Source organism: Populus trichocarpa, chromosome 3 (assembly GCF_000002775.5).
Source record: "Populus trichocarpa isolate Nisqually-1 chromosome 3, P.trichocarpa_v4.1, whole genome shotgun sequence".
In the NCBI taxonomy this organism is placed as follows: domain Eukaryota; kingdom Viridiplantae; phylum Streptophyta; class Magnoliopsida; order Malpighiales; family Salicaceae; genus Populus; species Populus trichocarpa.
Window position 1 is genome coordinate 13,281,630 of NC_037287.2, and position 68,896 is coordinate 13,350,525.

Sequence of the window (68,896 nt, forward strand, 5' to 3'; positions counted from 1 at the left end):
CTCAGGTGTTATTCTGTCGTGTTGATCCATCTCCCTCACCTGTAACTGAAGAACACAGGTAAGAATTTTTTTTCCCGATAATTTCAATAATGGTTTTAAGCTATTAATTCGATAATATAAGGTTTATGAAATGTTTTTACCATGATTTATATCCTAATTATGCATGTTTAAGTGAAAATTTATGAAAACCCCCAAATTAATTTTTAGGGTTACGGTTCATAAATTGAATGCTTTTATTCAACCTGACCAATGCTGGCAATTCTTGTGTCTGGAAGAGAGTGATTGATGGAAATTATGCATGTTTAATTGAAAATTTATCAAAACCCCCAATTTAATTTTTAACAATTAGTATTATTGATGCTGGGTGTTCTTTGATGTCTGCAAGTCTTTTTGTCCTCCTGTGCGCAGACACCTAGGTGTTTTGAATGTATTCATATGCTTATATATATATAAAGAAACTTGCTTGTTGATGTTGTGTTTCGTTAATAAGGTTGCTGTTTTATTTTTGTTTCTTCATTCATTATTTTTTTTTCTTGCTGTTTTACTTGTTATATATATAAGTAGCAGAATTGTGTAGTGAAAGAGGTTAGAATTCATGGTTGCCTCCTCCTTGCATGGTGATCAGTTAATTTCCCACATTAGCTATATATGTTGTCTGTTTTCATTTGATTGTCCTGTCTTGAGGTCAGCATGCATGATTTGGAAACGTTATTGATCACCAAATGGTTTAGTTGGCAAGCTTTTAATATGATAGTCACATTGAGAATTTAAAAAAGTTAGAGAAACAATGTAAGAAATGGGACATGATTTTTTAGTACATGAAATATAGTAAATTCACTATTTAATTTCATTTATTTTTTTAATATTCTTTCTCTGTTTTTAAAAATTTCCTTAATTTAACTATTTTTTTATTTTATTTTTTTCAACTCAAAGGCATTCTAGATATAATAGGGAGTTTGGAACTGGCTATATGACTCATCTATATGTATGCTTCAGCTATTGAATTTTGGATAAAAATCTGTAATATTTACTCATTTTGTTACAGTACCTAATGCTTGCTTTGTTATTTGGCTTTTTTTTTTATTTTTAATTTCTGGGTCCTAACATGACTTTGTTCAATATGATGGCTTAGGTTTTTAAGCGTGGCATCAAGTTATCTTCCTCAATAATTAATCAGCCTTTGGGTTCTTCTTGGCACGAAAGCGGTGTGTTGCGTTCTTACTATTATTTAATATGGTCTCCTTAATGCTTTGTCCTTTTGAGGTCTTGTGCTCTTATACTACATGTCATTTACATGGAATATCATTTAATGCATCCAGCTTCCTTTGTTCATGCAATTTTTCTACATGTCATTTACTGTTTTTATACAAACTGTTACCATTTTCTTCTGCATCTGCTACCATTGTTAATTAGAGTTAATTATAATTTAGTCTATGCATTTTTTATGATTTTATAAGTTAGTCATTATGTTTTTGAAAACCATAACCATGAGCAACGGAGAATCCGTTGCTAGTTTTGCAACAGAAAAGCCGTTGCTGACAGTTAGCAACGGATTATCCGTTGCTGATTGTAAGCAACGGATTTTCCGTTGCTGAGAAATCAGCAACGGATTTATCCGTTGCTAAAAAATCAGCAACGACAAATCTGCATCTAATTTGTGCCGTTGCTGATTCCGATACTAAATTGTTTTAGCAACGGATTTCAATGGTTTTTGCAACGGAGTAGTCCGTTACTAATTACTACATTTTTTGGTAGTGTTTCTAGAACATTAACATTAACAAAAACTATACCATCCTTTACTCCATTTGAGCCTCGAGTTTTTTATCCTCGTTTATATCAGTTGAACTTGGGATATCAAGATCAAGGAGACATTTACCCTGAGGAAATGATGGCTCACAACCATATTCTATGGGTGAGATATCTAGTAGAGTGAGATTTACATTATGAAACCAAACTTGGGAAGATGGATAGGTGTGGCATTGAATTGCATGTCTCCCCCTGTGCCTCAAGACAGTTCGCCTTGGTTCAAGTCTGGCCAGTACTCTTGATTTACTAGTTAAATATGAATAGGGGCCTGAGACGTACGTACCATAAGTGATTTGACTGTTACTACTTACTGGGGTCATTGACATTTTCATTGAGGATATGTTCATGAATTTCAAATTCTACTTCTGTCAACCACACTCTAGGCTCTCTGTGATAAGACCGATATTTGGGAGAAGGTGGATGACGAGTTGCTTGGTGGTCATATTGATGAAATTTATTATGGTTTTGAAGAAGCTGTGGCCGCTAACCCTCCAAGTACTAAGAGAAAAGACAGTAAACCTCTAAACTTTTGTCTTTTACTATTTTCCAATATAAGCACAGAAAAGGTCCAAAAAATTAAGAAGAAAGTCAAAGAAGAGCCCTAAAGATACGAAGAAAGATATTAAGGATATCTTAGAAGTGGAAGATATCCCTAAAGTATGGTTGAAGAAGAAGAAGTGGCTGAAGCACTAACGAGGATATTGAGATTGATGCCAACGAGGAGAGTGTAGAGGAAGGAGAGGAAATGCATGACTTTGAAATGGTAGGTGAGGGCGAATAAGAGTCCGAGGGTGAAGATATGGGAGAAGTTGTTGCTGGGGAAGATGATGCTGGCGATGGAGTATCTGAAAATGTACGTAATTGAGTATCTGAAGAGAGCAAGATGATGATATCATTGATGTGGTTTTTTATGTTAAGATATCAATAAACTTCAATTTGGTTGTTCTTCCCTCTGATGTCATGAGGATTAATCCTTCCAAACTTAGATCTTAGAAGGCTCATAATGAAGATGGTAAACAATTAGTTTTGTCGCTAATTGCACTGCACTAAAAAAAACCGCAGGCAAATGAGTGAGTTAACCCTCCTTTGCCAAGTTTACTTTCTTCTATTAATCAACCATCAATAACTTTACCAGTTGCTCCTAGTAAGGTAGTTCCTATCAGCGAAGTTGCAGCCAATGAGCTTAATGTTGAAACACGAATGACCAGTGAGAAAGCTATGGAAACTCCCAAGCGACTTATTTCGTTATTGAAGAGAGAGGTTCATGTTGCATCCTTCTTCAGTCCAATGGTTGGCACGAGTGCGCCTACATTTAAAGTCAAAGTGGCTAATTTCGAAACCACTCACTTGTGGTTGAAAGCCAAGTTCTTCTAACAAATTCCTGTGTTCTTGTTTCAGGTTGATAATTTTATGTGGCAAGAAGATTTATGATGGAAGCACAAAGCCACTTGAGCACCCCACTCAATGGCGAGTTCTTCCTAAATATTGTCCAAGACCCAAAGTCTGACCGTGTTGACGTTGTGGAAAGGCGAAATGAATAGATTGAAGTGCTCGCTATCAAGAAGGAAGGATTTGTTGAACAAGCAGCTAGCTGAGAACCCCCAGATTGAGCAGCGAATTCACGAATCGAGGGCCCATATCTCCTCATCAAATGAGTTGGCAACTATTGAAGATGAAATCCGAAAGCTCCAAGAGAAGGACAACGAGGTGAAGGAAGCTCTCAAAAGAAAAAAAGAGTAAGATATATTAATTTGGCCGCGAGGAATGAGTTGGTTCCTCTATTACTAGGTCGTAGCTAAAGACCATCCTTAAAGGATGCTTCTACATGATTTGCTGAGATTGAGTCTGACAAACGAGCTGAAGTTAGATGGTTTGAACATCACCGATCCATTATCTCTTCACTGAAACTTGCTAAATTCGATTAATCCTTAGCCAAGGATGTTAAGGAGGCATAATCATCGCAGCCCAAGAAAAAACCAGATTTTGTTACCAACAATGGAAAGGTCTCACAGGCATAGAGATTGCATCCCAAAACACTCGAGCATAGTTTGGTAAGAGAGAAGATAAATAGCAACGCAGAGTGGTCTCATAAGCATAAACATTAGATCCCAAATTAAGTAGTCGACGTATGGTACAGGGATCCGATCATGGCTTGGGCAAGACGCATGGCCTTTATCATTTTCCCATCATAATTCAAAGCCAATCTTGGCATGTATACGGTTGTTTTGATAGAACGTGGATTTCAAGGTGCTTAATTTTCAGAGTCGCTATATTGATAAGAATACGGACCAAAAATAAACAAAAATCACATGACAAATAGCACTAATCAATTACTTTCAACGGCAAAAGTTGCTATATTAATTCATAGGTTGTCTTAATTAGCCATATAATTACCAAAGCAAGTCGCCACGAAAGATCTCAAGAACAGTTTTAATCTCTGACAACGCTCATTGTTCATTTCGTCATTGGAATGATCATCCTCTTTCTTCCACTGCTTTCCAGTATCTCCCTTCATAATTACTTGTTTGTTGTGCACGTCTACTGTGTACTCTTTCAACCCTGCTATGCACAGAGTAAGATTAACAGTGTGATTTCAACTATATATATATATATAATAATGAAAAGATTCTATAACGAACCAGACATCCTGGAAATAACTTGGGAAACTCTTTGACGGCATCGAGAACATCTCATGCTTGCTGTCATTACTATAACCTGAACCTGGAGAAAAAACGAGCAGGAAGACATTGCAAATGAAAGCAATATAATACCCCTCTCTCCTCCTCATTACTTTTTTTTTTCAAAAAAGAAAAAACTAATTATACGACGATGAAGTTATTTGTGAACGAGCTTAATTATCATGCAAGGAAAAAAAATCTGAAGGGGAAAATGAAGGGCAGAAAAACAGGATGTTAATTGGATTAACTTACAGTGGGAAGCGTCAAATCCTCGAAATACATGAGAGATTTATTTGTTAATGTCACCATTGACGAAAGCTCTTCCTGCCTTCGACGTCTCTCTGAAATTTAAGAGCTAGCCTTCCATGTTGGACATTGTCAGCTGCATATATAATCAATTAGCAATTAGTTTGTGTATTCAACCCTGAGAATACTCTATTTATTATAATTAACTCTGCCTTAACAGGAAAGACATTAAGCAACAATTAAATTATGCATAGAAACTCAACTTGATGCTTGTCACCATCCATTAATTAGTTTGAATAATAGTATATTTTTGTTCTAATCATCACGCTAACTGCTCGTTATTGAAACTGGCACTCCTTCCAAATCTTTGGTTGAAATTGGATGGCTTCGGCATATTTGGCACGTTAAGGCCACCAAGACTCAACGCTCAAAGCTTTTTGCATTTTTTTTGTTTCGTGGGCTTCATGTTCTTATCATTCCTTCCTTATCTGAATCAGTGATTGGATTAGAAAAATTGGTTGATCCAACACACAGCAAAACAAGCATGGACAAATTGATACTCTGGAAGTCATAAACAATTACTTTATTACACCTCCGAGGTGCTCCCTGACGGCCATGTCGTTACTTGTTGGCTAGCTACCACGGACGCGAGAGACTGGACCAGCTTACTTGGATAAACAATTACAGAATTTACCTAAACAATCTATCACTATTATCATTCATGTGCCAGGGTCACTATCAGGGGTTTGAAGAGGCCAGCTGACTGAGTCTCCAATTCAACCACTCAAATGGCACGCATCCGATCAATGTCACTGCAGCCGCAGATTACCATATGCCGATGCTTAGAAGCTACACCTAACAAAAGTCAAAATGAAATTCCCCATGACCTTGCACGAAGCTGGATAATTGCAGAGAAGAATTCAGAGGAAAATCTGAAATCCAGTTGAATATAATACTTCCATGGTTGGGGTGGCACGCATATAGACGTTATTTTGAACCAGCAGTCAACATATTCAAATACAGTTTGCCATAATGTGCTTCCAGTCAGAATCAAACTTGTCAATATCATCTACAGTTTCTATTCAGCAGTCTTGGAGCCATCCAACAGAGGCTGGCTGCTGTTATCTAAAATAATCAGAAATATCTTGTGGAACATATGAATTCTTGGGAGAAACATGATCTATCCAGCAGCTATATACCAATAAAATAGCCAAGCATACCTACCATCCGATGAATACAATTGAAAAGCACTCTCTACTAACTTTTAACTCCTCATCACTAATTTTTTCTCATAAGATTCTAAAGAACCCATCAACTCTTGAACACTTAACCTAGACAAACCTTTTATTTATTTTATATCCGCCACAATAGGATCAAACTTCTCATAAGATTAATCAATATTTTTTCTATAACTAATCTCCTTACCATAACCTTTCATTTAATTCACAGCCTTAATAATCCTATTAGAAAATTCATCAACTACTTCATTTCCTTCATTTTCATATTTTCTAACTCTTTTCTAATACCTTGTATAAAGATAATATAGCTCTTACCTTCACAACACCTTCATATTCACTTTGCAAAGTCTGGCTAAAATAGGATAATCAACTCTTCTTTGAATCAAACCAAGAGCTCCAAAATCTCTTCTCCTTTTTACTTTCAAATCTTTAAGTGGTGTTACAGAAAGATTGTCAACATTTTGAGTTCTTCAAATGCTACCTCCACCATCTCCCACGAGTCAAGAGAGGTAAGTAAATTCTTTATAGTTGTTTCCTTTGAATATTGGAGGTTGGACTGAACCCCAATTGGAGCTAATAACTTATTTGTACATCTTCTTCATTCATGTGTAATGGCTTCTTCAACACGCTTCTCTCTTTCACTCTATTTTCTTACTCTTTACCTAATATCTTCTCTAGTTTATATACTAGATAAAACATTCCAATGTACGCTATACATTTGGCACTACAACACACATATCACTGGACAATTAACTTAACCACAATCAACTCAAGTTATTTTAAGCTAACTAGTGAATTAACGAATTTAATAATTATGATCCAGCACATTGCTATCAACAATGAGATTAAATCCGAGAAAGAAGTAACTTTCAAACTCTAGATCATTAATGGAATAGAAAATCTGAAAGAGACATGATTTTTTTATTTATCAATTTTTGATTGTGGATTGAAAAAAGAAATTCATTAAAAATTATAAGATCAGAAAGCAAAAAATTGAATGAATTAGGGTTAAACTTACAGTTAATTTCAGATGTGGATAAGATCTCAGCTTATCCAATTCAATTCCCCTTGAAGCAAATTAGAACCATTTTGGTTAGCTAAAGCTAAATTTAAAGTGCCCCAAGGCAAAGGACTTGTGTTGCTCCGTCTCTAGCAATAGTGCTCCATGCATTAATTATTAATTAAGAAATAAAAATAAGAAAGAAGCATTTGAACTTCCAGTGCTGGGGAAATCATATGATAATGAACTTGAATTTAGATGAGCTCGACCCAACTTTCCAAGTGAGTGTTTGATTTTAGAATGTTGAGATGAAGAACGTTGATTTTGAAGGGAATGCCGTGAAAACTGTGGAGAGAGAAAAAAAGTAGACAACTGGGCTTGCGTAGCGAACTCTTTCCAATATCCCCAGGAATCGATTCCTTTTTTATTTTTTTTCATGTGGATTTCCTCATTTTGGATCAAGGACTGATCAAAGTGGAGAAGCAAGCAGGTGGGAAGATGCGATCCTTTTAAAGATTAGTAGGCACCCGGTCGGACAAATGACGAAGCAGCTAAAAAGTAAGTTCTTCCATCATCTCGCACGAAAAGGGAAAATGGGATTAGGGCAGACTTGCTATATTTTTGAAAAATACCCTAGCAATTTACATCTGTTCAAACAAAGCTTTCTCTAGTTACATATAGGCATGGTTAATGCCATAAGAATTCACGACATTCAGCATATAGATGATCTTTCAAGACTCCGCTCATGCAAGCATTGACTGGTGCGGCAGCCAGCCAAGCCCAAAAAAAGAAAATAACACTTAGAACATTTAAATCTCTTTTCCCATTTTTATCACACTAATGTCACTGCATACCTACCCATAAAATAATCAATCCTAAAGTGAAACAACCTTTCTGCCTGACATCCTTGCATGCCTCGAATTTGATTTGCATGGTTTCTTATGCTGCAAATTCGAATAGAATTCAGCATCGGTGTCTGATCAAAAGGGAGTGAGGTAGCAACGCCTTTGCTCCACGACCCCATTAGATCAGAAAATGAAGTCACTAAGTTGAACACATTTCTTATTGGCATTCTTATCAATGATATATGCTCTGTCCTCTACACCTGCACTCAAGCAATTCATCCTATGCCTGCAGTAATAAAAGCAACGAGTGATGTCAGCAGGTGGATGAGACGTACCTGGAACAAAATTAATATCAGATAATGTGACTGGACTCACCATTCAAAGTGATCTTCACAGCAAATAGAGCCAGAGATAATGGAAAGTCCAGTTCCTTTCCTGCAATCAGCAAATACAAGTACTGGTTTAATCTACCAACATAAAACAATGCGGACTTTGACCCTGGACAATTTCAAGAGAGCGGCCATGCCACAAAAACTAAACACAAATCTAAATTTTACTTTCATATTCAGAGAATCCTCTCTTCTTACATGTCCAAGAAAAGTAACTTGGAACCTTTCAGCCCTCAAAGAAAGTAGGCCCAGAAGATGTTAACATGGATAATAAAGAATCTGAAACAGTTCCGAATACAGACACATACCAAGTTGCAGTATACATATCATAGAACTTGTCGAAGGCTTTATCAAAACAGTGGTGGCAAACCAAAAGATCACTAATGCTAGTCACCTTGCATGTTGATTTGCAGCATTTGACCTGCATCAGTTAAATGGCATTGTTAAGCAAATTATCAGCAGTTTTTTCCCACTACACAACCGTGCATACGCTTGTCGAACACACATTTATTGCACATAGAAAATTCATTGATGGCTCACTTATTTGGGAAAGGCAAGCCAAATTGGACAGACCATAAACTGTAAATTATGCAGAAAAGTTGAAAATAAATTACCAAACGCTTGAGTTTATGAGAGTAATATTGCTGATGGGATGGTTGTGCCCTTATATGCTCATGTAAATGGCCTGCACTGAAATACACATATCTATAAGCAAGGCTCAGTAAGTAAAATCAAACAAATTTATTTTGCCAACCAAAGCAAAGAATCAACCAAGCATCATAAAGCATGGCATCCATGCTACCAGTGCTCCTAAGGAGTATGTTTCAACCAAGCACTTCAGCTCTCGCCCTTTAGATTCAGCACAAACAAAGAAGCAACATCAAACCACCCTCCTCTACTTCATTTCAAAGACTGCAACCACCTTTCCCAATTTTCACTCATCGACTACTAAGGAATGCATGACACAACTAAATGTAAGCCAAAGTAATTGAGCTATAAACACTTTGCAAGAGATTGTAGAAGATTTGCAAATGCAAGAGATAAAATGAGGAAAACCCAAGAGTTAAACATACAAAGAATGGATGGGAGAGAAAAAATCTAATAATATGATATGAGTTCAGTCATACAATAGTGTAAACAAGAGAGAAAAAGATTAGAGCTGTGAATCAAGTAACGTAGAAATCATTGGATAATGCACAACACTCTGAATTAAATCTTATAACATTCAAACAATAAGATACTTTGTGCTTACTTGTCACAGAGGATCATACTGCAATCAAGGCAAGTTGCCAAACTTAAGGAACCGCGGCAGGTATTGCAGTTTGCTCCAGACAATTTTTTACCAATCTGATGACATCTGCAGAAAGGGACTGAGAGTTAGCCATGAATTCCTCAAACACAAAAAAGAACAACATAAATAAATATTTCTTCCTTGGCCATTTGTTCGAGTATAGATTTCACATGAAGAAATCATCAGAAAGTCATTGATCAAACTGATCATAGCTACTAATTCCAGCTAACTGAATCTCAAATTCAGGCTCGGTGATCAGCAGAACCAAAATTCAGAATGTTATTGGAATAGACAGAAAATAGTAATGAACAATTATTTACATGTTACAGTTTAATGCAAAATGTGCTCAGTAAATCCGCCATGCAATTTCCTAAGCAATGAGCTAGAAAATCCATTTTTATTTCAGAAAAGTAGATGATTGGAACCATACACAAGAATTAATCATATTCCTAAATCTCAAATACCCCCATCAGCTAATCTACATCAATCCTAAATAGTATAACTTAACATACAATATACGGGGTAAATGCCACTTTTCCCGATTCCCCACGAAAGTGCCCACTATGAGCTGAAAAGCATGGCTTCCTCCTTTTTGTTCAGTGTAATATAACACCTCCTTGAAAACTTATAACCATTCAATTCTAACCATGTAAAGTGTACACATTGAACAGATATAGTCCATATTGCCTAGTGTTAACAGTAACAGAAAGGGCGGTGGGAAAAAACAGCAGGCTTTTTTATGAGGGAATTGAGTAACCAGAATACCCTTCAACACAAAGGTAGTGGATTTTTCTTACGTACTTGCATGATAAGTGTACTTAAAACTGTTCCTAATGCCAACTTACCAATTTACCCTTATATAATGGCAACACTTTTAACAAATAATGCTACAATGGAAATAGAGTAATACAATGAGCTAAGAACATGAAAATGTATTTTACAAACCTTCCATAAAGTCCAAGAAGATCTCTGGATATGGAATCAGAGTTCTTATTCCCCACTGCCACCTTCATGCAAGGTAACTTTGATAAGTTAATCTAATACATTGTTAATAATAGGTAAATCATAGCACACGGGTGCATACTCTTTGTTAATATCAAAAGAAAAACAAAAGCAAACCTGATTAGATGTTGTCACCAAACAGTCTTCCGGAAGGTGTCCAGGCCTCTGACATTTCCAACTACAATGGCAGGTTTATAAGTAAAACAAGCAAATAGATATAAGCAAGATGCATGTGCTTTCACAAGCATTTTAAATAGCTTCAAGGGCCATTTTTTTTCCCTTTTTCCTTTTCTTTTCTTTTCTTTTCTTTTCTTTTCTTTCTTTCTTTCTTTCTTTCTTTCTTTCGGATAGGAATATAGCAAAATCCATTTCAAAAGGAGTAAAAAAGGAGCTAGTTGAAGGGTTCAATATTTATGCTTCATAGCATGGTCTAAATTGTAATGTCATTTTCACTGCTGGAAAAGAAACTTTTACCAATATAACACATAACTAATATACATGGCATTGAGAAAAGACACATACCACTCATAAGCACAAAGATTAGATATCTTTTTGGACCAGCGATGGCGATTATAGTCCCACGTGTCCTCTCCAAGCAATGGCATTGGCAAGGCACATTTGAATCCAGATGAAGAGACATCGAGTTGTTGATTGCTTGCTGGACCCTGATAACATATAAATGAAATGTTTAAAGTTAGTAAATCAGTAAGAGTATAGACACCCTTTAACATTGTAATAAAGTTGAGAGTGGAAAAACACCTTAGCAAGTTTCAGACTTTGCAGAAGCTCAGCTTTGCATTCCAAGCTGCAGATATCATCATCGGTCTATGAAGGAAGACAAATCTTTAATGTCATTAACACGATGGAAGAACAACATATCAAGACAAGAAATAAAAGCAAAAAATATAAGGTTCACATATCCTACCTCATTGCAAATATATTCACCATATTTTCCACATAACAAACAAACAGGCTCTCCTGGGACAGGATACCGTTGCTCACTTCTAGACTTCACTCGATCAACTTCATTTGGATGATCTAGCAAGAGAGGAAAAAGGAAAGGAAAACAGCATAAGCAATGACAAAGACATACTCAAATCAGCTTGATTTAACACCTACTTCAAATTACTTGATCAATCAGAAAATCTCAATGGTTGCGAAAGATAATGGAATCTAACCAATTATTCAAAGACAAAATGAGTCCAGATAATAACAGGCTAACCAGAATGCAAGGTATCATCCTGTCTAGAACCTGAGGAACCCTCCTTCTCTTCAGATTCCGAAGAATCACCTGGGGTTTTCATTAACATAAAAAAATAATCAACACGCGCAATAAGCAGCCTGATTCCATTTAACATCGCCTAATTAGCTAACTTGCATAATATTTTTTACCAAATTAGTATATAAAAAAAATGAAGATCACGACAGAAATAGAAATGCATACTTCCATAATTTACCAAATTTAAAACAGAGATCGTATTTCCCTGCTACAAGAAAAACAGAAATCAGTTAATACAAATACCAAATAAAATAGAAATCTCAAACCGAAAAGAGTCGTGAATTACCACTAGAACATCAGAAGTTAAATTTTCATACGACTGATTAGATGAGCTAACTTCTTTCCTGTTCAGTTCACAAAAAATAAAAATAAACAGATTGAAATGAATTAAATTAAGTTAAGAAGAAAACAAAATTACCTTCTCTTATTTATGTAATCCAGGTGAGACATCGGTTCATCATTCTCCTCAATCGCATGGCCGTGCTTATTGTGCTGTGGATTTTTCTGAATACGTTGTCGTTTCGGGCGGGCAATTTTGCTGTCGCCGCGAGGTTGTTGCTCATCTTCTTCTTCTGTAGTTAAAGGAGCATTACCGGTGGCGATGTTATAAGCCTTTAGGTTTTGAAGAGCGGAGGAGAGATTTAAGTCTTTTTTGTAAGAGAGAGAAGGCGTCTTGTAGAAATTTGTTCTCGTTCCCATTCTGTTTCTCTCAGTTTCTCGCAAACAACAGATCAGTAAAGAAAAACCAATGCAATTAAATATAAAACGCTTTAATTTCAATTTAGTCCCTTATGTTTGGACTCATTTTTAATTATCCCCAAACTATAAAAATCATTTCAATTTTTTTTTTAATATGAGTAAACATATTCTCTAATCAGTATTCATTGTTTAAGAGTTGCTCTTACAAGCCATCTCAAACTAATAAATGGTTTACAACCATACGAAGGCTCCTCGGACCCACCCACACAAATTATAATCAGTATTCATTGTTTACGAGTTTTTTTCAACTATAATAGCTTTCATATAATTTGGTTTTTTCTTTTAATATTTTATTTATATAATATTTATTGTAGTAGTTTGAATGGCTAATTTTAGTTATTTTTCAGGGTAAATATTTATTTTATTTCGAGTCTTGCTATGTATTTAAAGAGCTAATTTTATAAAGATCTTTTTTTTCTAGCTGTATAGTCCAGATAACCAGCCCTTTTACTATTAAACTATCTTTAGCTATTTTTTATTTTTTTTTCCTTCCCTAATCACCTTTCCAAGAAATCATACGTAGAATGGTGAGAATGAAGGGGTGGGGTGAATTGCTGCAATAATTTGAAAGGTTTTTTTCATTTGACCAGCACATGGACTAGAATATCTTGGCACCATATGGACAATTTAATTCTTGAGCATCAAGATAAATCTTGGGAACTTAAAAGGTAAAAAATTTAAAGCTTAATTTTCAAACTAATTTAATATTTAAGGGTAAAATTAAAAAAATAATCAATATACAAAAAAAAAACTTAAATTGACCTAAATTAACCTGTCAAATCTATGACTCAGGTCATGAGACTATAATAACCTTATATAAAATAAAGTAAAAAATAATAATTTCAAAGTCCATTCCCTAATTAGTTTAATGTTGAAAGATGAAATTAAAAAAGAATCGATTTAAAAAAAAACATAAAAAAGACTAAAAATAACTTGGACTAACCTTCTAGATTGATAACTCAGTCATGAGGCTAGGATTATTTCATTGAAGATAAACTTAAAAAAATCACAAAGTTTAATCTCCAATCAACATAATTTTGAGGGATAAAATTGAAAAGCAATCAATTAAAATAATAATAAAAAAACAAATAAAAATCAAAAGAATAAAAATAGAATTTGATGTAAAAATAGAATGTTTGACACTATGCTATTTTTTAGAGAATTAGCATGAAAATCGAGGAAGATGAGAGAGAGAAAAGAGAGGAGAAGATAAAAAAAAAAAAAAAATTATGCGCCTCCAAAGTGTACACATACAACACCACAATAAAGGGGTTGTCGGAGGAAGCCGCACACACTGCTAGAGCACGGGGAATTTTTTCACTCAATGACACGAGCAATGCACGCACCATCCTCTTTGCCACTAAACGCTATCCCAGTTCTTATAATTATTTTAAGTTTTAAATTTAATCTCTCAAGTCTTAATTGTTTCAAATAAATAAAATTGAACTTTATTTTATAAAATCGAGCACCAACCGTGACTTATAACTTTTTTCTTGACATTGAGTGATCTCTATATTTAGGCAATTAAAAAAAAATCAACTCCAATCACAAATAAACTCAATGCCAAATCATCAATTGAAAAATAATATAACAAAAATTGAGTGGTTTTGATTAAGAATGTTTTTTTATAAATAGATGGGAGCGTCAGTGTTATAGAGAAACTATTTGATGAAATGCTTGAAAGAGATGTAAATATTTTTTTTTAATCTTATAATAATTTAGTAATTTTATAATTTTAACAAAGCAACTCCTCGTTAGTTATTAAATAGAATATAATAACAAATTTGTAGGTAATTTAATTTTTTATTGATTTTTTTTTCATCACCATTTAAAATATTATGTACATATAAAGTTAAGGATGATATCTGTAATTTTTTAAACAATAAAAGTAAGGTATAAAATAGAGTGAAATAATTTATCATAATTATAATTGTAATATAAAGTCTCATATCGAGCCGGGAGCCTAACCTCTGTGCCTCTGACTCCAGGACCACTCAGATAAAACAAAATATGTTTCTAATACCTGGGAGGTTCTCTCCTAGAACGTTCTTCCAGTGGCTACTGGCTAGCTACCATGGAAGAAAAGCCAAATAGACAAAGACCTTACCCTACCTGCCCTGAGTAATGAAAAGACAATCCAAACGAGTGAGACACATTCAGCCGTCATCCGTTATGTCACCTACAAATTGGCTGGACAGCATTAAAAAAAATGTCTAGAATTAAGCAGATAAGAGAGGTGCAAACTGCAAACTGAAGCGACTGACCAACTACTCTCTAAGTAAAAAATACTGAAAGTGAAACCTATAGATGGGGAAGCTGGGCTGCGGTATCGATGGGAATCTGAATGAAGCGAAGTTCAGTGAACCCATGCCATGGATTGGCCTCTATATAGCAGCAGCATCTCTGGCCTGTGCACTTGCTATGGCTGTAGATTTCATCCGTGGCTTCCGCCGACGGAAGTTCTGGTTCCCGAGCAAATACTTCTCCATCAATGCCACTTCACTGACCATAATAGCTGTGGCAGTCAAGCTGTCAGTGGATCTAAACACCGCCATGCCTCGCCGTGTTGATCAGCTCGCAAAACTTAGCAGTGGTGCCTTGCTCTGTACAGTAATGGGTAATTCCATGCCTTCTCTGGGAGCCATGGACAACAGTGATTTATGCACAAATATGATAGCTTTAGGAATTCTCGTTATTACTGTTATTGTTAATATAGGCATCCAATTAGGCACCGGTGTTATATATCTTTACTGGAAAGAGCATGTATTTATTATGTTTCTCATGCTTATTTTGCTTTTAATCCTAAGCTTTTCAGCATTAACTGTGCCGATAAATAATAAATATTTCCAATATAAATATAATAAGAAATATGATATGGCTCTTAAAGAAGACTCGAACGAAACCAGCAAAAGGGAAGGCAAGGAACTTAAAGAAGAATTAATGAAATTCTGGATGATGGCTCATACCTGCAGCCCCCAGTTCGTGGTGGGCCGTTCAGTTACATGCTCTGCCTCAGGTGCATTCTGTCTCCTTGGTGCCATGACTTTAGCTGAGGCCATGCTGCGATCTTACTTGATGCCCCGGTCATTCAAATTCTGCACCGGAGAATCTGAGTATAAGTGGTCGACCATCGTAGTTCTTATTACACAGACCATTGCAGTGGGAGTTGGTACTATTGCCCCTGCAATCAGATGGTTCAGTGCTCTGAACTTCGGATGCCCAACCAGAAGAAAGAAAAGCAGCAAAAGAATATTTACAGTAGAAAGGTACTGGATCCAGTTGCTTGTGGAGATGAAAGAGTGCCCACTAGCCATACGAATCCAGGACCGATTTTGCAGGAAACTTGCCCACTATGTTAATAACAAATTGGTGGACCTCTGTCTTGGAATGCAAACTGGAATTGTGTTGGGTAGCAAAGTGATTCAATTCATTTCAGTTTACTCCATGATCTGGATGTTATCACTCTCCGATCACTGCAAGAAGTTAAGAACAATGAAACCCGACAACAGCATATCATCTGTCTCAGGATCAGAATCACGATCCAGTACAAAACCAGATCTCAGCCGTTTTGTTTTGCATCTTGAAGGTGAAGACGAACTAGTTGAGTTGATGATGAAGAAGAACTTTGATACCACTGATCATTGGCTGCGAAGGGGGAAAAGGAAACAGCCAAAGCATCTCATGGAACTGTTGGAAAAATCAACCGTTGCAGAAGGATTTAAGGGGGTGAAAGAGTTTGACAGTGACCTAGTTCTCTCTCTAGATTGTGATGAACCTCCAAACTGTTGGGCTCTTCCTGTAGTAACTCTGACAGCCATTGCAGTTGCACTTCCAGATGTCAGTGGTGGTTTGATGAAACAGTTGATGCTCAGTGTACATGAAGGCCTCATGTATGTCAGACTCATAGAAGATAACCTGGACGCGAAGGGAGAATTGATTAACATCAGGAAAGCAGCAAATGTTGTATGGCTTGGAGTTGATCTCGACAACAAGTGGCTAGATGTGGACCTTCGAAAACTGTCCGTACAAGCAGAAAGCACAAAGGAAATACTTGAGAAACTATCTGATGTTGCAAAGACCAGGTTTGTGGAGTGTAAGAAGATATTTATGAATCAATGTCTGAAGGAAAGACCTTCAAAGTGGCCCATCAAGGTTCTGGCTGCTAATTCCATGTATAGGATAAGCCAAACTCTTCTGCAGAATTGTGAAAGTAGAAATGACTTGGTCGACGAAAGATTATTTGAAGCTTTAACTGTCATGATCTCTGATATACTGGGTGCTTGTCTCACTAACTTACGGCCTGTCATATTCCACTGTTTGAGCAGGGCTGTCATCGAGAGGGAATACTGTGTACGCAGGGCAGTTCACATTCTTGGAAAAACAGAAAAGATCCGGAAACTTCTAGATCAGCGGCCTATTTCCACTTTAGATCCAGATCGAATGGCCTGCATTGATGAGTGGCGTTCATTGAATGATTTGAAGACCTCTTCGCCCTTCATTCCATCTTCTTCAGCAAAGAGTGAAACAGTCTTCTCCACTTCAAGCGACTTGTATCTAACCATGGAATAAACTTTACTAGCCTGGAGTTGGAAAATAGAAGCAACTTACGACTATGCCATGTAATATTGAAAATACTTGGCTTCCTGCTTCTTGTCTTATGTTATATAAGTTAATACTGACAACTTAAGACAACATGTAATGCAGATAGTCCATCGAGAAGCAGAAAGTCATTTTTTGTGGATTTTGTGAAACAGAGGATGCAGTTGGCATCCCTTATTCAACTGTAACAGTCTAATGAATCTATATGGTAGTATATAACCATAAAGCATCCAATCGAGAAGCTTTTTATCTATCAGGTGAAAAGGCCAGTGTTCTAGAAAGGCAACTTATAACCTTGTAATAAATTGACATGCACAAAAAACAATTCTATGTGCCGGGATTTTTTAAACTCAAGCTAGAGTTGTACTAATCAAAATCCCAGGGCCCCCAGAGAATTGATGAGAACTAATATCTATTTAACGAAATTGATATTCCAATATCAACCATTAAGCCTTCCAGCCTAGGCATGCAGCAGCAGCATTGTGCTAGATGTCGACTCCAGAGCCACTTGGATCCAGAAAAAAAAATTCAACAGTGGAGGTTATTTGACTACCATTGCAAGTAGCCAAATTGACAAAAACTCTTACCTCTCCCGACGAGTCATAAGACAATCCAGTCCTTGACAATTCCAAACCAAACGATTGAGACACATTCAACAGTAATCCTGCTTAGTGTCAAATAACCCTTTAATTTGACCACAGACAATGTCCGGCACAATACAGATAAGAGAAGGGCAAATCGGAAGCAACTCAGACAACCAATTTACTAGCAAAACCAGACCAAGCATCAAGACAAAGTAATCACTTGGAGAACTACTGAAGTGAAACATGTAGATGGGAAAGGTTGGCTGTGGCATCGATGGGAACCTGAATGAAGCAAAATTCAGTGAGCCTATACCACGGATTGGCCTCTATGTAGCAGCAGCATCTCTGGTCTATGAAATTGCTATGGCTGTAGATGTCATTCATGGCTTCCGCTAACAGAAGTTCTGGTTTCCTAGCAGATTCTTCTCCATCAATGCCACTTCACTAACCATATTGTTGGGAAATTTGTTAGAGGCAAAATTAGAAGTACAGTTCACTTATTTTTTGAATTAAAATTTTATTAAAATTTGATATTTAATGTAAGTTTTTTAACATAAAAAATTAACATGATTTAAATAAATTATTAGTAAATAAAAAATTAATTTAAAAAAATCCTTGTTGGCATGTTTTACTAAAACTCAAAACACTCTAAAAAAGAATTTCACATGAAAAAGATATAAAATTTTCTTGATGTTTACAAAATAAAAGGTTAAAACTGAGTTCAAAGGGCACACAAGTTTTTAAAGGGGAAAAGTCTTGAGCAAAGCAAGTTTTGAGTTTAAACCCGCATACATGCAGGCACATGTATGATTTTATTGTGAAATAATATTTTGGATCATAAAAAATTATTTTTTACCGACTAAAATTTAGCCTTGAGTCTGGTCTATCTTCCAACTCATTATTTTGTCCAATCAATGCTAACAATCCCTTCCAAAAGTTTTTTCTATAGATTCGACCAGTTTTTTTACCTAAAAAAATCAGATTTATGACTATTATGTTTAATTTTAATTCTTAAGTTGTGGTGACTAATCAAATGTTGATAATGGTAGGAATTAATTTTGACTATCACAAAAATTAATTCTTTAATATTTTAACTTTCAAAATTCACTATAAAAAAAGAGATAAATGAAGATTTTGATACATGTTTTTTTCTAAATTCTTACTCTTCCTCATCTTATTATAATGTTTTTTCTTCTCTTTTTATACTTTGATTTTCCTTCTAAATCTAGTGCTTCATCTTGTTAAGAGATATTTGAGTTATATAATATTTGGTTAAAAACCTTGTTTAGAAGCGTATCTAAACTAAGATGATGTTGTTGAAATCTTAAAAGATATATTGCAAATTTTTTAGTTACACAAATGAGAAGCAATAAAACGTTAAGAACAAATGATTCATCATTTGACAATAATAAAAAATTTATTATTTTAAAGTGCTTTATACAAGTAAGTGCCTATTTTGTTTTAATTTAAATATATATATTTTTATTATTAGTATGAATACTAGAATTTTAAATTGATATCAATTGCAAGTTTGAATATATACTTAGTATTCATACTAGAATTTTCTTATTATATTTGTGTTGAGAGCATGTTTGACATGAATTTTTATTTTATAGATTTATAAATTTAAATTCATGTGAATTCTAGATTTTCCTTTAATGTACAGTTGCTTGCATCGATGAAAGAGTTAGAAATTTGTTTTAACATGATTAATGAACATGTTTATATTCAGATTAAAAGTTGAGAAACCATGTTAAAACTTTACTAAATATTATTTTTCATTGAAAGTAATTTAACATGAAATATTAACATGAATAAAATAAATTACAAGTCGATGGATTACTGTATTTTATACCACGTCAGATCTGCTACGCTCTAAGCTGCTTTTGCTTGCTAAAACAACTGTTCTGAGTTGCTGCCAAGGAGAAACACTACAACGCTAGCTGATGGTTCGCTGTTACTCCGCAAGCAAGGAAAAAAATGAATTGGAGCTGCTGTGCAAGAATTCATCTTTGACCGTGACTTCTTAGGCTGTCTTGGGTCAATTGAAAAGGAAGATTAACACGTGGTCTTTCAAAAATCAGCTTCAGGATGACTTTGCTGTGCTCCTGCTTCTTTATCTTCAAGGGAGAAAAGTGCCGATGTGTTTTTTTTTTCCCTCTTAATCAAATCTAAATCTTAATATCAATTGTTGAAAATAAAACGCATAAGTATTTAAATGAACTTTCCAAGCTTTATTGATTAATTCATATTCATCAACCCCCACTTATATTTACCTTTATATTTATAGGAAGATTACTCTTCTAACTATCATTGCCAGGGGAGGCAATCCGGGAATGGAGATTCAAACCCCTAATTTCTTAGAGGCTAATCCGCAATTTAACCACTTGAGGACAAGGGTGTTGTGCAAAATTTGGTTTAGATACTGGTTATCCTTGTGTCAAGTCTCTTTTTCCCATCATTGCAACCTGTACAAATTGGTTGGACTGCAAATCAGCTTCTTCTTCTTTTATGGAAATTAAGAACATGTTATTTTGTAAGTCCTAGTTAATTATCTCATCTTATGTGTCCCTTTAAGAGAAAAACGAAAAGCCCGATGAGTAATCTTTTCTACGTATACAAAGTTGATAGATGTCAGATCACAGTTATGCATGCAAGAGGGGTGACAGATACCCAAGAATAGACTGATTTTATGCACCTCTGATCAATTTTAGATAGTTTGGTTTCTCGATAATTCAAGCTTGAAGAAAGAAAGTGTATAAAGAATAGCTAGGAGTCATGTGGAAATTAGTTAATTTGGATTTCATCAGGTAGCTTTGTGCATTATGCATCCTATTGCTCTTATTGATTTCTCTGGCTTTGATAAACACTACAGTTCTTTCACAGTGCTCTGCTGTTCCGTCATTATGGGATAAATGCGTGTGTTAGTTAAGATATTGTAGTCAATGACATCGTATTTACCAAGTCACTTATTTTATTGTCGTTGTTTCTACTAATTTAACTAAATTTCTCCCAGAAATCATGACCTTTCGCTTTTATTTATTGGGGAGGGTTTACTATTAGCTTTGGTGTCTTTATGCTCCATGATTAATTTCCTTGGCTTCTTTGGTTGGTGTTTCTGATAGTGCATCGGTTGAAAGAGATGTGCAAATGTTTGTCTGTTGGACCCATTCCTTCTGGGCCTCTGAACTAGCGCAAGCTTCCTTTCTTGGACAAAGGAAAGATGGAATTACTTGATGTTTTGCTGCATCTTTACCTAATTTCAATATAAAAAAACTCGTGCGATTAACATACTAATTGCAACGTAGTACTTTGCTCTGAAATTAAAAGGTAAAAGTCTTGGTGGTGATGCATGCGTGGACATCAATGCACGAAGTTTTGCTATTGAATGTGTGGATTTTTTATTTGTAACTTATTTTGCATGCTGTTGGGGTATTGGTTGATTGACTAGGAGCTAGAGATAATGGATGGAACACTGATCTTATTTTGATGTCTTTTGTACACTTAAGAAAACATAGGAAACCATGAAAGGGACCTTTCTACTAAATGCTGGTTGACCTTTGTTGAGATCACATCAAGTTGGAAAGACAAGATGAGAAAACAGGAAGAAAGATGGGAATAGAAAGATGGAGGGGAAGTCTCTGATTTGAAGGCCGTCCAAGTTGTCCAAGAAAGAGTTCTGTGGAACCAAAGCTCCACTAATAAGCTGTATGGTCCAAAGAAAAAGAATAGTGGACCAGTATGGCTGAGTAGATGAGAAAAAATGGGATACGTGAGAGAGAAACAAAGGACCGCGTTTTTTAAACGCAGAAGAAGACAACCTAAAGAGAGAAAAACGATGGTGGGAACTTGGAAAGATTGGGATAGGAGAAGATATGGTGGCAAAGCATCTACAAAAGACCCAAGCAAAAGGTTGTGTCATGTGTGACAACAACCTCAACTTATCTTGCATACGCATACCAATCAAGCCATGTCTCTTTCTCCTCCTTGCACCTTAGCCATTTGTCGCTTAATGTTCTGTTTTGACTTAATTGTCATGATTATCTGGTTTAATGGTTTGTAAGTTGTCGTGTAAATTCATGGGCAATGGGGCAGGGATTCACAAAAGTCTCAGCCCTTTAATCAACCAGCCAAAGGTTATCTTCTCAGGTTTGAAATAAAAATGAGAGCCATGATCGGCAGCATGGCTACTCAGAGTCGATGAAGGCATGTTGATTATTTTCATTTGCGGACATGGTTGCCAAGCAGAACATTGATTGATGGTGACCCACTCAACATTTCGTTGCTCAACATGATGATCGGAGGAGAGCCGATTGCCAGCCCATGAGTCCATCTATGCTGTCCAAACCAAATCCTCACTCCTAGGAGGCTTCTCGATTACAAAAGCACTTCGGCACTTGAAAATGAAAATTAAGTGGTGGGTTATTACACTTTACACTCGGAGAATAAAGTTGGAGGAGGTTTTAAACTGTGTCTAGAATTTTGTCTCTCAATCTCTCCCAAGTGCATAACATGTGGAATCTGGATTGTTTATTGTATATGAGCTGATAATGGTTTGTGGTGAAAGCTGAAAGCTGAAAGCTCATGTGGTATAATTTTCAAGAGCCCGTGACAGAGTGGGGGCGTCTGTTTTTGTTTTCCTGCTCTCTAGCCATTAGCTTCCCCAAAATGTGCTGAGTATTTTCTACATTAGGATATGCATATGTTCTTTGAATTTAGCTGAACATATTCCTAAATTTATTTAAGATCTTAAGCAAAAGGGCGTCATAGAGACTGGTGGCATCTTAGATGTATATAATATCTATCTCTTTCGTTCTTTCCATAAGAAACCCTGAGCTGTAGTAGAGTTGGAATGCAACACTGAGCTCCTAAGTTCTCTTTTCATACAAGTTACAGGAATGAATGCATGGAAAGCTTCCCTTTGTTTCAAGAAATTACTTTCCGAGCTACAATTCTGGGTGTCTTTGACGATATCTCCTGCATCACTTGATATTTACTACATCAAAAGAGAATAGACAGCTTTCAGCACCAATGTTGCAAGTCACCTTTTCAATCAATGGTTAAGCTTTGCACCAATGGGTGGCTTTTGCTTGATGGAGAAAATCCAACATGTAGTTATAACTAGATTTTTGTCCCTTTAAATGTAATAACAAATATATAAAAGCGTCATTAACATTTTTTTAAAAAAATAAACAAAATTATTATTATTATTATTAACAATGATATATATTTTAGCCACTAAGCTGGTTACTTTTTTAATTTTTTTTAAAAAATATCATGATGGTAGCCAACCCTAGTTAACATATAAAATCTGCAACTCGAATAATATAATCATAATAATTCCTTAAAAAATCAATCAAAGTAAATTATAAAACTTAATTCTCAGTCAACACAATGTCAAAATGAATGAATGAATATATATATATATATAATGACTCAAGTCAACCAGGATAGACCTATAAGACTCGCGACTTGATTCATGCGAACGGGATAACCATATATCAAGTAAACCAAAAAATAAATTTGAAGTTCAATTTTCAACTAATCCAATATTGAATGACAAAATCAAAAAACAATAACATAAAATAACAACTTGAGTCTACTAGATTAACCTGAAAAACCTTGTTTTGTTTTGTGAGATTATTTTTAATTTAATAACATGATAACAAAAATAAGTGCTTGTAAAATTGAGGACCAACCAAATGTTGGTATATTTGTATGATACTATGATAACCCTGTAAAAAGAAAACTAAAAAAAAAATAGGAATTCCAATTCAAAATCAATAAAATATAAAAAGATGAAATTAAACAAAATCAAGAAAAACCTAACTTCTAATGATGAAATCAAGAAATAAAGTCAGAGAAATCAAAGAGAGAGAGAGAAAATATCCACACAAAAAAACCATCCATGTCAACCCGAGTTAATTTTCCAAACTTACAACACAAGTTAGGAGACCAAGATTACTTCAAAGAAAGAAAAAAAAACTACAAACCATAATCCCTAACCAGCCCAATTCTCAATCAACACACTATCAAATGATGAAATAAGGGGAAAAATTAATTTTAAAACAAAGGACCATAAAAGGGGTCAACCCAGGTAAACCAGTCAGACCATCGACCCGAGTCATAAGAACCGGATAACCACATAGAAAACATGTGAAAAAAAGATTTTGAAGTCTAGTTCTCAACCAATCCATGTTAAATGACAAAATTGAAAAAAAAAATCAACCTAAAACACCTATATAAAAAAAAACTTAATTCAACCTAGGCTAACTTAAAAAACTTGTGATCCGAATTATTTGACAGAGATAAAAACATAGAAAGAAAATAAAAAAAAATAACTAAACTCAATTCCCAACTAATCAATTATTAAAGGATAAAACTGAAAAAATTTAAAAGAAATAAAAAAGGATTCAAGTCAATATAGGTTAAACTTCTGAAATTACGACATAGATCATGAGATCGGGATTACTCTATAGAAAGCAAATAGCAATTATGAAAGATGAAATAAAAAATAATCATATTTTAAAAAGTACACAAAAATAAAAATAAAATAAAAATTAAAGGAATGAGGACCAAATGTAGAAGAAAATTAACAATGCAAGGCACAAAAACTAAGTGAAGGAGAAAGAAAAGAGAGAGGAGAAGAAAATAAAAAAAAGTAGTTGGCGGCACGCCGCGACCCCAACAATGCCATATGCAGCCCAAAAGTTAGTTCTCACTAAGACAATTCAAGAGAGACTGCATCATAGCTCATTTGGTGGACGGAGGAGGTCGCACGCACCTTAACATCTCGACAACTCTCCTCACTTGATGACACGTGTGTTGCATGCATAAACATTCTTCTTTTTGTCATTCTATTTCATCTCCGCTCTTGTTTCATTTTCTAATTTAGTCTTTTAAACCTTAATTGTTTTAGATCAATACAATTAAATTTTATTTTATAAAATCAAGAATTAGCTGCATGTCGAGATTGTGAGACTCTTATATATAGACAATCAAAATAAACCGTCAAGTCTAATTTTAAATAAATTCAATATAAATTGATCAAATTGAAGAAGAAAAAAGGTTGAGTGATAAAAAAAAATTAGGATAAACATTTTTCACTGCCTATCTGATTCAGTCCTAGTATTAGCAAAAATAATAATAATAATATTGGTTCAATCTTCAAATTCAATCCCTAAGATTTTAATTGTTTTAAATCAATAAAACTTCATTTAATCTCAACAAACTAAGTATTGACTGAGCGTATGGCCAATAAAACTTCATTTAATCTCGACAAACTAAGTATATTTGCAAGAAACTTCTACTTGAGCAGTGCAGAAATTCTCAAGAGCTACAGCAAATGGCCAATTTGTGCAATCAAAACTAGCCGAAACCAACAAATGAAATATCTTCCCAAACTCTCTTCCAGAAAATGTTAGGGGTAATTTTCCTTTTCAAGAGACAAACAAGGCGACCGATGCTTAGGGAAACGCATCACCTCAGCCCTTCTATGCGAAAAACAAGACCAGCCCTTTGATTACTTTATTAATTAATAAAGTTTCCAATCTTCTCTTCAATAGATCTTGAGCTCCCACTAATAAATAAATCTAATCCTACCTGACACTGATTAAAGTGACGAAGAAAACATTAGCTATTGCAGCAACTAGAGGCTTAGTGGAATTACAAGACCAACACACACACAGAGAGATGAGAGTAATTTAAACCATTGTTTGATTAAACAATCCTCAAAGCATTATGGAGGTTGTTTTCAGGGATTTTTATAGGTGTGTTGGTTCAAAGAACCCGACGTCTTCTGTAAGCAAAGATCTTATTTTACATTTTAAAATTGACATATAAATAGAGAAAACATAAAAGCTGTTGTTAATATTAGTCGCTGTACCATACTAGACATGTTCTCTCATGAATAATGCAAGTTTATTATGGTTTTCGTCACTTCCCTAATACTCAATTGCTAATGAGATTCAGAACTCGGAAGTGGGTCACATTGTTGTATTATCACAGAGTTGCTTTGGAGAAAAAACAAATCTTTGCTAGTCCAGTTTTAGACCTTCAATCTGCATTGATACTTGTATTGTAATAAAAAGAAAGTAAACTCCTTTCAAGTAAAGAGACAGAGTGTGTGTGACAAGAGGGCATCCACCAAACGCCCAGCCTATTGTCTAACAGCTACAAAGCAAATGTTTAGAAAGATCATTCTTGACATCAGATCTAAAAACAAGAAAGATTCAATTTTTTTAGATAAAACTATTTGAAACACAATTCCAGACAGCACCTATATATCCTTTCTTTCTGATTTTAACTTCTTAATAGTCGATGCAAAATGTGATAAAAGAAAAAAGCAAAGAAAGCCCTCCAAACTGGAAAACTAAAGCAAAAATGAGGAAAGCAAGAAAGTAGAGTTTCAATGGAAACATGACCCATGTGGGTTTTGATTATTATATGTTTGAAAACCAATCAGAAAAATCATTGGATGTTGAGACACTGACTTTGCACACTTGGAATGGAAGGACCCCCGACTCATATATAATATTGTAGCATTTGATTACGTGTTGGGTGCATTACATGCAAGAGGAGGAGAATTTTCAGACACAAACATGACAAAACTCAACAAAACCACGTTATTTTAACTGCTCATGATTGCTAAGAAACTTTCAGCATGTTATGCTAATGTTAGGTGTCTTTGTATTTTTTGCCGCTCAAGGTTGTGACATACAGTTGTCTCTGGTTATTTATTATTTTGAAAACACAAAAAGTCAGCTAATACCATAGCATACCTTTCTAAGGTTACTTCTCTAAAGCATGAAGGCAATAAGGGAACCCTAGCTAATGCTACCAACAAAGACAGAGATGGAAACTATAATATAAGGATTCACTCCAAGTAGGCATGTCCAAATTCATCCACAGCCATCATATGCGCACCGCCTTTTTGGATTTAATCAGCCAGCGATGCAGGCAATCAAGGGATTCAACAATTCTATAGAGTAATACATCTAGGAAAGTATCCATTAACTTGAGATTAAGATAAGGTTGTAGGTTTTAAATTATGCAACTACCACAGAAAACATTCAATCAGCAGAATCAAGATATTGCAATCACAAGAAATTCTAGCATCTAAAACTACCAGTAAACACGGATCATGGAATCGACTTTGTACCGAGCAAATAAACAAAATGCCAGCACCAGAGTAGACAATTCAGAAACAAGCAACAAGGTTTTTAGCCATATTCTTCTTCGCAATGCAAGGAATCCAGTGAGGCCACAAGTTCTGCATCAAGGTGCAGAAACAAGTTCCAAGTTTCTAAAGTTGTTTTCCATCACACTTCTATTATAATTTGCAACTACATATAAGATCTCCATCAGTGAGCGCATGCATGCTCATGAGTTCAAAAGATAACAAGTCAGCTATAAAAAGTATTTCATTAAGTTGCATCACGAACTATACACTAGAGGATATATTGTTTCACTGAAAAGACAGGTGAGGGGTGTAAAAACTGTTGTGCAAGGTTCATTGCTCCTTCAGGCCTTCGACACCATCATTACATTTACAGAACAGAGTCGCCTAAATTCAGGCATTACAACAAGGAGCCCTGCTCAACCTAGATACATAAGAAATCTGCAAGCGTTAAGGCGGGCAAATTTTAGAGACTGCTTCAAAACAGTAAGACAAGCAAAGCTCACGAGAGGGAAGCTACTATAACCTAATTAGACACTATAAAACAATTTGAGTATACAACATTTTGGTCACCCTCCGGCGAGACACCTTAACTGATAAGAATAATCTTAAGGGGAAAATAAACTCATGTCATACACCTTTAGAACACCACATGTGTGCACCTTAACTGATAAGAATAATCGTAAGGAAGGGGAAAATAAACTCGTGTCAAACACCTTTAGAACACCACATGTGTGCACCTTAACTGATAAGAATAATCGGAAGAAACATAAAAGTATAATAGAACTTTTCGCACCTAAATGCCTAAATTAGTTACTGGTTAATGGTGAAGCAACGAAAGACACAAATGAGGATATCTAGAAATTCCAATAATCACTACATTGGATGAGAATTTCCTTGGTTTCTAGCTTGGCTTATCACCTCATCTCCCTTATCACGCTCCATTGAAGCCTATTGCCATATCAAGCACTAAAGAAGGTTAGAATTCCAATACATCATCTCTATTACTTCTTTAAATGCCTTGTCAGTAACAATAACGATAAGGGGGGAAACACAAGAGTACTAAATCAAAGCTGGTACGCGCTAGGAAACCTATTGCCATATCAAGCACTAAAGAAGGTTAGAATTCTGGCAAGTTAACTTTCCATTTGAAGTTCTCATTTGTTGTGAAGTACAGAACAAAATATCAGCATCTTAAAGAGACACAAAAGCACATTGTTACAATCATAAAATCAAATTACCCAGCAATATCCATTTCCGAAACAAATAGTACCCTACTAGATTGTCTAATTAGATGTTTTGTTCTACTGGGATTAGATAGACACAAGCAGAGGAGACTCACAAGCTAGACAATTCATATTATAAGTCATAAACAGAGCCACCAGCAATAGTACCAAATTTATTGACAAAATACCACCTTAGTAATTGAGTTGGGACCCCTGATAAACTGTGAGTTGATAAAAAACCAACCTCCCTGCTCGTCATATTGTTACTGCTCAGCATCTCCATGCTGAAGCTGACATAAGCTCTCTACGCTGCCAAAAAAGCACAAGCAAAGCCTGCTGCCTTTCCACGTGAAATCCCCTCACTGGAGTCCTCTTCACCACACATTCTGCCTGAGTTTCGGTGAAGTTACTGAAAGTTACGGGAGAAAACCCGGCAGATGCAAAGATTGTCTTCCAATTTGGCATTTTGTCTGTAGCACGAAGACGCCCCAGCACAGTACTTTCAATCCTAGGCTGGAGCAAAAACCTCTCAATCTTGTTCACATCATCCGTAGTTGCATTAACAGCATCCAATGATTCCAATAGGTGTGTATAGGATTGGAGGGCATGGAGGATATGTTGTGGGAATGGAAGGTCACTTCTGTCACACCCTCGGTCCAAAGACACCACAATCTTTGGAGAAAGTTGCTTTATAAAGCGCAGCAGCGACGGTAGTGCAGATGGTTGATTTGACGAGCACCAAATAGGGAAATTCACCACAACAGCCTCATGTTCACTAGTTCGGAAAAAGGGGAGAGAATAACAATGTTGCTCCAAAGAATCAAAGTTAATCACATCAAGTTCAAAACTTAGACCAATCTCATTAGCAAATTGAGTTAAGTTATCGCGCATAAGACTAAGTTCAACGGGATGGTGAGTTGAAGGAGAGGCAAAGGCAGTGGTTTTCAATGATCGGCCACCTCTATTCCGGGGAAGTTCCTGCATGAAAGAGGCCCATTGAGCACCAAATCCAATATCAAAGTCCACAATGTGAATCCTATCTGCATCGTCAACTGCTTCAAGGAGGGCCTGATTGCAGGTGAAGTTGACAAATTGGATAAGTGGAGAAACCTCAGATAAGACTTTGTAAGCACTCATTTTGAAGATGACATCGAATGGGGTGGGGCTCCTAGGTGGTGGAGCAGTGACTGAGTTATTATTCATGAGAATGAGCAATTGAAGAGCCTCCTTGAAGTAGAAAGCTGCCCTATGGAGAGGCTTCCCAGTTGGGAAGAGCTGTTGATTGAGCCGCGCCAATATCCCTTGCGCGTGTGAGAAGTTCCCAGTCCCTACCAACTCAGCTGCCTTGTAGAGCTGGTCCAACAAAGCATGCTGGTGCTGGTGCTGGTGCTGGTGCTGGTGCTGGTGCTGGTGCTGGTAATGTTGAGTTCCTAAATCTTCCTTCTTCACCACCAACGGCTTCTGTTGAAGTTGTTGGTGAAGAAACTGGACTCTCTGAGGAAACCCCAGTTGCTGTTGTTGGTGTTTTCTTAGCAAAAGTTCTTGCCCAGGATCAGAGAATGGTAGTTTTGGGATTACATGAGAGATTGGGTCTATGCCACCAGAGTTGTGGCGCTTGAGTTGGGAATGGAGAGGGCGGTTTTCTTGCTGATAAAATGGTAATTGCAAGAAAAGGTTGGGATTTCGAATGCGTGGATTATGAGACTGTTGCTGGTTCATCAATATCTGTGGATTTAGTATATGCGGCTTCTCCTCTGGGGCCTCAATTTGTTGCAGCTGATTTTGATGATAAACCATACCAGGAGGTAAAGAAAATGGAAGTGAAACACTGTTAGTTGGAGAACTAAAAACTGGGCTTTGCACACTAGAGTTGTTGTTGCTGCCAAATCCAACATTTTTGTAGTTAATCAAACCAGAAGAAGAGCTAGGAGCAACTAAACCAGACCCAATATTTGAAACCCCAGGACCAGGAAAAGGAGCCAAATTAGTACCAATGCTTGACACGCCACCTGGAATTCCACTTAAGGACTCAAACCCAGGTCCTTGATCAACAATCCCCAATCCACCAACACCAGAACCGCCGCCAACATTGCCATCAAATTCCAGCTGACTGCTTCCACTTTGCAACAACTGCTTTAGCCCAAACTGTGTGTCATCCACATCCCCAGCTATCCACCTCAACAAGGATTGTTCTTGACTTGGCTCTGACAGCATATTCTCCCAGTCTTCTAGTCCAAGTCCACATCTTTCTCCTGTTGAAACAAACTCTAGTCCACTTGGGAATGGCTGCAGCTCTGTTGCCCATTCATCTTTCCTTTCATTGTTCACTGGGTTCACTACTTTATCTGTTGCCGTGATGGTGGCGGTCTTGTCGCTGGTGTTTCCACCGGCGCCGCCGTTTGAGGAGGAGGAGAGTGTCGAAACTGATGTAGGTGGGCTTGGACTTCTTCTCATATGAAGAACTGAGTTAGGTTCTTTGCTTGCAAAGCAATTTACTTCAAGAAGTTGTTGTCGTTGCCTTTGAGTCCAAGTTTCTTGTTGAGAACAAACTGAAGCAAAACCATCAAAATCTACACCCCCCTTGGCCTGCAAACGAAAGGGCATGCCTCTTATAAAATACCAAGAAGCCTGAGGAGTTCGGAGAGAAGTCGAGAAAAGGCCCAAGATTTGCAGTGGTGAAGTGAAGGATTCTCAATGGCGTTGGCTCTCTCAAGAGGGCTAACACTCAGATTTAAAAAGAAAAAGGAAAGGAAAAGGAAGAAGAAGAAGAAGAAGAAGAAAGGAACTTTCTTGTTCTTTAACTGGGATTTTTTAACACAATATCATATCTCATTGCATGCCATGAATCTCTCTTCTTCAACCCACCCATTACAACAAAATATCTTTTGTCACTAGCTCTTGACCACCCACCAATCCTTTCTCATTCTCTTGGTGAGCTCCATGTTTTTTTATCTAATTTTTCCCTTTTCTTCAACTACATATCAATCAATCTACCTCTCTGTATTTTGTTGTTGTGTAGTTGTAGTTGTGGTTGTGGTTAATTGCTCTTTGTTTCTCCACTTCTTCTAGCCCTTCTGTCTTAACAGTAATAATATACCATCATTCTGTGTTTGCAATGGATGCGTGCATCATAAAAAAGGCAATAAAGTGTCCCTCTCCCCTCCTCCTCCTCCTATCTCTCTCTCTCTCTAGTCTATATCTCATTCTCTTTCTATTGTTTTTCATTTTATTTTATTTTTGCACTTTAATATTTGTACTGAGTTTCTGTCACCCTCCACAGTTATACTGTAATCCTCTTTACAAAGAGTAAAACAGAGGGCACTGCACCAATTTTACCCTAGACTGACTGATAAGCAGCGATTCTCACATGTCAGTGACGGGAAAGTGTGACAGTACGATCAAAATACTGTTAATTTAAAATTTATTTTTATATTTTATTTAAAATAAATATTTTAAAATTATTTTAATACGTTGATATTAAAAATAAATTTTAAAAAATTAAAAATATTATATTAATATATTTATAAAAAAATTACTTTAAAATATAATATCCACCCACCCCTTAGATTTCGTGTCAGCTTGGCTATTTTGTATATGAATTAACAAATGTAAATTTATCTCCTCTTGGAAAAAAATAATTTAAACTTAAACAAAAAAACTAAAAAAAATCAAAACCGAGAGGATTACATTTCCAGTAGAAAAAATGCAACTCTTTTCATCCTTTTCATCCATGAAATAAAGAAAAAACATTTGTGTGGAATATGAGGGGAGGAAAGAGGAGAAAGGGAGAAAAACGAAGAGAAGAAGAATTGATCGTTGAAGTCGCACCAGAGCTATGTCACTTCCACACTGCATTGGAAGTTAGTTGCTGCCAAGATGTTTCCAACAACACAGAACGGCCATCTCCAAAGATCAAAGAAAGTAATGTGCGCCTTCTCAATGCAGTAACTCTATCACACGTTGACACCTGCTGCACCAAACATTTACTTGCTCCTTCATTAAATATAGACCCTAATTCTATAATAACTTTTCAATTGAGTTTTAAAATTCATCCACTCGAACCTATTCTTTTAATTTAGTCTTTGATTCTCTAATAATTCTTTAATTTCATCCTGAATTTACCCCGTTGGAGTCCAATAAAGGTCAAGCCAAGGAAAGAAGAAGAGAAGGGAAGAGAAAAAGACATTTGATCAGCCAGGTTTGCGCGTTACAATCATGTTCATGACTCAAGTCATGAATTTAACGGCTAACTAGATTCGATCTAATATGTTGTCATTTTAATATTAAAAAAAAATATCGTCCTAAAATCTTATTTTAAAGTTAACCGATAGTTTTATCGGTTGTCTAAATTATCTTTGGACATGTCAAATCAATTGGATCATATCATAGCAACAACCTGCAATGTTTAGTCCCTGATCTTATAATAACTCTTTAATTAGGTCTTGGACTTCATTTCACTCGAGACCAATAAAAGCCCAACCAGTAGGAGAATAAGAGAAGGGAAAAGAAAGAGACAATTAACCAACTAGATTAGTGCTTTGTGGTCTTATTCATGATCTAGGGCATAAATTTGATAGTTAACCTGAGTCGATATAATATATCAGTGTCTTGATATTACAAAAAAAAACAAATGGTGTTATTCTGAATTCTTTTTAAGTTAACTCATATTTTTATAGATTATTTGGGTTGCTTCTAGACTAACCAAATCAACTAGGTTAGGTCGTGGCAATTGTCACATGATATAATTTGGGTATCGAGTTATATGAGTAATCGAGTTGAGATGTTTCAAGATTAACTTGTTGGGTTACATTTAATAACACTTTAATAACACTGTTAAAAAATCCTACATGATCTGCCCATCCTTTACGTTTTAAAAATATGATTTAGATTTTTTTAAAAAAATTAATACAATATCTTTTTATAATTTATTTCAGTTAGATCAAATTTTGATCAAATCAACTTGGTAGGTTGGTAATTCAAAGACGGAATGTTATCCCCAATGCAGCTAAAATCAATATCATTTCTTTTTTTTATAATAATATATTTCTATTCTTTGTTAGGATATCTGATTTTTTAAAAAAATGTAGGAGATAAAAATCTCTTTGAAATATAGAAATTAAAAGAACCTGAGTGAAATCTTGTCTGTGTTAATTTTCCTCCACGCAGCAATATAGATAATTTTTAATGGTAAAATACTTAAATTTATCCTTATATCTGTATCAATTATTTATTTAATTTTTTTCTTCTTCAACTAACTCTTTTGTTTTTTTTATTTATTTATTGCATTGATCCTTTTTTCTTTAATTCTTTTTAGTCAGTCCTATACCTAATTTTCTTCAATTCTCAATATGAATTATGCATGAAAATTTGACATTATTAAATATTTTTCAATCTTGAGATGATTTGTTTATACTTATATAAGATTTATATCACTAAATAAGTCATCTTCAAAGATATATTAAAAATTACTAGTATAAAACTAAAGATATATTAAAAATTATTAGTATAAAAACTTGAGGAAATAAAAACTTTATTCTAAATTATTTTTATTTTACCATTTTTTGTTTAGTTCGTTTTCAATTGATTTTCACCTACTTTCATTAAAAAAATTAAATCTTTCTCTGTCTTAATAAACTTGGAGGAAGTGATCTTTTTCTGTTACTCTAGTTTATTTAACTTTTAACATGTACAAGTCGTCACAACTAACATTATTTATCTATGTTTTTAATATGTTTTATAATATAGTTTATTTGATGATACAGATCTCGTATAAATATAGAAATTAAATCATCTCAAGAATGAAAAATATTCGATAATGCTACATAATTAACATGTATAGTTAATACTGAGACTTGATTTAATTTTATTTATTGAACTAGTTGAATCATTCTAAAGAACATAAAGGTTATTTGAACGAGTTTAAAAATATAAGGATTAATGATTAAGTTAAAAATACAATGATTGAAATTATTATTACAGGCAAACATAGGAGTAAACTTGAGGTATTTACCTTTTTTAATTTTATAAATTTTTTCTTCATTTTCACTGTTTTGAAACTACTCGTTCTGATCAGGAAAAGATGATAAATAATTTTTCTTGCATTCGTTGTTTTTTTTTTCTTTGTTGGAAAAAAAAATGGACATTTTTTCCTTATTTTCAATTACAAGTCCAAACACATAATTTTTTTAAAAAAACAAAACCTAATTATTTAACCAAAGGAGTTAAAAACTCCATATTAAATGATGGAAATAAATAAAACAAAAAAAATATATAAAAAAAAGCTGAAAAACTTTTATTATATGATAAAAAAATAAAAAATAAATTTATCATCAATCTAATATTAAAGAACCTCATATTAAATATTAGAATTGAAACAAAAAAATAAGAAAAATGGCACAAAAAATCCGGTGGTGAAACATTTTTATTTTTATTTTTTGAAAAGGTGAACTATTAAAAGTGGTGTAACCTTTCAAAAAAATAATTTTGTATTATTTCAAACATTTTTAAAAATAAATAAATTTAGTATTAATAGTGCTCCTAATTAATAATAAAAACCTATGAGAATAAGTTTAGTATCATTTGATTAGTTGTTATTATATGACTAAATAATAGGAAATAATAATAAATTTAGTTTCATTTAGTTGGTTGCTATTATATTACTAAATAACAGAAAATAAAGACTTGTATTCCTACATGGTAGGTTTATCCTGTATGATTAATACTAAATTTATTATATATTTACTTTTAGACATGAAACAATAAAAATATTTTTTTTCAAATTCTAAATAGAATCTCTTCTCAAGTTAAATATTTATTATTTAAGTTGATATGCACCAGAGTAAATAATTGGAGATTATGATAAAAACATACAATATAAAAATGGATTGTTAACTCGTAGATAAAAAACTAAAAAAAAATATTTTGAATCAAAATTTTTTTGGTGCACCTCTGGGTTTGACACAACTTCATGACCCCAATACAGTTTAGTTAGGCAGAGTTAGTTTTTGTTTTCGTGATGCACAAATATTTTGAAAAAAAATAATTTTTTTAAATTATTATTTTTATATCATTTTGATATTGATATGTTGATATTAAAAATAATTTTTTAAAAAATAAATAAATAATATTATTTTATTGAATTTTCAAATAAAAATCATTTTGAAAAGCAACAATTACCACAACATCAAATGGGCTCTTGATTTTTTTGGTTAGGAGTAAGGACTATTTAGAATTGTGGTTGTGGTTGCGGTTCAAAGTGCTTTTCACTTAGAAATGCATTAAAATGATTTTTTTGTTTTGTTTTTAATTATTTTTGAGATCAGCACATCAAAACGATTTAAAAACATAAAAAAATAATATTTTTAAAAACACGGGTTAAACTGCGTTTCCAAATAGTCCCAAAGTAAGTGGCGCAACCTTTCAAAATGTGCTATTATTATATTTCCCAAAATCAATCAAGGGGCTGTGCTATCTGTGAAAAAATATTTTTAAAAACTAACAAATGGTAAATAAATATATAGCTTCTAAAATTATGGATTAATTAATTACTTTCATACTAAAGGGAATAAGTAATAATCAAAACCAAATCTTCTTACTTATAAGACTATCTATTGATTGAGGATGACCTAATTTTTAGGTGACTACCAAACATTTTCTTTTGTTACCAAAAAAAGAAGTAAAATGTTCTGTTTAATTAAAAAATTTAATAGAAATAATGGTTAGTTCAAACCATGAAAGGAAAAATCTATTTTCTAAACATTAATTAAGGACAACCTAACTTTTATAATAAATAAGAATTAAAAAGGAATTGCCAGTTTTTTTTAATGAAGGTTAAAAGCTTTTATTTTTCCCTCTATTTTGATTTTATATTAGTTAGCCCTTTTTACTCAAAAAAATAATTACTTGTATCAATGTAATCCAGTGTATTTTTAAATCCATCTATATTTGGTTTTTTTTTTACCGAAAAAAATAGTTGTTTTTAATTTTTAAATATTCAGCTACCCCGTGAATACATGCCCATTTTTCTTCATAAAAGCGAGCACTGTCCATTTCTATTTCTATTTCTTTTTTCCTCCTCCTCCTCCTCCTCTCTCCACCACCTAATCACCATGACTGTCGCCACTCCCTAACCTGTAAAACTGACCACCACCAAAGCACGCAACGTGAAATTTTTTATTTTATTCCCTGACTTGAAATTTTCACTCCCTCTCCCTATACAAATTCACGCCAAGAAAGATCTGAAGAGAGGCAATGAACACAAGCACTGTATCAAGGAATCCTTGTTGTTAAACCCTTCAGCGATCAACCCTAACATCAAAAAAACACAACAACGACAAGGAGAAATTAATCATGAATCATTATCTATGCCATCAACTTCTCCACAATAACAGTATATCAAGAAACCCGAGCACAAACTCTCAAAACCTCAAGTGGGTTCCTTGAATTCTCCATAATATGACCACCATCTTCAAGTACTGAAGCGGGTTCTTCGAGTTTTTCTTGATCAGGCTTGGGAGCTATTCTTTTAATCAAACTTGTGGGTTTTGTTTGCATTTTTATATTTAAAGGATTCTTGTAAATTTCCTTAGGTTTTTGGACTCTCCTTGCGTGATTTGATGGTATACAAATCTGGGCATTCCTTTTTCACTATTACTTTTTCTTTTTCTTTTGCAGTAGACCGGTTGTGACAGTCCCAGTCCTCAGCCATCTGCAATCCAGTACACTATTTTGCCTTTTCTGTTGTTTTCTTCCGCGGCCGTCTGACTTTGGGGATTGACAGGACCTTTTTTTATTTCTCAATTTCTTCATACCTTTTTTTTTCTTTCCTCTACAAGTAATTAGGAATAAGATTCTGATTGTAATTCCAATCTAATCGTGTATTAGTATTTTTTTTAGTTTTAAATTAATATATTTTTTATATTTTTAAATTATTTTGTGGTATTGATTTTAAAAATAAATTTTAAAAAAAATGTTATTTTAGATAACATTAACGATATTTGATACATGAATTTTACTAAAACTAGCTACGTAACAAACGGTTTGTTGCGGGTTGTATATATGTTGGTTTATTTAAAGTGTTTTTTTGACAAAAAAGTTGTAAGCATAAATAAAAAAGATTTATGCATGTAATTAATTAAATAAATTCAAAATTATATGTACTAATAAATTAAAAAAATGTTAACATGTTTGTCAGGTAATTTTTTTTCCAACACGGAAGATTGATCGCGCAAGTGCTACTAACACATTTTTTGACATTAATAAAAAAATATATAACTATGAATCAAAAAATCAATGTTCATATATAATAAAATATAGCAAGGATCATATGCACGTGCTCCATCGCAACATAAATCATGAGATCATAATAATATTGTAAAAAAATGCTAATCATACGGAAACAAACACAAAACATATCACGAAGACCAATTCAAAATAAACCAAATGTTTTAATAACATTAAACATGACACCTTTTATGAAAAAAAAATAAAAAGAAAAAGACAACATATTAGATTGACATAGGCTTTGCGTCTCAACCTATCAAATGTATGACTGAAGTTGTGGACTTCATTGGATTCAATAAGTTTTTGTTTTTATTTTTTTGCTAAATATATAATGAAAAAAAAGGAAAATTAAGGGAAAAAGACCATGCTTAGGCCTGTGCATTTGGGCTTGTTTATTTTTTATTTTTTAATTTGGAAAGGGTGGGCGATGATTCGTTTGCAAGCCCAGAATTTGGCCGCCACCATGGTGCCTAGAAAACTAGGCCATAAAATTCCCCCCTAAAAAAAAAGAATTCTCAACCTATTTTCACTTAGAAACACATAAGAAACACTCACACAACCTAAAAAAATCCATCTATCAACCCAAAAAACACCAAATTGAATTGGATAATAATTTCTTTCTTGATTTAATTTTTTTTCCAGACAACTTTGAGACTCAAAACAACCACCATTATATTCTTCTCATTGAATGAAACTCGTTGACACCAAGTTTAATTTTTTTCATGGTCAAAATTGGTGACCTCTTCTCTTCTTTCTCTTTAGATTTTCTTTCTTTTTAGTCAGAATTTAGTGACCTCTTCTCTTCTTTCTCTAATATAGGAACTGAGAAATAAAAAAAATAAAGCTTTCGTATCAAAAATGAATTTTAAAAATCTAAAGGGACTGAAAATGTATCATTGGGAAAAGAGGGTAACCAAAGTTAACTTTCTTTTAATAAATTTTGAAAGCACCACTCATTTTCTCCATCTCTTTTACTTTGGTCCTCTATCTTTTTATTTTTTTCTCTCTTAATAACTTTACTTAAATTGACCTTCAATTTAGTCCAAAAGGAGCAAAATTAAAAAAAAATGGAACAAAAAAAGAAAAATATTGTGCAGTCTACAATGTTTTGTAAGATCCACCGCGTAGTTTGCAAAGTGAATCCCCGTTACTTTTAGAGTATTGTTAATATGTTATCCAAGTAATTAATAACTTCTTTGTTTAAAATATTTAGTTACAACTTTACTTTAAAGGCTTGTCTTTGATGAATTGTTTCATATTTTCTTTAAACATTCATTTATAACTTATTGATTTAAATCAAATAGAATAACTCAATAATCATACAAGTGTTGTTTGACAAAATAAAATTTATGTATTCATCATTAGAAGTCATAGCTTCAATCATGAACATGCAACAATATGGATGCATAATGAACATGAATTTTTTCTTCCCTTCCACTGCAAAGTAGTTTCCAAAAGTTAATTTGATACCAATACAAGAGACTCTACTTAAAAAAAAAAAACCTCAAACAACTTGATTTAGATTTTCTTAGGAACAAAGTGAAAAAAAAAAGTTATTTAAGAAAAATCAAATAACTTTTATTTATAGTGTTGAGAAATCAATAACTAATATTTTTATTTATTTGTCCAAAAAAGTCTATGAATCCTTTAAAATCCATTGTTTTTGAACAAAAAATCAATTGCAGAATATAACATGAGGTTTATAAAAAAAAAAATCCCAAACCAGGTATTTTAATATCCAATTGATATATTCTGAATGGTGCAATATCCAATTGACATGCCATATGGTTTTACAATGTCCGATTTATAGGTCAAACAAATACTATAGTTAAAATTTGAAAATATATATTTTTAAATTTTTGCCTTTACAATTTGTCCCTCCATTTTTTTTTATCTCTTTTCCTTTTGATCCTCAAGTATTTTAGTATTATAAACTAATTCTTGAATTTAACTTTTAATCTTTGAATTCAACATATTTGGCATAAATTGATGTGTGGTCTTTATAGTTATATTTCATGATTTTTATTTATCAATTTTAGGCAAAAAGAGAATACTAATTTTGTAATGTTTTGTTTTTAAATTAGTTATTTGCTTTAGTATTTATCCATATGTTACAAGGAAAAAAACACTTTAATTAATATTACAGAGAAAGTGTTGCATTGATCATCTTATAAAATTTAGGCACTCTAATTCAAATAGAAGCATAATAAGACAACAACAAACACTAAAAGTCTGAAATTAGGTTGATATAGGGTAAGACACAAAGAATCCTAACATCTCATTTTGTTTCTGAAATATTATTATGATAAGTCTGTCTCTCTAAGAGGTTTATAATATATTTAAATAAGTTATAAAACCAATCTCTACTAGCTAATGGAATCAAAATCCTAAAACATAGAGGAAACAAAAATCTAAAATAGCATAAGAAATCCAGAAAAATAAAGGAAAATTGGTCACACATGATCTTCTAAGTCTAATTTGAGAAAATTCTATGTAGTGGATCTATTGGAAAGTAGGCCCCTCATTAAACTAGGCATACAAATTCTCATGTAAAAATTTGAGTTTGATTAACCAATCAAATAAACAATTATTGCTCTTTTAAATTGTCATAACCTATTTCCCCCCGCCATAATAAAGAGATCAAATACAATATTTCAAGACCAAAAACAATTTTTTTTAAGAAAAACTGAGCTATCATGTCAAAAATAGAGTTTCTCATCAAAATTGGCCAAAATTGTTATTTATGGTCAAAACCGAGTTTGCCATGTAAAAAATGATCAAAAGCGGGTTACTAGGGTCCAAAACATCATTTTACGATCGAAACCAAGTTTTCCATCAAAATCCACCAAAATCATCATTTTACAATCAAAATTGAGCTTGCCATCAAAATTGACCAAAACCATTATTTTATGGCAAAACAAAGTTTGTCATGTTATAATTGGTCAAAATCGAGTTACCAAGATCAAATATATTATTTTTCAATCAAAATAGAATGATTTTATGGTCAAAACATAATTTACCATGTTGAAATTGGTTAAAATTGATTTACCAGGGTCAAAACTATCATTTCACTATTAAAATATTTTTCAGGGAGCCAAAATTGACTTTCAACAATAAAAATTATTCTTTTTAACACCGATTTTTCTAGCTTTATCAAATAACAACAACAACAATAGTTGTTTTATTAAAAAAATGATTCCTTTTTATGTGGGCAAAGCTGTGCGATGGGAAGTGATTAATCATATCCTATCAGCTGGGCGGTGGTGCACTAGCTATTTATAATCAATGCATAATTGAGAAATATTTTTTTTGAAATTGTTTTAGAACAAAAGAGTTCACCATGTTCAATTCTTGAACCCTCCTCTTTACTTTCTTTTTTTTTTCTTTTGCCCTTTAAAAAATAAATTATAGTCATTATATAAAAAAAAAAGAATGAGAGAACAAATCATGGCCACCTAATCCATTCTATGAAAACACCTCTCCATTTTATTCATAGGCTTAATCTAGGCTCATCCACACCATATCAAACCCCAAATAGCGTCTTTAGATCTGGCCTTAAAAACATCCAAGTCATCGATCAAATTAGCTTGATATAGGCTCCCTCACATCAAGTTATAGCCTAGACAGATCTCAACTATTGATCCAGTTGAAAACACCTTAGATATAGATTATTAGATTAAATCAAAGAGGATTTAAATTGTTCAACTAAAATGAGCTCATTAATCTTATTATAGACCATGCCAACCATAATCCACTGAAACTGAGTATAAAGCCTTAGTCGATAAAACTTCTGAGGTCGTATAGCTTCAATATTTAGCAAATTACTCTTTATATGCCTATGATTTGGTGTGATAATTTGTGTGTTGTTATTTGTCCACGAAACCTATCTTTCATGCTTGTACTAAGCATATTAAGGTTGATTATTATTTTGTACGTGACATAGTTGCTATAAAGGCCATTCAAAATCACTTTATTTTTTCTAATGATCAGCTTGCAAACGTTCTTACATAACCTCTTCCCACAACTTTTTTTACTGCTTTTAGGTTCAAGTTTCAGGTTGAACCCTTAACCTTAACATGAGAAGGCATATTATAATATATTACATATTATAGGCTTGTACATATTTAGGAAAGATTTATTATTTTTATGTTGCAATCTCTACAATAACTATTATACATTCCCTATATATAAAAATATAAAAAATTGGCTAACCAATAAATTAAGCCTCTTATTATTAACATAAACTAAAGCATGTGGGGAAAACACTGTAGCTTTCCTCACAAAACAATATAGATTGCTACAGTGTCTCCTCTCATTGGTCTTTTTTTCTTGAACACATGGTTTTTTTTTTCTCTTTTGTCAATTTTTTTTATTTTGTTTTTCTACGAGGTTAGTATAATTTGCGAGTTTGTCAAGGTAACTTAGGTTCTTGAATTACCCTAGTTTATAGGTTTGTTGGGGTTTCTTTATTTATTATTTTTAATTGAATTGATTTTTTTCTAGTCTATTTTTTTTTATATAGTTAAAAAAATAGTTTTAGAATGAAATTTTATTATTAAACTTTATAAAGCAATAAAAATTAAAAGATATTGAGAAACCATTATTCATCTAATTAACTCAAATTAATTCATTTCATCGTGTTTAATAATATAATTAAAATATTGTTTATATTCATAATATTTTTTTATATATTTAAAAAAATTAATTCCATGCGCAATGAAGAGGGGTACAATGCCCTAGTCGCAACTAAAAGTAATCAATGACCAGACAACAAGGCTCGATTTTCGCTATCAACTTTAATTGATTCTTGCAAGACGACAAGCTCTATGAGAATATTCACCAACCCCTTTCAGTCTTAGCGATGGTGAAATTCAAAAGAGAAACTGGTGCGATTTTGTTAAAACACTGTCGGGACAGAATTTCTATAAAGAAGTAATATCAACAACGTAAATTCAAGCTTGCTTCTCCATATAATCCTACCTTTTAAGATGTAATCCAGAGAGTTGGCAGAAAAAAAACTGGGCAAGTCCACGAAACAATCAATGACAAGGCAAAATTAGATAGCATGATCAAAATGTGAATTAATCTTTTCAATGATTATGATAAGATCAGACTAAAGTCATGCTCAAGTGGTTGGTGGGGTGTGTAAGTTGGTCAAGAGGCATTTTCATTGGGAAGGAAATTCGTCCTTCCACCTTCTTTTATGATGGAAAATGTTAGAATCAGGAGGATCCACACCACAGTGATTATTGCTGGAACTTTCAATCCATCCTTACGTGCCAATAATGGCATTCTTCTTCTTCTTCTTTCGGAAATCAAATGTCCTAGCGAAATTAAATTAAACAAGGTAAAATATACTTGATTAGATCATAATACAAAATAGTATATAAACCCATAAGAAAATCATTAATAATCCAATCTTCCCGAGTGGATTGCTAGATAAATTAAAATTTGTTAACCAGTTTGCTGAAGAGTCGAACTCTCAAAAAAAAAAAAAAAATGCTGAAACCAGACATTCTTCTTGAAACAGGCTTTTTATATATCATCATATGCAATGCATCTGCGCTGCACTATTTATAACTCACAGTGCTGCATTTAAGTTCAAAAGAAAAATTATAACTCTACAGCAAAAGCAGCATATGTCACTGTCCAAGCCACAGCCATAGAACGTTTTAAACTTATTTTTTTTCTTTTTTGTCGAGCTGAGATGGATGATTGTGAAAGAAGACCGAGCCACACATACAACGAGTTTCAACTTTCAACAGGATCATATGTACCGTGCTGAAGGATTTCGTCAACATCTAAATATGACAGACGGCAAGATTACATTTCCTTCGAACGTTGCTATTTCTCCCCTCTGTTTCTCACTGGGGCCTGAGGGTTACACTGATAGGTTGAATGCAACAATTAGGACTCCTTACAGGCCTCGTTTGTTGTCATCTGCATCTGAATTATTCGAGTCATTTTCAATCTGGTTACCTTGATCATGCGCACAGATAGAGAACGCCAATTTCTTGGTACTGGGTTTAGCCTGTGTTTGTCATGTTACGTGGTGTGGTGTGGTGTGTTCTGGTCTGGTCTGGTCTGTGTATTGTAAAAGTGTTTTGTTAATCAATACCCAAAATAGTTTTGTGTGGGTTTCTATTGAAAACTCATTTTTAAAACCTTGTTTAAGAAAAAAACTATAATTTATAGCTTTTTTTTATTTTTTATTTTTTCAAACTACAATTGTATAAACTACCGGTCTTAAACTTCATGTAATATAAGTTTTTTTTTCAAAGCTTTTTAGTGCAGGATTTCCAGTAAACAACAGAGAAAAAAAACCGAGTGCAAGATTTAGGGGTAGTTTGGAATTGTATTCCAAATAATATTTCTATAAAAAATATTTTTTTATTTAAAAATATTTTTTTATTATTTTTGAATTAAAAAAACTTAAAAATAACAATTATAACACTGTCCAACCTCCCTTAAACTCAATAATTCACGAAAGCAAAGACCTTTGAGGTAAGTTTCTTTGGGACAATAAATACTCGAAAGGAGCACACGGCCTCCATCAAATGCAAAGACCCTAGTTCTCTGCCAATCCAGCATCATTTTGGTGCCCCAACAAAAACCTAAAAATGTAAGATTTGCATAAATATCCACCTACATGGACTGCACGCATGCAAACAGATGTTTTCTAACGTTTTCCGGTGAAAATTCGGACGTCAACTTCGAAGGTACAGTCCTGGTTTGACCGCACTTGTCTTTACTGCATATCTCCCGTGTCTTTTCCTCTTATCATTCTCAATGTGGGAGACGAAACAATACAAGGAACCCAAAGGGCTTTGCGGGAAGCATGGCCCAAGAAGAAGCTTCCCCTTGTCTACAAAATACACTGAAGCAACGGAAATTTTGTTGTTTTTGTGTGGAGGGGAAGATGGGAGGACATGCTTTGCCCAATCTTGTAGGAAATGTTTTTTTTTTTTTTAAAAAAAAAAACATGATTTGGACATGCCAGGGATGGATGAAGGCTTTGATTTTATGATTGGGGGGGGGGGGGGGGGGGGTGACACAACTTAATTCCTCGCATGAGGTTCCAAAGTGATGCCCACATAGCATGAAGTACAGAATTCCTACGAGGTTATCAATATCCATTGACGAACAGATGGTGAGCTCTTTGATCTTATGACTGACCCTGCACACAAATATCTTCATGAAAAAAAAAAAAACAAAAGGGGAAAATAAATAAAAACAAGTCAAAGTTTGATCAGTCCACCTTATGTGGCTCACGTTTCCTTTATGCTAGCTAGCTGGTTTGCCCGTGTTTAGATCTAGCAAAGGTTATGTAAAATAAAATTTAATTTTATTGAGTTATAACAATTAAAGTTTTGTTGACAGATACTTCGACAAATATCGAGCACATTTAATTTTGTTCCATTAGGCACTGGATTGCAGGGGAAATATTTTTATTCTTTTTATTAATTTAATCCCTCTGGGTTGGATTTTTTTTTTGAGAAATTGAATTACCGTTTTATTTTGGTTGTCTAGATATAGAGATCTTTTAATGTTGGGAAAAAGTTTTGGTATCTTGTTAATGCTTAATTTGTCAAAACATGTTTAGAACAATTAAGATTTTAAGAACCAATTTAGATGTTAAAACAAATATGAAGGACTATAGTTAACAATTAGGGTAAGATTGGTTGGCGCATGCATTGAATGCGCTAGAAAGTGAGTGAGGTTGCAACACTCTGGTAGTGTGTACAACCTTTTCTAGTGACAAAAATAGATTTTCTCGGTAGCTGTAGATGTGGTGTGTTATGAACTTTCATATGAGGCAACATGTGCAGACCAAATCATTATAGTTTATCGTCAATGCTATTTTCTTTCTTCTTTCCTTAGTTTTCTTTCATCAACTTGGAATTCGAGTTGTCTTATAAAAAATTATGATCTATCATTTTATTTTATTATTATTTTAAATTTGATCCTTATTTTTTTTATTATCAAATTTTTATGGGTCCTTTCGTAATATTTAAAACTTTTTTCAATTTCACCATTTAATAAAAAATTGAAAATTTTCCTCTTATTTTATTTTTTAAATTTAATTCTTATTTTTTTAATTGTTATTTTTTGTTTTGGATATTTTATGAAATTATTTTTTTTAATTTTATCATTCAATAAAAAAAATATAAGTTGTCCTCTCGTTTGTTTTTATTTTAAATTTAATCGTTTTTTTTATTACTATTTTTTCTTTAGATTCTTTTGTAAAGTTAATTTTTTGTTCATTTTTATATGCCAATGAAGACACTATTACTAGTAATATTTCAATATCATCCATCACGTTGATCCTATATTTTCAGTCTTTTTATTGACTATCCTGTCAATCTATAGTTGCTTATAAAAGACCTCACCTCCAAATCTAATAAGCAAAACCCAAATTCTCTCGTCAATGATAAAAATATTAATAGATTTTATTTAAAAAACATTTAACAAAGTTATATGTGTATAATATTATATTTTAAATATTTATATTATATGTATAGTTACATTTTATAGAACAAGCTATATATGAATATATGATATAATTATTTATTTTACTATTATTTTTTCATTTTTACTATTATTTTTTTCAATTTTTTTATTGTATCTTGTCAAATAGTTATATTTAATATTTTATATATATTAGATAAAATTCAGAAAAATATTAATAGAGAACACTATTCAACCCGTTAAATTGGTGTGAACAGGAAAAGAAAGCAGCGGACGCAGGGAAAGGAAAGATCGAAGGGTAGGGATGCGCTTCTAGTTATTGTTTCAATGGCTGCTCCATTTGTGGTGGTGGCTGAGACGTGGTGGTGTTGTCCTGTGTGATGAGCTGGAGCTTTTCAGGCTGGGTGGTGTGGTGACCAGGCTTGGCTGGTCGGCGGCGTGCATAGATGATCAACCCTTCATGAAGTCAAAGTTACACATGGTATTTATTATTTTCTTACCCAATTTTTTTTAAAAAATCTCTGTTAATTTTTATTTGTTGGGGCTATAAACAAGATGAATGATGTGAAATGATTCTGTATGCAACACTTAAAATACACAAGCTACATGCTACGTAATTTGAATAATAATAAATAAATAAAAAATATCAATGACTCTATTTTAAAGAGCATAGATGGCATGCATCATGTTATTTTAAATAGCTATTTTAAACACAATTCACGTTTTCATTGAAAGAACTATTACCTATTTGTTGATAAAAAGATGCAGTGTCATTGACAATTATAATTATTGTAATTCATGAAAAAAAAAAAAAAAACTCTTGTCATCATGCTAGTCTTGGTGTAAAGGCCAAGTTATAATTATCGATTAAAAAAATGGGGGACCTGAGATATGTATAACAGTCTCTTTATTGATCATAACTTTTATTTATTTATTTATTTATAGAAAGAACTTGCTCAAAAGAGTTGATGTAACAGTAAAGGCGATTGTTGTGTCTAGATGAAAAGAATGCTAACAATACAGCATTTTTTTAATTTTATTTTGTCCTTAAAATAATATAAGATATACCCGTAATTCTAGCCACAACAAAATGAAATTAACAACATTAGTTTGAGCCACGATTTGTTATTATAATGTCTACAAAACCACCGCTTTCTTTGCAGAGAAGCCAGTGGATGTGAGTGCTACTTCTTCTACACCTTTTAGTTTTTATCACAACAACACCGCAATCCCAAGCAAATTTGGACCCAAAAAAATAAATATCCAAAGCGGCTAACTAGGGGCGATGATGCCAAACAGGCCCAAATTAATCAAGGCTTACCTTGTATGTTACTAACTGGGGGGTGTTCGTTCACTTCATTGGGCCAAGTTTTAACCTATAATTATATTTATTTAATTTTTAATATTTTATATTTTATAAATTTCATTTTATAATTTATAACGGTCAACGCTTCACTTTATAACAAACAGGGACAAAACGGTCAATAAAAAAAGGGCGGGTAGGATCCAAATTCGAAGAGAGTAAAAAGTGACTCGGATGGCATATTCTCAGTATCCTAGCGTCTAGTGCTTGTATGTGAAATTAGCATTCCTCGCGTTCGTCCTAATCCAAAGAAATTCTGCCACGTGCCACGTCCACAACAATGTGTTATTTTTAGAGGGGCTGGCACGTTCTTCAACACTAAGATTACGTTATTTGTTGCCCCTATTGATTTATTTATTAATCAATAATTCACTTCTATTTGTATAGTTTAATAATTTTCCTTATAAATCTCTTTTTACATGCCCTTTTTCGTGGAAAAAGGAAAATCACTTATGTCATTTTTTTTTATAAATTTTTATACGTGTGATAATATCATATTTAACTCTTAAATTAGGAGTAATATGATATATCGGGATAGTTGAATCCAAATCATTAATTTTGAAATAAAAAATTTGGATTTTATTTATATAAATAAAGCTACCCACTAATTAAATGAAGTGAAATTCTAATTATTAAAATTCAAATCAATGATCTGGATGTTGGTATTCCTATCTTAAAAAGGAGTCTAATCCAATAATATATTTTTTAAAAAAACTTGGTCATCTCATCAAAATATTAATATTGGTTTGAAAGTATGATAAAAGTTGTGTTTTAAAGTTTATTTTACTAAAAAATATATCAAAATAATATATATTTTTTATTTTTTAAAATTTATTTTTGATATCAATATATTAAAAAAATATAATACATTTAAAATATTAGTTTTAAATAAAAAAAATTCACACGAGAGCTTATAATTTAACACCACCAAATTATCCAGTGGCTAATAATCAAGGCTATTTACCATATTAGATTAGAGAATATTTATGTGGGATTATTTAATCTAGAATAAGTTTTTTTTTCAGTGGAGTGGTTGATAGTTTTTTAAAGTATTTTTTATTTAAAAATATATTAAAATAATATATATTTTTTATTTTTTAATATTAACACTTCAAAAAATAAAAAAATAAAAAAAAATAATTTAAAATAAAAGAATTAAATTTTTTTAATACTTTTTAAAAATACTTTTAATACATAAAATTAAAGATTGTTAAAGGATGTGAACCTTTTGGCATAAAACAATGACGGTGTCTTTGGGAAAAGTAAGGGCAATATTGACAAACCAGGAGAAAAAGTGATGCAATGATGAAGGGGTTAAAAAGTAAAGTTGATCGGCGAGAGAGGGAACACACGCTAAAATGTCCAAAACAAATATAATAATAAAGGATTATATAACTAAAGAGTAAAAATGAAGAAGTCTATTATTTAAAGAAAACAAAAACCAAAACAGCTTCGACTTTCTTTATCTGCAAATAAACACAACAGCCACGAGTTCTTCATCAACACAAAAGCTCTCTCCTTCTCTTGGCACACGGTTAGGTTTCTTTATACTTGATTTTCATATCTTGTATAGGAATTTCCTATTCTCTTTCTTGAATTATGCTCTTGGTTTTGGTTTCTCTTTTCTTTCTTGTGAACTGGTGGGTTATCGATGTTGACGAAGATGATGGTTCACCCGTTTTCTTTCTTTTTTATTCAAGTATTGGATGGTTGTTGTTTAGGTCAAGACTTGGGTTTTTTTTTAATATCTTTTGTTGTTTAATTATGAGTTGTTGATTTTTATTTAGGTTGGGGGTTTCTTTTGGGATAATTCTTCTTGTTTAATAGTATGTCATGGATCATCGTGATCATCTAGTTTTTCTTAAAAGGTTGTAAGTTTGGATTATGGATTGAAGCTTATGCTCTCATGGACCTTAAATTTTGAAGAATTATATATATATTAGTTGCTATGTTGTTTCTAGGGTAATCGGTTTTTTAGAGGAAAAAAGAATGGAGAAAGCAATTTTGTTTACTTATTTTGTGTGCTGTTTTCAGCAGGAATGGCAAAGAGTTATTTCAAGCAAGAGCATGATCTTGGTAAATACTCTGAATCTTGTTGTATTTTTATGTTTTGATCATGTCAAATTGATGAAAAATGTTGATTTTTTTCTTCTTTGTGTTTTGTTTTCTTCAGAGAAGAGGAGGGCAGAGGCTGCTAGGATCAGGGAGAAGTACCCAGATAGGATTCCGGTGAGAGTCCAATGACAATATCCTCTCTCAATTGTTTATTGTTAATTCCCATGTGTGAACTCTTTTGCATTAGAGCAGTGAATGCCTTGCTTGGGACTGTTAATGTGCTTAGAAGAGTGCCTGATGTTGCTTAATGCAATTACTATACCTGCCATTTTGTAACCTGGTGTCTTATATCAAAGTTGTATATATGGTCAAAAGTTGAGTATACAGTGGTGCATTTCTTTCTGCCTGGAAAGTCTAACACCTATGTATTTGCTAAATGTATTTTAAAATATCTTTCAGGGTTTTGACAGTCAAACACCTATAAATATAATGAGGGCCTTGAACTGTAGTCTTTATCCAAATGATCTAGCAGCAAACAGCTTCTGCTTTTATATGGATTTAGGTTGTGCGACAGGTTAATTCTGTTTGCAATTATCATCCATGGCAAAGTCTGATGGGGCATTATTTACAATGATTGGTTGGAAGGTTTTAAAAATGAGCAAACCCAGTAGACTATGAATGTATGGTGCATTGGGAACAAGTAAAGTAATGGATCTGCTGCATGCTCTTGATGCTTTTCTTTTCTGTGGGTTGTATTGAAAAATGCCTTATACTAATGATCTTACCTTTTCCCACTGTGTACATAATTTTACCAGTCTCTTGGAATGAGATTATTTTTGGCTACAGGATACAGCAATTAAAATGTGTCTCTTGCTTCAGAAAACATATCACGATTTAATCTCTGATGTTACTTTGTAGTTGCTGTCTATGATTGCATGAGTTGAGTGTGTGTTTAAAGAATCTTATACGTCTTTTGCATTTTCAAGCTAACATGTTTCTAATTGTGCTTGTTTGTTTTTAAGGTGATTGTGGAGAAGGCAGAAAGAAGTGATATACCAAACATAGACAAGAAAAAGTAAGTAGAGTGGATAACTTTCTGATTCTATTCACTTCTCACCTTTGCCACCTCTCACATTTAGGGGAATCCAACACAAACAGTTTCTAGTTTCAACACACATACATTCCTGCAGGTGGCACACGCAAAGCTGAAATATGACTTGATGGTCATAACCTCAGAGAACCCAAGGACGATTGTAAAACTGATAATGTAAAATTTTACTTGTGTGAAAGTGGAACACCATATAACCTATGGTTTCTGTCTTCATGATACTTTGCTCTCATGAACATTAAATTTCTCTGGCTAGCGGTTTCTAGAAGTTTCTTCTTTGCATTTCATGATTGTCAGAATACACAAGTGGTGTCTCCGTAAATTTTTTCTCCTGCTTCTGACCCTTCTTGCCCATTTTCGCTGTAAAGACCGTACCTGATTGCCTAAACATCACCGATCCGAACCTACCATTCAGCACCCAACCACCTCTCTAGTTTTTATTTTGCTTCTTTTTATCTTTGTTATACTACTGTGGAATGACTTATCTTTCTGTCTTTTAATTATGGCCATCTTCTAAATGGTTTAGCCCTAGAAAATATATATGTTATTTATTACCTGGATTATGATAAGCTGCTATGCTTGATGATATTGAGTTTCCCCCGCTATATTCTGAACCTGAAAATTGCAGGTACCTTGTTCCGGCTGACCTGACTGTGGGGCAGTTTGTCTATGTCATCCGCAAAAGGATCAAGTTGAGCGCAGAAAAGGCAATCTTTATATTTGTGGATAATGTCCTCCCACCAACAGGTTAACTCATGCACATATGTTGTCTTTCTCATTTAGATGTTGTGATTGGCATTTTGATTGGTAAAGGTGCATGGAATTGTCATCTGTTTTGTTGTCTATAGGTGCTATCATGTCTTCCATATATGAAGAGAAAAAGGATGAAGATGGGTTTCTCTATGTTACCTACAGCGGAGAGAACACTTTCGGAACTCAGATTCCACTGTAGCCATCTGTGGTTGCCTCGTTTCTTTCCTGGTTTCACCAAATTTGATTTCATGACTATTGTCTACACCGCCTTGTGTCAATAGTTCTTTATTCTGCCTAAATATACATATATTTCCAGTCATGTATATAAGCTTGACAAATCCTTTCAATCTTAAATAATCTTTAATACTTCTTCACTGGATGCCTTTGAATCTCATGATTTCTATTTCAGCTTTTATCTTGAAAATAAGGAGTATTAATCCAACTGAAATGTGAAAATGAGGTCAAGTCGCTGACTCCAGAAGACGGTGAATATATTGAGGCCTTAGTGATAGTCCGGTGCGGGGTCATTCTGGAGGGATGGCCATTTGGTAGTTAGAAAACTCTCAGGTATCATTGTAGTGGCCATAGCATCAGGGATGTTGCCATTGCACATTATTGCGGATGTAACAATGCAGTACCGGGCTTCTGTCGTGGAGGAGTTTTTGCCCTGTTCAAAATTAGTAGACTTTGCAACCCGGAACCACTGCTAAATGAATGAATCTGTGAAGGGATTAATTGAAAAATAAAATACACGGTTGCCGGGATCAAACCCTGGTCGCTAGCGTGAGAGGCCCGGGTCGCTAATCACTATGTTACAACGACCTTGACGCGCGAAAATGAACTAGTCCTGCGCTAAACTAGAGGATTTAGTCAAAACCGGCCAAGGACTTCCAAGGAATTAATCTAATAATTGAACGACTTAATCTAAAAATTTAAATTATAAGGTGAAGTTCTATAAAATAGTCTTGTTATATCCATTAACATGATAGTTGATAGTGTTTTGAAATTAAAAACTACATTCTAACCAAATTGGCAATGAAATTAAAAACTACATTCTAACCAAATTGGCAATTTAATTTTAGTTAGAAGAGAAATGGATTCTAACCAAATTTTGATCGTTGGACCGATTATAGTTTTTCTAGGAGATTTTAGAGGCCCTTTCTCCTACAAGGTTCAATTTTTATAGTCAACTTAGGTTGGTAAGGCTCCCAAATTATCTCCAAAAAGCACTATCCAGGTTTTGCCATACTTTTCTAATTATTTTAGAATTCTTTTTACTATTTAATTAAGAACTCTTTCATTATTTTTTCAATTTTGTTTAGGATATTTTTCTAGTATAGAAGCAATCTAGAAGAGCTTTCATATTAAGTATTGATTAGGGAAAATATTGAGTAATAAAAAATTAAATTATGGTTTTTGTGGTTAAGCCCTTTTCGACAAAATTATGTCTTTTTTTGTGCATGCTATCTTTTTCGTGTTGTTTTTGTTTTTGTCGGTTGGTATTAGAATCCAATGATTCCTAGTGATTAATATTTTGTGATGGAATAACCATGGATGGAAGTATGTTTTCCTTGTAAAGAGATGTTCAAGAACTAAGGATAGAAAATATATAAAAATAAATTACATAATTGACTCGATAATTAGTAGAGATAACAACCCTAGTGGATTATAAGGAGAGTGGTCATGAATCCACGGATAACTTTGAAACCTTGTTTTAGAGGCGAGAACAACAGAGTTAGCCTTTGGTCTGGATGAGTATTTTGGAGATTTAGGGTTTTGGATAATACTCTCTGAGTTCACAAGAACTTTGCAGGTAGAGAAGTTTATTGATTGGTTTAATGAGGTAAAATAAGGAGTGGTTTTTGGTGATCCTGTTTATAATAAGATAAATGTGAATTGATATTCTCCACCAATTTGTGATGTTTATTTTGATGATAATGGTACCATAAAAATTGACAGTAATGGGGAGCGATAATGTCATTAATGATGTCCAAATTGATAAGTTAAATGTTAAATCAAAAGAGAACATGGAAGGTGCCTAACAAAATTTTTTTTTTGTTGATTTAGACTATGTTGATATTTTTAATTATAAATTTTCTATTATCACATCAGTAGACTTGTTCAAGGATTAAATGGATACAACACATGTTAATGAATGACTAATTAAAGTTTATATATAGAATTGTTATACACCTTAAGTGAAGAAATAAAGGAGTTTAAGAGTCTTGATATGGCATCTAAGAGATTGAGGCAAGAACAATTTAAACTCGAGGACGATATGTTTCTAACATGGGGAGATTGACACATGAGATATCGATCAAATACGCAATTTTATGGTAATGGACATAAATTTTAATATGACCGTTTGATCAAGTTAAAATTTTGATAAGAGATTCTGGATACCATTTTTTTTATAAGATATGGTTTTTATAGTCATCTAAGATCGGTAAGGCCCAAAATTGGACCAAAAAGTTACTGTTCGGGATTTGCCATATTTTTCTATTTGGGTTCCCTTTTCTATTTAGTTTATAACTTTTTTATTATTTCTCTAGTCTTGTTTAAGTAATGTTTTACTAATAAATAGGAAACCTAGAAGAGATTTAATATTTAGTATTGGTTAGATAAATTATTGAGTAATAAAAATTTGAATTAGAATTCTTGTGGTTAAAACTATTTTCCAATAGAGTTTTGACTTTATTTATGTTTGCTGTCTTTCATGTGATGTTTTCATCTACGCTAATTTTATAACAAAAAATCATTTTAATCTAAAATTTTAAATTTTTGGATGAAGTTTCAAGAATAATTTTATATTATTTTCTAACATATACATAAAAGTTTTTTTGAACATACAACTTGCATAGATCCACCACCATTTTATGCTTAATTTTTAATTTAAAAGAAATAAGTATAATAAAATTTAAATTCTTAATCATTTAATCATGAACACCTAATAAAATTTAAAAAATAACTTTATATTATTTTTTAATATCACCTTGGCTCATGAATGACTTTTTTTTCCTGACAATTTTCTATTGGTGCCTTGTCATTCTGTGGTGTAACTTTAGCAATAGAGAATCATGTGTCTTTTCCCTTTGAACCGAATACAGTAGCAGCATTCTCTTTCTTTCTTTCTTTCTTTTTATTTTTTCTTTTATTTTTTGCTGAACCGCTGCTAGTATTGGCAGCGTTAAGCAGCTTCCGTTACAACGCATAAAACCCCACAGAACAAAGTTGAGAGAGGCTGAAACCTTGCTCGGAGAAAATAATTTAACTTACAAAGAAATTTTTAAAAATATATTTAATTAAAGATAACTTTCTATTTAAATTAAAATTTTATTACAAAACCGAGTTAAAATTTTGATTTAAAAACTTTTTACTTTTTACTTATAAATTCTAACTTACACTATATTTTTTTTCCAGAAAGAATGCTTTAGGTCATTCTTATCAAACACGCTTCTCACTTAAAGTTATTTTTATCATAAATTATTCATTACAAACAACTTTTTTAAGTTAAAAATCAAATTTAAATATCATTTTGCATAAACCATACTAAACATTCTAAGTAACATATTTTTTAAGTCATGCTTCAAACACCGAATAAATTCACCAACCATTCTGCAAATGGTCCAAACAAAATAAAACGAAGCAAAAGAATATTATTAGATATATACATGCCATGTCTCATGGCCCACAATTCCTCGCCATGTCCTTCATCAGGAGGGCAAAGTAGATTAATTGGTTTTCTCATGCACGCATCGGAAAAAGCCATGAGATCATGAATAGCATATAGTACGAATTTGCTTAATTACATGTCGAAACTGATTAATACATTTGATATGAATATGCATCTATAATAAATGTTAAGGATATTCGATTAAATGGATGTATATTTGGTTGATGCTTGGGCAGGGATGAAGGGGCAAGGACGTTCTATGCTAGGAAATGATACAGAGGAAGCCATGCAGTCAGAGGAAAATGACTACAGAGGAAGCCATACAGGAAAAATAGAAACTTGAGCTAACCTCCGTGAGATACCGTTACGAGTCATGCCTCTGAAACCGCTACTTCAGGCTCCATGAGTACTATATATTAAGGACCTGCAGTCTTGCTCTTGTTAGGATTGGTGTTCTACAAATTTGGAAGATGACAAAATACCTTATGGGTGAGATTTTCAGTATTTCTCCAAAAAGATGCTCCTCTATCTGAAAACAATGCGCTCCATTTAACAAAATTTTCATATGGATAACATATATACAAGTTCTAAACAATATATGGGATCAACCTGAGATCAAAACATCCAATGAAAACCTGTAACCAAATGCTGCATATTAAATATTGATTTAATATCTCCCAATTGAATTTCATTCCAATTCCAATAGTCAATGAAACTGTGCAGAGTAAAGTTTCTACTTCAAACATTACTATCGTGTCTGTTCTTGCTTCATCTTCGTCCAAGAATAATTTCATTTTGTTTTAATCATGTGCCACTGCAGCTGACAATGAATGGTTTAGCAAAATCAATAAATTCAGAAGTCCTTATCCCCAGCTTCAAATCAATCTCTCCTCCGCCCAACCAGAAGAAATCGGGATTGAGTCTTAGAATTGCTTCATCCAAAATCACCTGCGATCAAAACATCGATCCTCAAATCCAATTACTGATAATACAAGATAATCATAATCCTCTATCTAAATATATTTATATATCCACATGCTTGTCCGTGTCTAGCTTTCAGAATCTCCTTTCTGCCAATTTCAAACAATTTTGGTGAGCTTCAACCCCCCCACCATAACATTCTATGGTGTTCCCTACATGAATACATGTGCAAAAATTACAGAGACACGCATACATGTCAACAGCCATTCGCTGCAGAAATTTCCAGCTAGCTCAGGCCTATCAATGTGGACAACTCAACTTTCAGTGTCAACCCAATTTTTATTCTAGTGTCAGACAGGCAGAAAATCATTGATCTTGACCATCATTTGACTGAACCACTATAGCATATCTGAATTTAGTAGGCATGTTATTTGGAACCATGGACCACTTGAATACCCAACAGCTGGCACAGCAATTGAGCAGTTGAGGACTTGATTCATGAAAAGTAGTACCACGTTGCCATTATTTTTAAAATAGTGAATCAAGAATGCTATTTTTTTCTCTACTATTCTCTGTTTTTTTTCTTGGGCCAATTTATCAGACACTCTGTATACAAAACAGCCACACCACCCATAAAAAAGACAAGGATAAGTATCTACCCAGGCAATTTGTTCTGCTGCATCATGCAAGACAGAACACTGATGTATGTACTGTCTGGAAAACATGAGTCAAGAACACATGCACCGCAAATAGATCTCAGGTATGTTTTAAACTATGATGAAGTTAAAAGACAATTGAGTTAAAAAAATCGGATGAAATCAAATAAGACATGATAAGGATCAATCCTAATTTTTTTATTCTGGCAATTACATTACACTTTACAGCTTAGCGATTGATCTTCCTTTCCAAGTTTACCAATATGTTTGTAAGCAAAGATGAAGTTTGAAGTAGAAATTCCAATAAGAGATTGGTTGTAAGCAAAGAAATATAAAATTAGAATGACTTGAAATAGAATACTTAACTGAAGGGCTAAATATAGCAACTAATAAGTTCATTCCTACTTCCTAGATTGAGAACTAATCGTGAGAATATTCACCGGAATGTTGGTTTTCATGCCAATACATGTCACCGCATTGTGCCCGTATCCTGTCAGCTTCATTGATGTCTCCTCAGGGGCAAGCCTCACTGCAAAGTTAAAAGATGTAACAATATTTCATTGCCTCCTCACTAAATAATCACATTAAGCTCAAAGAGACTAAGCTTTTTATTAGACGTTGCAATTTGCAGTCAAACTTGAAATCTCTTTTGTACAAAATCATGCATAATAGTCAAGATTATAAATTCCCAGATGATTTTACAATGTCCAGACATACAGATTTTGCTAGTAGAAAATAAACAAGCAAGCAAACAAACAAACAAACAAATGATCATTAAAAGATGACGCATCATCCTGCACTAAAACTCCTTTACCAACACACAAATTACTTGGCACAATTCATTGAGTGTTACATGTTGTTTCTTTTGTTTGTTTTATAACCCCTTTACAATTCAAAGTCAATGACTCAGTTTGCATGAATATCAATCCTCATTATTTTCTCAGCTTTTCATTCATAACCCTTGTAGTATTTGCTTTATAACCATGAGTGTATGCACATGATCACTTCAGCTATAACTTTCCTAAATGAATGCACAAGCAGACAAGGTGTCAACACATCCAAGATGTCACGGTCATTCCTAAAACAAACCATTCCTATCTATGCATGTATACAAGGAAACAGTATTCTCATCAATTAATGTATGATTGTTGTCCATGAGCCATTTTATGAGAGAGAGTGAGAGAAAGAATTCAAATTATCAACTGATTTTTCCACAATCATGATATGAAAAGAAAATTGGGAGGCATGTGAAGATTTTAAGCAAGTAGATTAGACATCAGCAACTTATGACGATGCAGCTGAAAGAAAGGCATGTGAACCAACAGGATTAAAGACAATGAGATATTCTGCCATCATGATACCTAAATGCAGAGAAGCATCAGGCTAGCAAGTGTATCATCTCGGGATTCCATTCCACAGATAAATGGAAGGCCTTTTTTTTCTTTATTAACCATTGGTAACTAATCTTTATGTTTTTTTATCATATCATGCAAGGTAAACAAAACCACAAGAATATAATAGGGCTATTTATGCAACAGAAGGAAAGGGTAATAGAAACAGTGAAACGTGACAAAGGATGCATTATTTTTGCTAATTGAGTGGAAAGTATGATATATTGAATCAACGTAGAAGACTGTGTAGAGTGGGTAGTTTCCGAAGCTATAACTATAATCTATTTTACTTTCTTTAGATTAAATTGAATGACCTATCTGGTCACCAGAGCCAAAAATGATATCCACCCACCTCTATTGCATGATCAGATAGTTGTTTAATTAAATTGTAATTGTTACCAGCCTCTTGTGCGTGCACAAATCAAATAATCATTGAATTGCATTGTATCGTAACTTTTATGGACTGCTGACTTTATTTGGTCTTATGCTCAGTTTTTAGAGAGACATGAAATAATACACAACTGTGTTCAGAATGACATGTTAGTATGTAATTTGTATGCTTGACTGATCAATAAACCATTTTTACCATTTGATTTATGAATTAAGATGTTATATCAACCTTTATGATCAACAAGTGGATAACAACAACTTACAGTTGAATCTCTTTTTAGCTATCTTGCCATCATTGAGAGCATACAGATAGTTTTTAACAGTTTCAGCATTGAATCGAGCAGTGTACTGCAGTAAAAGAGGTGTTGTCTTGTAAGATAGTTCGTGAATCATATGAAATGGTAAGCTGTAATGTGGATTATGGGAAAGCAAGATACCTGAACAACAACTATGTAATACTTCGAATTATTGCAGTCACTGCAGTCAGTGATATTGGATGGGGCCTGGGTATTAACCTGAGAAAATAATGAACTTCAGTCCAACATTCAGAAAATGTAAGGAGAATTTACATGAACTAATGCTAATACTGCAAGAAAAGAAGAAAGTTCAATATTAAGTTTTAATAGTATCTTGTCAGTTATCATTCAAAGTGATACAGGAGGAGGCGAGTGATGAATAATGCCCTTATAAGACGAGGTTGACAGAAAAGAATTTGATAGTACAAATGGCCAAGACAAAGCAATAAAAATAAATGAATATTGATTGCCATGAAATCCTGTTGTATCCAAATCATATCACAAGGAATCAGATTACTGCTGTGATGGTTAAAACATGCTTTCAAACAGAGCACCTATTTTACAACATATTCCAACCTGTCTCAAGCAAAAAATAGTACAAAAATTTATCACGAAAGACTATGCAATGTGTGGTCTTATCAAACTAAAACTCTACTGATAATTCAAAAAAAAAAAAAATAGTGTGGAATAAAAAACCAACGGTTAGGCAATTTGAGTCAACATAAGAAAAGGTCTAATTTCATTTATCATTTTATATTAGAAATTTATGTCCTAAATTAAAAATTAGAATGAAAAAAAAAATCTGCTTTCTTTGAGTTCTCAAACTAATCAAATATTAAATTGAACTCTTTTCACTTTAGAATAAGAATTCTCTTGTTTACTGAATTTGAAAAGGAGTGTTTTTTAAAATAATAATAATAATAATAATAATAAGGAGAAGACACGAAGGTACATTTTTCTAGGGTATTTTATCATTTCTAGGATGGGGATTCGTATTTCCCCCCATCGACCTGCTGTTGCTTGGTTTTCAAATCCAAAAATAAATTTAATTATACTCTGTAGAAATGGGTATAGGAGGACAAACTTTAATTACCAATGAGTATTGTATGTCAAACAAAATGTTAATTTTCATGCCAAAAACTCAAATTTGGGCCCTTAACCGCTGCCCTCTTGGAACCTAATATACCATATAGCCACACATACAACCATATCTAATAAAAATATCCCCATTGAATCTTCTGCGAAAATCTCAACACACATTCTCTCCTTTGGCAAGGCTTGTTTTTCTTGTGTCCAGGCCACAAGAACAATCCTTGAGAATGCAAAATAGGTGCTCACTCATTCAGTTCCTTGTCTGTAATGATTAAAGAATATAGAACAACTAATAAATGTTATCATTTCTAACGCCAAGATCCATACATTCACTTAACACGATAATTATGCAATCTGTAGATTACAGCCAACAAATGTGACAAAGTTAATCAAGCAATATACGCTGTGTGATTATAAATGCATTTAGGCAAGGTCTTCTTCATTCTATCCTTCATCAATAATCATAACCAAGCAAATGAACAAAATGCTTTCTTTTTTGTCGACTCTCCGTCCTCATAAATTCCATTAATGTAGCGATACTTTTACCCCTTTTATTCAGCCTACCTTTAATTAGCACATATATATCCAATTTAATTCAAAGCCTCAAAAACCTAACTACAGCTCAATAAATGAATAATAATAATGTACCAAGACGATGCTTTTACAGAGGTGATCGATAGAGGCGGCACCGAGGACGTCGCGCCGGGACTCAAGAGGCCAATCGTAATAATCGGAGGAGACTTTTTTGAAGGCGAAGTCATTCACGCCGTTTGATCGGAGAATGGTGGAGAGGCGAGCTTCGGTGGTATCGCCGCCGTCGCAGGCGGAGAGGTTATTGTTGTTGTTGTTGTTTTGGGTAGAAAGAGAGAGCTCGAGTTTGGATATTCGATTAAGGATTCGGGTTTGAAGTCGCTCCAGCTCTGCTAGCTGTGGTTCCATTAGCGGCGCCTCCTGTATTTTCAGTTGGAAGTTGGAGGAGTTTATCATCTTGTGTGTGCTTGCTTCACAAGATTAATGAAAAAAAAAAAACAGGTCCTGGCCGTTCATGTTTCACAAAACCAACGATAAATGACTCATTAATGCATTTGAATCGGGACTAATTCGATGAATATTTATTATTCGTCAATTGGTGGATTTCATTTGAATAGTTAGGGGTGTTCATAAAGATACAAAATAATACTTTAATTTTAAAAAAAAACTAGAATAAAAAAAATCAAACTGTAAATTTTTATTCAAATATAATATTAAAACTATTTTTTTATTTTTCAAATTTATACTGATTTTATAAAATATGTATTTGGAAAAACACGTTTGAAAAGTTGTTCACCCTTTTTCAAAATTTTCACTGTTTTTCAAGTGAAGAAAAGGATATATATATATATATTGTAAATTTATACTTTAATTTATTTTTCACTGTAATATTAATATTGTAAACATACACACATATATGATGTTAATAATTTTATCATTTAATACCCACACACACACACATCATTTACATGTATTATATTTTATTTTTATATTGAATAATAAATAATATTTGAATAGTGAATATCCAAAATCTAATAAGTTGGGTATAGATATTTAAAACTCTTATTCCATGTATGATGTATGATGAATAGGGTTTAATTTTTTTTCTGTGATAAATATATGGGTATGGATATATATCTTTTATACATCAAAATTATTATAATATGGTTTTTTTTAATCTAAACTTGCTTTTAGGATAGTGATGAGGTGTTATCTAAAAAATAAATATTCTAGTAGGAAAAAGAGAAACTTGTCAATAAGATAAAATGATTTTAATTAGAGAGAAACTTTTTTTAACCTTATTTGAAATCATCTAATTTTTTTAATAATTTTTCTATTTTTTATTTTTATTAAATAAATGGTATAGAACAAACAATTTAATTTTTTGTGATAAAAAATCTTAATAAGAAAAGGAGGGATTATGCTAGCAAATTATTTTGTTTTAATATAATTAAAATTATTAATTTTCTTGAAAAACTATTGACATATAATTAAATAAAGAAAAAAATGGCTTTTCATAACACGGGATCAAGTCTTTTAGTCTACATTTATCTTTCAACTTTCTAATTTACTCTTTGTTATCATTATCATTTCTTTTTAATATTTATTGTTGCATATAATTATTTACTTATTTTAACAAATATACGCATCATCAAATGTTAAGTTCATAATTAATATTTTTCTTAATGTTAAAAAAATTTAAACAGTGTTTTTATATTCTTTGTTTTGGCATTAAAAATTAATTTTTAATTCGACCTGCTTGAGTGAATTGGTTAGTAAAGTAAACTAATTGATGTAGATCTTTTATTGTAGACCTTACTATCCCTTTATACTCAAAGCTACCATGGAATGCTTGTAAGCGAACAATGCATTTTCTTACCATTCCTGAGGCAAAAAAATAAATAAATAAACAAATAAATTCTGTTTCCTAAAGTTTTTATTTTTCAATCTTCATATTTTATTTTTATCATATTTCAGTCATTAGATTACGAGAAATAAAAAAAAATCATTGTAAAATAATTCATCTTAAAAAAAAGAGTTTAATGAAAGTTGTTTTTCTCTTTAACTATGCCAGGAAAATTAGACCATGGATTGTAAGTTTTTTTTGTTCAATTTGATTTTTGAATTCTAGAGTGATTAAAGGCTTTTAGGGGTTGTAAATGAGATTATTGAGAATTTTTAAGATTTTTAGGTATTTTTAAATTTAAAGATTAGATTTTGAAAGTAAAAAAATTTAGAAACTAGTGTAATCACCTCCTGTTGTTGAAAAATATTAACAATACTCTAAAAGACATGGGGAAAATACTATAGTACTTTCCCCATATCTTTTATGCATTAGTGTTTCACTGTGCACTGCATAATTCATAGCGAAACTCTTAGCTGTTTTTTTGTTTTTATTTTTTATTTTTTTTTGTTTTTTTAATTTCTTTTTTGTTTTTTATGTCTTTATGAGTTTTTTTTCTTTTTTCTTTGTGTTTTTTTTTCTTTTTTCTTTGTGTTTTTTGTTTAATTTAGTTTGTTAATGTGAATTTTTTTTTTTTAGTTATCGGACTTTCATGACACGGATCTCGGGTTTGACGGGTTAACCTAGTTTGGCGAGTTAACCTGGAATTTTTTTTTGCTTTTTTTCTTTTTAATCAATTTTTTTCGTTTAGTTTAGTTTGTTAATGTTAAATTTCTTTCTATTTAATTGTCAGACTTTCATGACACGTATTCCGGGCTTGACGGGTTAACGCGTCAATTTTTTTTTTTCTATTTAGTTATCAAACTTTCATGACGTCAATCCCAGATTTGACGGGTTAACTTGGTTTGAAGGGTTAACCCAGTTAATTCAGATATTTTTTCTTTTTCTTCATTTGTGTTTTTTTTCTTCTTGTTGGTTTTTTTTTCTTTTTAATTAATCTATTTAATTATCACACTTTTATGACACGATCTTGTAGCCAGACCCACATCCAAGGCTCTTGGATCCGGTGTTGCAGTCAGACTCACTTAAACTTGAGTCATGTAAATTTAATATTATTATTAATATTATAAATATTACTCTTAGGTCAAACGTTGTAGTTAGACCCAAGGCTCTTAAGTATATATTTGCAGAAAAACCTAACACTCTTAAATCTTAACCTTTTTTGATATTTTTTATGCAAGAAAAAAAAATTAACCCATGGCGTATGCCTTTATATTTTTTTCCTTTTCTTTTTAAGCCTTTTATTGTGGACTGCACCGTGCAGTTCACAATGAAAAAGTTGATGCCTTTAGTGTTTTTTTTGTTTATAGTTTCTTAATATTAATTTTTTTTGTTTAATTATCAGATTTTCATGACACGGATCCCGGGTTTGACGGGTTAACCTGGTTTGACGAGTTAACTCTGTTGATTCAATTTTTTTTTCTTTTTCTTCATTTGTTTTTTTCTTCTTGTAGATTTTTTTCTCTTTGTTTTTTCCTTTTTAAATAATTTTTTTTTTTTAATTTAGTTCATTAATATTAATTTTTTTTCTATTTAGTTATCACACTTCCATGACACGAATCTCAGATTTGACGGGTTAATATGATTTGATTCAGATTTTTTTTCTTTTTCCTCATTGGTAAAAAACTGATGCCTTTTGTTTGTTTTTTTTCTTTTTAATTAATTTTTTTGTTTAATTTAGTTTGTTAATGTTCAATTTTTTTTTATTTAGTTATCAAACTTTCATGACACGGATCCCGGGTTTGACCGGTAACCTGGTTTGACGGGTTAGCCTAGTTAATTCTGGGTAACCCAACAATTTTTTTTTTCTATTTAGTTATCAAACTTTCACGACACGAATCCAAGGTTTGACAAGTTAATTTGGTTTAAAGGGTAACCCAATTAATTCAGATTTTTTTTCTTTTTATTCATTAGTTTTTTTTTTTGTATTGGTTTTTTTTATTTTAAATTAATCTATTTAATTATCACACTTTTATGACACGACCTAGCAGCCAAACCCGCATTTAAGGCTATTGGGTCTGGTATTGCAGCCAGACCCACTTAAACTTGAGTCATGCAAGTTTAAAGTTATTATTAATATTATAAATATTACTCTTGGGTCAAGCATTGCAGCCAAACCCAAGACTCCTAGATATAGCTTTGCAGAAAAACCTAACACTTTTAAATCTTAATTTTTTTTAATATTTTTTATGGAAAAAAAGTAACCCGCAGTATAACGCGGGTCATGTAACTACTATCAATGGATAACAGGCACGTGCCCAGTTGAATGACATGCCTTTCTGGTCGATTTCAATAAAATGGATGGTCATTTTGTTGATTTTCAACTTTTATTTTAAATATCTTAAAGTAACAATTTTTTCTTCTTATGTATTTAATTTTTAACTATATCGTGAGAGATCGTCAATAAAGGTAAAGTACATTTCTCCACTCATGCAAGGAGCGGTCAATGTTCCACAAATACGTGTATATTACTTCTAGCAATTCTTGACTTAAGTTTGCTTTTCTTTGATGAAGTATACACGTGTGTCAAAATCTGTGAAGTCAAGATCTAATAACACACCCCCTAGCCTAGCCTTTTTAGCCTTTCTTTGGAAATAATGAGCCTACCATTTATGCCACAACATAAAAGAGGTTTTTAGGGTCTGAGAAGGAGGTTGTAATTATTTTTTAAAAGGGTTTTTATTTAGAAATATATTTAAATAATATTTATTTTATTTTTTAACAATTATTTTTGATACTAGAATATTAAAATTATTTAAAAATATAAAAAAATATCAATTTAAAAAAATCAATTTTTTTAAAAATACTTTTAAAATACACAAATATTGTTGCGAACATTATTAGCAGTGGAAGCAAGGATATGGAGAAAAGAAAACGTCAAGGTCTAACCTGTACAACCCATCTCATAAAATCAACGGAAATATCATTTTTGTATAGCTCAATAATTTGTCTAGAATGGGAAGCAATTTCAACAAACTGGTAAGATTTGTTGCTTCTCTAGAACAAACGAGCTCCTGACTTTCTTGTTTCCTTTTCGCGAATTATTATAGGATGATGCAGCAAGTTCGCACCAGCCCATGAATGTGGCGTTGGGAGAAGAATTGAAGCTAGACGTGTAATTTGACTCTTTCCAAACTCGAGGTTTCCATCATGGTTAATGGGAAATCCGAGAGAAGTTTCTTGTCAAAAGGGGAAAAAGTGAGAGTTTCCACCTAGAATTTTGTAGGCAGTAATCGGCGTTACTGCTGCTGCACACAGACTTGGCTTGTTCTTCCATCATAATTCTAGAAACTATAGCCATGAAAGCACGCAATGGATCCATAAGAAACCGCCTGCCCATTGATTTGGCTCTGTTACTTTTACTATCCTTCCATTCCAATGTACTAAAGTAGGGATACTGTTTAGTTAATTAATAAATAATGAAAAGGTAATTTATATATATTCATGTTAACCAATTGTTTTTATTTTATAAACTATCAACATAAAATTCTCCCAATAATGGCATTTCACAGAGATTGCTTTATAACCTCATCGCCCTTTAATTGTTTTTTTTTAAAAAAAAAACATGACAAATTCTTAAACATATGATATGATTCAAATATACAAGAAATGTACTAAGCATTTGCTTCAATTTTAATAAATTGGTGTTTATTTAATTCTTCTTAAATACATACAACTTTATTTGTTTTCCTACAATCAGAGCTTGATCTTTTCGGACATCATTTGTAGACGAGATATTTACTCCCTTCGTATAAGAGTTCTGTGTTTTAAAAATTTGAAAGATTATGTCCGAATAAAGTTTTAGAAATTATATATTGAATTTAAAAAGGACCGATAATTATTGACAGTGTGGGATGGTTAAGATCTTTCATTGATAAGATCTGGTGGTGCGGCTGTGCTCCATTGATCTATGATAACAAGAGACTCATCTGTGTGCATGATTTAGAAAAAAGATATGTTTTATGAAAAGTTGGTCAAGAAAGTTCTATTTTTCGTCCAAAAATTATGTTTTACCAATGCTCTGAAGGGTATTTTCAGTTCTATTTTCTTGTAACAAGTTTCAATTTTTATATTTAATTAAGTTAAAGATAGTAATTTGTTTAGCCGAGGTGGCTAAAAAAATAAATAAATATTTTTTTGACCCAAAACATTTAGAAAAGAGTCTAAACATGTTGAAAACCTATAAATTACCTTAAAAAAAAACAACAACACAGAAACCTGAAATCAAACCAAAATAAAAAACTCTCTTCCCGAGCTTCAAAATGGTTTTAAGGCAATTTCAAGGAGAAAAACAACTAAGTTGAACTTTCTTCGCCAAATAAAATATTTTGACACTAATATCAATTATTTTGATGGTTGAAATCGGTGTTAATACTGATTTTCTCTTTATATCGCTAAAATTTAGCACTCTCTCTCTCCTCTCAAACCAAAAACTAAAGAAATAAGAAAAATAAATTTTTATACCAAAATTGAATTGAAAAACTATTGAGGGATCGAATAGGTATAATTTATAAAGTCTGATGACTAAAGTAAACTTTTTTATGATAACTTTGAAAGCATCATCATTTATGGTTTTTTTTCACTTTGATCTTTTATCTTTTAATTTTGTTTTTAATCAACAAATTTGATTTAATTATTCTTTAATTGTGCAAAAAAAGATGCAAATATATATGTAAAATAAAAGTTTGAGGATAAAAATAAAAAAATAAAAATTTTACATAATAAGTTCACAATAAAATATGAGAAGATGAACAATGCACTTACTCACAGTGTTTATTAGAGTCTTTGTAATAATAAAAAATAATAATTCTTAATATCATTTTAGTATTAATAAAATTACTATCTTTCTTTAAAAAAAACCTCTCCTTGAATATGAATAATACAATGCATTATGTTTGTGAAATTTAAATAATTTTAAAAATAAAAAATATTATTTTAATATATTTTTAAATAAAAAATATTTTAAAAATAACTAATAATTTCAAACCAGTAACAATATTTAAATGTTGAAATCCAAATCAACCAATTTTATACATGAAGCCTGATACAATATTTGACCGTTGAAAGTTCAAAGGAAACACCCGTCCTTTTCCTTCACCCCACTTCCCCTTCAAATACCACAAAAACTTGGGAAACCCTGTCCCCGCGAACAAAACATCAAACAACACAAAACAGCTCTGCTCATCTCTCACTTTTCACCATGCAAAAGAGTGCTTCAGCTTCTTCTTTAGGCCCAGGGGGTCTGGACCTATCTGATATGTTCTTCAAACCAATCCAAAACACATCCCCACCATCACCCACCAAACGCCAGACTAAAATTTCTGTTATTGGTGCTGGCAATGTAGGCATGGCAATAGCCCAAACAATCTTAACCCAAGACTTGCTGACGAGATTGCCCTTGTTGATGCCCAACCTGAAAAGCTCCGTGGAGAAATGCTTGATCTCCAACACGCTGCAGCTTTTTTACCCCGCACCAAAATTATTGCGTCCACTGATTACCTCGTCACTGTTGGATCTGATCTTTGTATTGTTACTGCTGGGGCTCGACAGATTGCGGGGGAGTCTAGGTTGAATTTGTTGCAGAGGAATGTTGCTTTGTTTCGGGGAATTATACCTCCGCTTGCTAAGTATTCTCCCGGCACGATCTTGATGATTGTGTCGAATCCTGTTGATGTGTTGACTTATGTGGCGTGGAAGTTGTCGGGGTTTCCTTCGAATCGAGTTGTTGGATCTGGTACGAATCTGGATAGTTCCAGGTTTCGGTTCTTGATTGCTGATCACCTTGATGTCAATGCCCAGGATGTGCAGGTGAGTTCACTGATCTTGCTTATAATTTTTTTTTCCATGCAAGATTATAATGCAGGTAGAAGCTGAAGACAATAAAAAAAATATATGAGAATTTTAATGAGAAAAGTATTGTTAATATGAACTGCATGAAAGCTCGTAGATTTTATTTTCTTTTAGAATAATAATAATAAAATTTATTTTTTAAAAGGTTTACATAGCCTTAAATAGGCTAGAAATCATATCTCAACTAGGAAATAAAAATAAAAATCCAAGATTACAAAGAAAGCAAGCATAAAATCTGAAAATATCGATCATGAAATAAAAAAATAACAAGAAAATTCATAAAAAATATAAAAATCAGGGTTTGAAATGAGATTTTAAAAATCTAAAAATCTGATGGTCGAAGTAATGATTTCATAGCTATTTTTAAAAAAATAATTTCTGAAAACTCTTATAAAAATTTAAGAGTGATTTTAATTTTTTGAACTTTTATAAAAATTTAATTTATTTAAAATAAATTTTTATTTAGCTATATATAGCAAACTTAGAATCACTTATTATTATTACAAGCCCAATTACGTTACATACTTTACCCCACTGCAGTTTCTTTTAGCATGTTAAAATTTGTTTTGTGCGACTTTCATATTTAGGATTAAAGCTTTGGTGCGCGAAAGTTGGCAGATAATTCATTGAATTCTGCAAAAAAATAAAAAAATATATAGAATTTTAGTTATGATTTTGCATTTTGATTAAAAAATAATTCTCATGAGCGATCATGTGGTCAATATTGAGAAGTGAAATCTTCTGCAATTTTTGTGGGAAAAATTGTTTCTGAATCTTTTACCTTTTCTTTGGTAGGCCTCCATTATTGGCGAGCACGGGGATAGTTCTGTGGCATTATGGTCCAGCATAAGTGTTGGGGGAGTGCCCGTATTGAGCTTCTTAGAGAAGCAGCAAATTCCATATGAGAAGGAGACACTAGAGGGGATTCACAAAGCAGTTGTAGACAGTGCGTATGAAGTGATTAGTCTCAAGGGTTACACATC

The 68,896-nt window shown here is 32.9% G+C and overlaps 6 protein-coding genes, 1 long non-coding RNA gene and 1 pseudogene across 10 annotated transcripts; 4 read left to right on the forward strand and 4 right to left on the reverse strand.

The window, feature by feature from the left end:
- Nucleotides 1–4,046: 4,046 nt before the first annotated feature.
- LOC7465513 (uncharacterized) lies at nucleotides 4,047–5,012 on the reverse strand. 2 transcript variants are annotated; one of them, XM_002304381.3, is made up of 4 exons: nucleotides 4,994–5,012; nucleotides 4,737–4,866; nucleotides 4,446–4,527; nucleotides 4,047–4,365 (listed from the first exon to the last, which is right to left on the reverse strand). In XM_002304381.3, exons 2-4 carry the CDS (start codon nucleotides 4,791–4,793, stop codon nucleotides 4,181–4,183), a joined length of 324 nt encoding a protein of 107 aa, XP_002304417.1. In that variant the 5' UTR covers nucleotides 4,794–4,866; nucleotides 4,994–5,012; the 3' UTR covers nucleotides 4,047–4,180. The 2 variants fall into 2 exon arrangements, with proteins under 2 accessions (XP_002304417.1, XP_024452090.1); XM_024596322.2 differs by lacking the exon at nucleotides 4,994–5,012 and having other exon boundaries at nucleotides 4,047–4,368; nucleotides 4,737–4,953.
- A 2,542-nt stretch (nucleotides 5,013–7,554) lies between these two features.
- LOC18097013 (uncharacterized) lies at nucleotides 7,555–12,514 on the reverse strand. Of its 2 annotated transcripts, none has more exons than XM_024596321.2 (14): nucleotides 12,193–12,514; nucleotides 12,061–12,118; nucleotides 11,940–11,979; nucleotides 11,718–11,786; nucleotides 11,421–11,533; nucleotides 11,255–11,320; nucleotides 11,018–11,160; nucleotides 10,613–10,673; nucleotides 10,439–10,500; nucleotides 9,455–9,559; nucleotides 8,817–8,892; nucleotides 8,511–8,623; nucleotides 8,189–8,248; nucleotides 7,555–8,099 (listed from the first exon to the last, which is right to left on the reverse strand). In XM_024596321.2, exons 1-14 carry the CDS (start codon nucleotides 12,471–12,473, stop codon nucleotides 7,997–7,999), a joined length of 1,350 nt encoding a protein of 449 aa, XP_024452089.1. In that variant the 5' UTR covers nucleotides 12,474–12,514; the 3' UTR covers nucleotides 7,555–7,996. The 2 variants fall into 2 exon arrangements, with proteins under 2 accessions (XP_024452089.1, XP_024452088.1); XM_024596320.2 differs by having other exon boundaries at nucleotides 11,940–11,982.
- Nucleotides 12,515–14,678: 2,164 nt separating this feature from the next.
- LOC7479208 (uncharacterized) lies at nucleotides 14,679–17,385 on the forward strand. Its single transcript, XM_002303471.4, has one exon. The coding sequence runs from the start codon at nucleotides 14,841–14,843 to the stop codon at nucleotides 17,100–17,102; it is 2,262 nt and encodes a 753-aa protein (XP_002303507.1). The 5' UTR covers nucleotides 14,679–14,840; the 3' UTR covers nucleotides 17,103–17,385.
- Nucleotides 17,386–28,109: 10,724 nt separating this feature from the next.
- LOC7465515 (scarecrow-like protein 27) lies at nucleotides 28,110–31,332 on the reverse strand. Its single transcript, XM_024598257.2, has one exon. It carries the CDS (start codon nucleotides 30,722–30,724, stop codon nucleotides 28,391–28,393), a length of 2,334 nt encoding a protein of 777 aa, XP_024454025.2. The 5' UTR covers nucleotides 30,725–31,332; the 3' UTR covers nucleotides 28,110–28,390.
- A 4,844-nt stretch (nucleotides 31,333–36,176) lies between these two features.
- On the forward strand, nucleotides 36,177–37,012 carry LOC112326785 (uncharacterized). Its single transcript, XR_002980676.2, has 2 exons — nucleotides 36,177–36,656; nucleotides 36,794–37,012. It is a non-coding gene; the product is annotated as an uncharacterized LOC112326785 (long non-coding RNA).
- An 11,606-nt stretch (nucleotides 37,013–48,618) lies between these two features.
- LOC7479209 (autophagy-related protein 8f) lies at nucleotides 48,619–51,524 on the forward strand. Of its 2 annotated transcripts, none has more exons than XM_006385663.3 (6): nucleotides 48,619–48,768; nucleotides 49,269–49,310; nucleotides 49,408–49,463; nucleotides 50,312–50,364; nucleotides 51,026–51,144; nucleotides 51,246–51,524. In XM_006385663.3, exons 2-6 carry the CDS (start codon nucleotides 49,274–49,276, stop codon nucleotides 51,347–51,349), a joined length of 369 nt encoding a protein of 122 aa, XP_006385725.1. In that variant the 5' UTR covers nucleotides 48,619–48,768; nucleotides 49,269–49,273; the 3' UTR covers nucleotides 51,350–51,524. The 2 variants fall into 2 exon arrangements, with proteins under 2 accessions (XP_006385725.1, XP_002303509.1); XM_002303473.4 differs by having other exon boundaries at nucleotides 49,272–49,310.
- A 3,825-nt stretch (nucleotides 51,525–55,349) lies between these two features.
- LOC127903897 (uncharacterized) lies at nucleotides 55,350–60,662 on the reverse strand. The gene is made up of 5 exons (XM_052451039.1): nucleotides 60,218–60,662; nucleotides 58,619–58,696; nucleotides 58,445–58,529; nucleotides 56,841–56,929; nucleotides 55,350–55,771 (listed from the first exon to the last, which is right to left on the reverse strand). The coding sequence occupies exons 1-5, from the start codon at nucleotides 60,554–60,556 to the stop codon at nucleotides 55,628–55,630; spliced, it is 735 nt and encodes a 244-aa protein (XP_052306999.1). The 5' UTR covers nucleotides 60,557–60,662; the 3' UTR covers nucleotides 55,350–55,627.
- A 6,479-nt stretch (nucleotides 60,663–67,141) lies between these two features.
- Nucleotides 67,142–68,896, forward strand: part of LOC127905116 (L-lactate dehydrogenase B-like) — a 2,320-nt pseudogene continuing 565 nt past the window's right edge.

Coding starts and splice junctions, on each gene's coding strand:
- LOC7465513 (XM_024596322.2), bottom strand. CDS start 4,793: ATGGTGACATTAACAAATAAATCTCTCATGTATTTCGAGGATTTGACG. Junction 4,528..4,736: donor AGGATTTGACGCTTCCCACT/GTAAGTTAATCC, acceptor TTTTTTCTCCAG/GTTCAGGTTATAGTAATGAC. Junction 4,369..4,445: donor AGTTATTTCCAGGATGTCTG/GTTCGTTATAGA, acceptor CTCTGTGCATAG/CAGGGTTGAAAGAGTACACA.
- LOC18097013 (XM_024596320.2), bottom strand. CDS start 12,473: ATGGGAACGAGAACAAATTTCTACAAGACGCCTTCTCTCTCTTACAAA. Junction 11,161..11,254: donor AAAGTCTGAAACTTGCTAAG/GTGTTTTTCCAC, acceptor ATATGTTATCAG/GGTCCAGCAAGCAATCAACA. Junction 9,560..10,438: donor CTTCTTGGACTTTATGGAAG/GTTTGTAAAATA, acceptor CCCTTTCTGCAG/ATGTCATCAGATTGGTAAAA.
- LOC7479208 (XM_002303471.4), top strand. CDS start 14,841: ATGGGGAAGCTGGGCTGCGGTATCGATGGGAATCTGAATGAAGCGAAG.
- LOC7465515 (XM_024598257.2), bottom strand. CDS start 30,724: ATGCCCTTTCGTTTGCAGGCCAAGGGGGGTGTAGATTTTGATGGTTTT.
- LOC7479209 (XM_006385663.3), top strand. CDS start 49,274: ATGGCAAAGAGTTATTTCAAGCAAGAGCATGATCTTG. Junction 49,311..49,407: donor CAAGCAAGAGCATGATCTTG/GTAAATACTCTG, acceptor TGTTTTCTTCAG/AGAAGAGGAGGGCAGAGGCT. Junction 50,365..51,025: donor CCAAACATAGACAAGAAAAA/GTAAGTAGAGTG, acceptor TGAAAATTGCAG/GTACCTTGTTCCGGCTGACC.
- LOC127903897 (XM_052451039.1), bottom strand. CDS start 60,556: ATGATAAACTCCTCCAACTTCCAACTGAAAATACAGGAGGCGCCGCTA. Junction 58,530..58,618: donor ATTACATAGTTGTTGTTCAG/GTATCTTGCTTT, acceptor CTTTTACTGCAG/TACACTGCTCGATTCAATGC. Junction 55,772..56,840: donor GCATGAAAACCAACATTCCG/GTGAATATTCTC, acceptor TTTTGATCGCAG/GTGATTTTGGATGAAGCAAT.